The sequence below is a fragment of the Sapajus apella genome, unplaced genomic scaffold, assembly GCF_009761245.1.
Source record: "Sapajus apella isolate SASKATOON/1434 unplaced genomic scaffold, GSC_monkey_1.0 scaffold33, whole genome shotgun sequence".
In the NCBI taxonomy this organism is placed as follows: domain Eukaryota; kingdom Metazoa; phylum Chordata; class Mammalia; order Primates; family Cebidae; genus Sapajus; species Sapajus apella.
The window spans coordinates 14,130,621-14,202,709 of record NW_022436973.1 but is presented as its reverse complement, the minus strand read 5'-3'; positions in this window follow the sequence as shown (position 1 = coordinate 14,202,709).

Sequence of the window (72,089 nt, the reverse complement as noted above, 5' to 3'; positions counted from 1 at the left end):
CTGAGTTTGTTTAAGACATGCAGGATGAAATGTCCATCAAATGGGTGCAAATATGATATTAGAATTCAGGAGCACCTTCAAGGTATGCAAGGAAATCCGTATTTGAAACCCACTTATAAGAAGAGTGGGTTTCAAGAGTGGATTTCTTCTTCGTAAGAAGAGACAGTGGTGAATCTCATGACACTGAACTGAAAAGAGGTAGTCCAGAGAGAGCTCAGGTTTAAGAGCCCAATCACTAAGGTAAGGGGAGAGTGACCAAGAGCCAAAGGAGGCATGTGCAGGATAGAAGAAAAGAAAGTGGTAAGTCTAGTACACTGGGCAGCAAAGAAGAAGCTTCGAGGTTGTCATGTCAACATTGTCAAGTATTGTAGAGAGGTTCAATAAGGATGGAAAATCTGAACAGCCAGTTGAGTTTGACTTCCAGGAGGAGACTTTCTAGGTTGAGTAGAGTCTTAGGAAAGAAATTGAATAGGAGCAACGGGTAACCTGTGGCGCAGAGGTCTAAACAAGAATGAATGATCTTCAAAAGGGGTTGGAAAGCATCTCACATCATACTCACCTTTACTCTTGTCCTAGTCTGGATTTCTTCCCTCCTCTCCCAAAGCAGAGCCTAGGAAAGGGCTGGAGTACAGGTAGTTTATGTAGAAAGTGATCCCAAGAAATGAGAGTGGGGGTGTGGGGAGAAGTGAAACAAGGAAGAAGGGAAAGCAATATAAAGATATATTACAAAGCCAGTGAAGCTGAAGCTGTTTGCACCTCAGGACCAGAAGGTGAAGTGAATGTTAGCCTGGTTCCCCCCTTGAGCTCCTTATTTCTTCCAAAACCCGACATTTTCAAAGCTCTCTCTTCAAGGTTGTTGGAGAAACATCTGGCTAGAAGACTCTACTCATCTTTGATAACCTCTCCCTCCCCACCCCCTTACCAATCTAATGAAGACTTTAGCATCAGGCTCTTCTACACGGATTCATCTTTCTCTCCCTGTCCAGAGCTTAGGAAGTATGTTTCATTTACTTCATCTGGAAAGGGAGACTTCCTACTTCTCCAGGTCACTCTCCATTCATTTCTTCTAATCCTCTTTCCCTAGTGGATTGAAGTTTTGGAGACAAAAGTCACATCAGTGTAGTTTTCATATAAGACAGCCACCTCACTAAAACACACACACACATACATATGAACAAACCCAATGAAACTGGCAGATAAATACTCTTCTCTCCCGTCCCAGTGTAAATCATTTTGGTATTATGCCCTTAGACTGGCCTTCCCTCCTTCTCTGTCTCACTCTGAGTACTTGAATGAGAGAAGGAAAGGGGAGAAATAATGTGGAGAAACCATAAGTGAGTGTCTCCAAGTATATTTAGTGATTCCCATCTTCAAATAAATACTTGAATGAGAGAAGGAAAGCAGAAATACAAGTTTCTATTTTCAAATATCATGCAGAAACAAAAGTTTATTTTTCTTCACCTTAGCTTGATTGCAACAGGTTGTAAGTTCATTGAGATTAGGCATTATATACTAAACATATTTTATCCCCATCGATTGCCTGATTACAATCCTGGGTATATGGTCACTACTGCAAGATTTGTACAGTGGTAATATCATTGATTCTTGGAAACATTTTTGGACCTGAGAGATGTACAGGTCTTTTTTTTTCTTTACATATTGACTAAAACAGGTGAGCACCTTCATTCTGGTAGGAGAGAGATGCTGCCTATGTAAAGGTTCAGTAGTTACCTGCCACCCAGAGGAAAAAGAAGCAGCAGCAAATTGCCTTCATGAGAGAAAATGGCCAGCCTGCCACTGGGCTTACCCACCGTTCTTTTTAAGACCTCAGAGGGTGAGAGCAGTGCCACACATTATCCAGCAACATAAGTGACCACAAATTCTCATCGCAGCCAATTCTCCCTACTTCTCCACCAGGATACTCCTTCTTGATCTTGTTCTCTTTCATAGCCTATCCTTGGTAGATGCTTTTAGTATCATCAGTTCTAGCTGTTTATGCTGTAAATTGTTCCCTGTTGTTCACAACGGAAAACTCTTGGGTAATATAGTGGTTAAGAAATGTCAGGAGATTATCTATCTGTCTATTAATTATCTATCTTCTCTCAATCTTCTATCTATATGTATCTATGTATCTATCTATCATCTATCTGTCTGAGTGCCTTTTTAAAATTCCCCCTCAAGTTAAGATTACTTGTAAATTGCCTCAGAAAGTCTTCCTACTTTAAACTGTGTTGTTGTTCATCATTTCACAGGTCTGTGTGAAATGGACAATTTTCTGCTTCAGCGTGACTGGATCAGACTAAACACCCTTGGTTATTTTCACTTTGTCTTTATTTCCAGAGATTAATGTCACTGTAATGGACACTGAGCAATGACTCACTCCATTCCTTTATTTCTATGTGGACAGTGCATAAAGTATCCACACTGAACACTATTCATTTTCAGTAGTTAGGAAATGTTTCAGTGATTTTGTTGACATGTATTGCTTTTGTAAACTTTCCCAACGAACCTAAAATCTGGACAGACATTGAAATTGGATTCCATATGAAGGAGATATTTCATCCTACCAAATCGGGAGAGCCACTGTAGGAAAGAGTTTGGCAGTTTCTTATGAAGCTAAACATGACTTTACCATATGACACAGCAATCCCGCTCTTACATATTTACCCAAATGGGAGGAAAACCTATGGATGCACATGCTTATTGTGGCTTTATTCATAATTGCCTCAAACTGGAAACAAACCAAATGCTTCTCAAGAGGGGAATAAATAGACAAATCTTGGTACATCCATATGTCCAATGAAATACTTACTACTCACCCATAGAAAGGAAGAAACTACCGTTTCACACAATAACATGGATGAATCCCAAATGCATTATACTTAGTAGAAGAAATGAGACTTGACATATCACATATTGTGTGATTCTATCTATAAGACATTTTGAAAAGGGCAAATTGTAGAAGCAGAAAACAGATCAGTGGCTGCCAGGCCCAGGAAGAGGTTGATGAGGAGGAATGTGGAGGAATTTTGTGGGGGGTGAAGAAACTATTTCATATCCTGATGGTGGCGGATATTGAATTTCATATACTTGGCAACTCATATAAATCACAACACAAAAGCACATTCACAGACACATAAGTGCACACACACACATACACACACACTCACGTACTCTGTAAGGACAGATGTGCATCCACTAGCAATCTCTCTCTTTCTTAGGATTTTCAGGGGCTTCATTCTCTCCCATGCAATGCAGGAATAGCAAGTGCCTTACACACAGGTAAAGGCTCGCATTAACTCAGCTTAACAACTTCAGAGAAAAGAGGATAATTCTTATCTCCAATGAAGTAGGTATAAAATCCTACGAAGAAACTTAGCCCATTTTGAATCGAGTAAAATTTCTTGGCCAATCACTTCAACAAAACTGATGAAGTGCTATTTTTGGAAATTACACATTTATTCTTATGACCTGGGAGATGCGATATAGTGATATATCACATGGAGTAGAGGGTTGGCCTGGCCCCAAAACTCAAAGGTGGTCCTTCTAGAAAGGATTGGGAGATTAAAAAAAAAAAAAGCAGAGACCACTCTACTACTAGTCTTACATTCACAGCATATAGGGAGGCCATTACTTGGGAACTTGGTGCAATAAGTTGCCACAGGCTGTTCCAGTTACACATCTAAATCTGTCCTCCCAAATCACATCACAGCCACTGGGACCTTGAGACAAATAGAGGTTCCTGATTGTCTAACTGGTTACGTCTTTGCCCATGTTGTTGTGAGTGTTTCTATCGTTTTTCTGGGTGTTTTTGTTCTGTGAATTATAAACTCTGTTGGGAATCTAATGAGAGCTTTAGATCAACTGTCTTGAAAACTATAGCAGATCCAAGGTCTCATACCCAACTCTCCATCTTCTCATCCTTCCTACCCCCTACCTCCATCAGTTCATAAATCTCAGGAAAAGATTATTCATCTAGGCCAGTGGTGCTCAAATGCTAGCCCATGTTATGATCCCCAAGAGGGCTTGTTAAACACAGATTTCTGTGTCCTACCCCAGAGCTTCTGATTTAGTGGGACTGGGATGGGGCCTGAAAGTCAGTCCACATTAGCAAATTCCTAGATGACTTGGGTATTGTTGGTCTGGGGACTATACTTTGGAAGCCACTGCTCTAAACCACAGACTAATAATGTCTACACTTACTGTCCTCAATCACTCTTCTCTACTGCAGAATTTTCCTGAATGTGACTTAGTCATCAGGGAGTCTGAATTTATTGTAATATAGGCAATCTTTTTTTTTTTTTTTTTTTTTTTCATTTAGAGAGGGAGTCTTGCTCTGTTGCAAGGCTAGAGGGCAGTGGCACGACCTCAGCTCACTGCAACCTCTGATTCCCTGGTTCAAGCAATTCTCCTGCCTCAGCCTCCTGAGTAGCTAAGATTATAGGCACTTGCCACCACACCCATAAGTGACCTGAATCCTCCCTTGTCATATAATGTAACATAGGCATAGGTTTTGGGGAAAAGGGTGTGGTTATCCTTGGGAGGTCATTATTCTGCCCACCACACCAGGACTCCAGGATCCTCTGCCTGGACAGACCATCTAGTTCATCTCCAAATGCAGAAGCAGTGTCACTGAGAACACCCTAGGGTGAAGGGTTCCCAAGGTTGCTGGGAAGTGGTGAGAAAACTGGCTTGGACATGCAGGCTGGGGATCCACTCACAGGCACGGAAGTCCCTTCATGGTGCTGACAGAGATATGGCAAGATGTGAAAGGCGCAGGGCAGGCTGCCAGCCACAGTGGGGAGCTTCTATTTGTACCTAGGCCCTGGGACTCATAGCATGGGCTGGCGGTGGGGGGTGGGTATGCCACTAAATGGGAGAAAAAAAAGAGAAGTTGTGTTTCAATTTTCTGGTTCAAAGAAGGTTAATTGATATTTAAATCCAAATCCTGTAAGTTCTTTGATATTTTTGAGGAATTAAATCACAGATGTTTCTGTTCTCTTGCTGCACTTTATGTTGCTTTATAGTTTGGCTTTAATTATTTCTGGAACAAAATGAGGGATAAATAAATACACTTTTCAACTCTACTGGAAATTTTCTTCTTTATGCACACAAGCTTAGAAATGTAACATGGTGTTTTCATTTCATTTAATTACATAATGGATAATTTATATTCTAGGGGAAAGAGAGGCTAGAATGTGGTTACCTTGTTGATCTGAAAATTTGTTATTACAAAAGAAATAGCAATTAGGCTTACTTTGATATAGCTAGAACATTTCCAGAGTAATAAGAACTTATCCACACTAAGCCAGCCTATATATATATGATACAAAAACAACCTTCTAAACTACAAAGCCTGGTATTCAAACTCAGCAATTCTGCATCTTGACAACTTGAACTCTTTGTAAAATGAGTCCAAGTTCGCACAGTGACTCTTTCTAAAATGACAAGTGTCCAGGGAGCCAAAATATTAAATAAACTGCTTTTGGTGTTAAATGACAAGAAGAAGGAACTCCAAGCAGTCTCTGGAGTTTAAGCATCTGCAATCTTATGTTACCAAGAATTTGACACCTGTCTTATTCTGAAAATTAGCTGAAAGTTTATTTGTCAGTTCTTTCCTTTTTAATCTTTGAAGCTATGTTGCCGTGTCCTTGGAACAATGCAGTTCTTCCCTGAGGTACGGCAGTGAAGCTTGAATATTTGCCTTCCTAAATCTTCATTTAATTTTGTTAGCTTTTTTTCCTCCCATAGATCTTTGTGATTGGGCTCAACCGTTCTCAGCATGAAATTTTAACCTTTTTGACCCTTAATCCCAATTTCCAACCTGCTGAGGAAGCACTTGTTCCTTTGTACTTCAATTTCTTGAGAAGCTTAAAATAAAACACTCCAGGCAGCTAACTGTGTATGAGGAATCATGCTATAGTCTCAGAGTATTTTCCTCAGAGTGGAGTTGAAGCATGTCTCATGCAACACATGGAAAGCTAGTAGTGGGTAGATTAATTGAAAAGAAATTATTTAAAGTAAGGGCTCATGAAAGTGATTCATATGTGCCTCAAACATTTTTATTTTAACTTAAAACACAAATTGACATTCATTTGCCAATCTTTGATGTATAGCTAAGGTCTCTTCCGTGACTCTGGGTCCCTTAATTGGCGTTATGCGTTGTCTCTCTTAATAAATCATACCCTTAATGTATCCCCTAAGACTCCCAACTTCAGTTTCTTTACACTGGAGCAAAAATTAAAGTGACTTGCAAAGCAGTCCAATTGAATAATCTTTCTCGATTGTTGCAGTTTCTCCCCAATACCCCCCAGTTTTCTCAGCCATACCTAATTCAACAAACCATGTTTATTAGCTCACTTTCATCAAACCACTCTGAAGCATTTTCCGAGTAAAGGAAAAAAAGTCTGTTTTTTAAAGAATTAAAGTTAGCTGTATTCAGCCGTCTTACTGAGGATTATAGGCCGAGGCTGCCAGCTTGGGAGCAGTCCTGGCCCAGTGTTTGAGCCCACAGCGTATATACAGGTGGTGGGGGCTCAGTACGGGCAAAAATCACAATAAAGTTACTCAGACATTATGTTGAAACAGAATCACGTCAAGGTTTGTGTGTAAGAGTACATCTGGTGTTACATTACGAAAGTTCATTTGCTGATAGATATAGAAGCACAGTCACTAACCCTGTCACATGTAATCTTTTGTGTATGAAAAAGAAAGGAGTAGGGTCATTTATCTTTTGAGGAATACAGTGACCCAGGCCAGAGACAGGCGGGGTCCATGTGCTCTATCCTGTTTTGTCTTGAAAGCATCTTTCCGGAGAGCTGCACATTGTCACCGTGTCAGGGGCTTTGTGAAGTTATACTGGCAAGCAGAAGTAAGCAAATATGGCTTTTGTTTGCTACTTTGTCTCACATATTCAACTAATTTTCACTGAAACACCTCTTTCTCTGAGCACTCAAATTTCACTCATTTGCATAAATCCAATTTAAATAAATTAATTTGCTTTCCTAATTACAATAACAATTATAATTCTAATACATTTGATAATAAACCCGGTTGACTCTTGGTAAGCAACCATATTATCAAGGCAGAATAGTAGTGCCTGGGTTTACTAGAGAGAAGCTTAGACGGAAGACTGGGGATGTTTGGGTCACCGTAGTGGAAGCTGGCCATAGCCCACATTGGCTCCTGGGCCCACTCTGGATGTCACCTGCAGCTTTGCTGTCTTCCTCCCTCAAGTGTCCATGCCTCTCTACCTCAGGGAAGTCTAGAACTGCTGTGGAGCCAGCACTCTCAGGCCTGAGATTCATGAGGGATGAGTATTGATGGGTAAATACTCCAGCATCCTTCTGCTTCCTTGGGATTGTTCTGAAACAGATTCTACTCAGTCCCCAAGCTGCCCACAGTAGTCACCTACTCACTGATAGACCCTTTCTTGGTTGCCTTTCCTTCTACCTCCCCTCCCTCATTCTCATGAGTATTCCTGGCATCACTTCCCAAATCAACAACTTATACCCAAATCCTTGTCTCTAGGTCTTCTTCTGAAGGGACCCAAACTAAGACAATCATCAATCAACATGCTGTAAAGATACAACTAAGAAAATTGATCTGGTGAGCATAGTAAATAGAAGCTACATAGGAAATGTTCCACTGTTTTTGGAAATCTCATTTGGCGTCTCGGTCTTCTGACCACCAAGCAGTTTTCATCCTTATATTTACACACAGGGTCCTTTCCTGCAACCAGCATTTTGCCTTCTTCTTTGTGAACCCAAGGAAGATGTGTTTTGGAGAACGTGTTACAAGCTTCTGACTGAGACTAGAGTTTGACTGGTATCTTGCTTTTGTCTTCCTGTCCCAGTTCACCTTTTTTACTCTTCATCTCCCCTGAATTTTATGAACTGGTCATCCTGAGTCTTTGGTACCTTCTGTGGCTCTACTTTGGTCTCCTATCCTGACTCCTAGCTCTGCTTCACCCAGACTTTCAATTTACCTGTGGTTCTGGGCCCCTGCTATAGGAATCTGTGCTAAGCTGAGACTCTGTCTTGAACTTCTGCCCTGAAGCTTTCATTCCCACATCCCACTCAGTCTCTCTTTTCCCCCTTACCCTTCCGCTTCCCTGGACTGTGCTCATGGCCCTCTGACCCATCTCTTGCCTGTGTACTTCAGGTGGTATTTCCAATTCATGGCAGGTGGTATTTCTAATGCATGGCTTTCAAAGTATTTTCCTGTAAAACTTACCTTCCTACCACTTAGAGCCATCTAAATGTTTTTCTTCAAAGATACACAATATTGAATTAATACCCTTTCAGAAACAGAACGAAACTATTGTGCTGTCTCTCCTCCATTCTTAAGAATGAGTGTTTGGATTGTAAAGTGATTGAACCACACTCCATTCTCTCTTATTAATGGAAAATTGGCCATAAATTGCCGAGGCGTGACTAGCTCATTTCCCAACACAGCTGCAAATGCTTTATGTGGGGATCACTTTCGATTTCTGAAAATGAAAGAAGAAAACTCTACAGAACTGACACCTTTCTAAATAGTACCTCATGTCACTCCCTATAGAGAACAACCGTTCTGAAGAGACAACGGATTGAAGAAAGTGCCACCTTCAGCCGAGGCTGTTTCCTTAGAGTGCACATTTTAAATGTTTTTATGGTGTGGTAGATTTGGCTGCAAGCTTTGAAAAGGCAGCCATTAAACATTTTCTTCCCCCCCACCCGCCATTTGAAAAACTAATCTAAAATGCATATGTGCCTGAAAAGTGCTTTGTATTTAGTGCACAATTCATATATAACATCTTATTATATACTTTTGAAAGACATACGTTTTACAAAGCATCTTCACCCATAAATTATCTATTTTAATCTTCAGACATCCTGATAAAATATGTATTAGTATTCCCATTTTATAGATAAATAAGGTGTTTGGATATAAATTATCTATTTTAATCTTCAGACATCCTGGTAAAATATATATATTAGAATCCTCATTTTATAGATAAATAAGATGTGTGGATAGATTCATTGATACATACTTAAGGACACAATACATGAAAAGACACGAGCTCATATCTTCTGATATGATGTCTAGTATCCCAGTAGATGTCCATCTCCCGTCTCCCCCCAATCTTCTTTTCTCCTGGGATCAGCCCTCTCTTGGGGAAATTATTTTTTCCCAACTTCAGATGAAAGTCATGGAGTAGCTGCTAAATGCCACTCTGACACCATTTCCCAGGGTCTAATCCATGCAATAAAAAGAGTCACAGTCAGAATTTTTTTTTAGTGAGTACCATGGGAAGAAGCTTCTTCCCTCTCAGTTAATGAACTTCAAAGCTCTTCTCTGTCATATTTCCAGTCTTAAAAGGAGTAAAGTCCATGAGAATGAAGCTGACATAGGAAGAGGAATAAGAAATGATGAAAGGGAATCCTTATGGTTTGCAAGTAGCTGGTGCCAATCCATGAGGCCAACTGATCCCATGCCTTATGTAGCTTTTTTACCATGTCAATACAATCACTTCTTCCTCTAAGCCCTGGGAGTTGGGGTCTGCCAAGTGCATTAAAAAGACACAGGTATCAGCCGGATGTGGTGGCTCATGCCTATAATCTCAGCACTTTGGGAGGTCAAGGCAGGTAGATCATCTGAGGTCAGGAGTTGGAGATCAGTCTGATGAACATGGTGAAACTCTGTTTCTACTAAAAATACAAAAATTAGCTGGGTATGGTGGCGTGTGGCTGTAATCATAGCTACTCAGAAGGCTAAGACAGGAGAATTGCTTGAACCCGGGAGGCAGAGGTTGCAGTGAACCGAGATCGTGCTACTGCACTCCAGCCTGGGCAATAAGAGTGAAACTATGTCTCAAAAAAACCAAACCAAAACAAAACAAAAAAAACCAAGACACAGGTATTCCAGTGCATTAGCTCATTTGAACCTTACAAGAACACCATGAGTTAGGTGGCACAGTTGTTACAATATTGATTTTTAAGTTGAATTAACTGAGACTCTGTTCATTTGAGTCTAATCCACTGAGATAAAACTAGTAGGTGACCAAGATGAGATTTCAGCTGCCTTCTTTTTATACCAAGTCCAAAACCTTTCTTCCTCACCACATAGTGTATCTACTGCTGGTGGATAAAGAAGGTAAAACAAGACAGAATTCTGCCAGTTGCTAGGTGTACTTTTCCACTACTGTGGAAGTCAAACTTTCCATGTGCTATTGACTCACTTGATCTCATTTTACAATTAATAACCATTTTTTCCCCAGCTCACTGTATACCAAGGAAATTTCTATTTCATTTAATCATTTATTGAGCATCTATTTCACCTAAGAATCAATATTATTCCTGGAAAATTTAACAAATATATAACATATAATCCCAGAATTCTAAGCATTCTATAGCATTTTTAAATTTCTCTAATGCATCTCTTATTTTTCATACCAGGGGTGGTATCCTGTACAAATCCCCTTAACCAGGATGGGGCCCTGTGTCCTCCCAGCTGCTGTGTGTTGGCTGTTGACTCACACCTTCCTCTTCCTCCTAAGTCAATTGCCTTAGGTTTCCAGGAGCTGCTGCATCATCTCAAAATATCATTAGGTTGTGCCCTTTTCTTGAGGCAGGTTTCAAACAATGACAGACTGATCCTGGTGCCATTAACACTTTAAAACTTCCTGTGGGACGAGGGTGAGACTAGATTTGACCTAAAGCTACATATTTGCTTGCCTTCTTTCTACATCTTATTCTGCTTTTCTTGCTCTTCAGCAGGTCCCTCCTGAGATCACTCCATCACTTGCCAAACAACCCCATCTCAGGTGCTGCTTTTAGGAATCCAGACCCAAGACACCCTCTCCTTAGTGTCTCATCTACATCTTCATATCCACACCATGTTTGTCTTTTCTGTTGGCTCTTGCACCCACCCAACCACACATTTGCTATGTTGGTCAATGGGAACAGAAGGAGCAGCTTGCCGGTTTCAGGATTTGGTACCGAATCCATATGTCCCATGCAGCATGGGGCTACTTGGCTGGTTAAGTTGGTGGATGTAAAGAGTGAGGGATAGCCTGCATTTCTTGAAATAGCAGAGTAGCAACTGTACTAATTTTAGATAAGGACACAAAATGCCTGGGGCAATAAAGAGGTGTGTGTGTTTTAATCCAAGATGAAATTATACGAAGAAACCTGCCAGAAGAAGAGGAAAAAAGAACTATGTCATGATTCTCACTTGAAGTGAAGTAAATGCAGGAACTGGGAAATAGATCCCAGGCACCCCTCTCGAACGTGGGTATACCTTGCTAACTGAGTGACTGCAGAGTGGCAGTTTTGAGTGACCACCATGTGTTGAGTAAGCCGTGAATGCCAGAATATGCTCTAAGGAAAAGTGTAGATAATAAACTTAAAAAAAAGACAACTTGTCAAAATTGGTAGTATCTCAAGGAGTTGGGGGTCACCAGGTGAGTAGTGAGGACAGGGCCAGCCATAGGATAAGAGACGTGGCAGAGGAAAGGAGAAGGAGCTCAATGGGTGTCAGACGGAGTGCTTGTGGATATATGTATTCCAGAAAGTTTGGCTGGAAAATCTGGCCAAAAGGAATTGATCTTTATTGGGCACATATATTATTATAACACAGGAAATAGTGCTTACCTTTTAACAATTACATGAAGGATGGACAATGTCTCATCTTACATTTGAGATAACCAGATTTGAAGCTGGATAACTTGTCTGAGGTTACACAGCTAGCAAGGGATGGGAGCTGAGGCTCAAACCCATCTGTTCCATGCTAAAGCATTACACGCTGTGTTACCTCCTGTGCCGACTATTTTTCTGCTCTGCAACCTCACTGCATCCCTTTGAAATTTATTTTCTTCGTGTCACAGAGTTGGAAATCTGCAACTCACTATTGATCAGACTCTGTTACTGATGTTGTACAGCTAATTATATTTGTAACTGTAATGGTAGTTAAGGTAATGTTAAATAATATGTTCTGAGCGTTTGTTTTATAAAGAGTTATTTCCTCTGCATAATATAAGGTTGAGATCCTTTTTGCTTGTTCTCAGTTTTCCCCTTTTTTCAGCTTTAAAAGATACTAGAGGCTGGGAAAGAAAGGGCAAGGGGTTGTGGGTGGGAGGGAGAGATAGGGAGAGATTTGTTAAATGATACAAAATTACAGCTAGACAGGAGGGCCAAGTTTCAGTGTTCATACCATTGTAGGACGATTATAGTTAACATTAATATATTATATATTTTCAAAAGAGCTAAAAAGAGAATATTGAATGTTCCCATCACAAAGATATGATAAATATTTGAGATGATGGATACATGAATCACCCTGATCTGATCACTGAATGTTACATATATGTAAACATCACTGTGTACCTCATAAATTTGTACAATTACTATATATCAATTAAAAACATATCTAGTTAAATTTTTTAAAATGATAGTTAAAACACAACCAAAAAATATACCTTCTAGCTATAGAATAATCAGAATTAGTATGTTCAACTTGAGGGAATCAGTAACATCGTGATGTGTTCTTTTTTATTTTGGTTTCTCCCAGATTCTACTTGTAGAAAAATGTGGAAAACAGGCATTTTTAGTGTGTTCTCTCCTGGGTCCTCTTTCTCTTCCTTCATTAATTGAGTTGTCTGCCTTTCAACCATAGCCAGATCTAAGGTAGAACCACCATAATTGCACCACAACCCTTCTAATTCGTGACTTCTGATAATTGCCTTTGTCCTTAACCAGCTCTGCATTTCTTCTCATAGCAGTAACCAATCAAAAACAACTTCCTAGAAAAGTCTTCGCCAACAGCTCCAAAGGGTGTAATACCACTATTTCTCTAGAGCCTTGGGGCATATGTGAATATGTATGAATACATCATTCATACACATGCATACATGTAGTATATTATTTTAGATTAGGAAAAGTTCCCTGAGATCACCACAACCCCCATTTGCCTATTTTATAAATGAGAAACTGAAGCCCAGAGTTGTGACTTTGTCTAGGGTCACACAATCACATTGTGGAAAATCTGGGACCACAGCCCATCCTAATCTGTGTTTCTTCCCATGATTCTGCCATCACTCAAAAATGCCAGGAAAAGGCACATTATATGCCCTGGCAGGTTTTCTTTTCTTTTCTTTTTTTTTTAAATGGAGTCTCACTCTTTTGCCCAGGCTGGAATGCAGTGTTGCCATCTTGGCTTACTGCAAACTGCACCTCCCAGATTCAAGAATTCTTCTGTCTCAGCCTCTCAAGAAGCTGGGACTACAGGTGCATACCACCACACCTGGCTAATTTTTGTATCTTGGTGTGTGTGTGTATGTGTGTGTGTGTGTGTGTGTGTGTGTGTGTGTGTATATTTTTTTTTTAAATGGAGTTTTGCTCTTGTTGCCCAGGTTGGAGTGCAATGGTGTGATCTCAGCTCACCGCAATCTCCACGTCCCAGATTCAAGCAATTCTCCTGCCTCAGCATCCTGAGTAGCTGGGATTATAGGCATGTGCCACCACACCCTGCTAATTTTGTATTTTTGGTAGAGATGGGGTTTCTCCATGTTGACCAGGCTGGTCTCAAACTCCCGACCTCAGGTGATTAGTCTGCCTCGGCCTCCCAATGTGCTGGGATTACAGGCATGAACCACCGTGCCTGGCCCTGTATTTTGTTTTGTTTTTTGAAATTGAGTCTTGCTCTGTTGCCACGCTGGAGTGCAGTGGCGCTGTCTTGGTTCACTGCAACTTCCACCTTCCAGGTTCAAGTGATTCCCCTGCCTCAGCCTCTAAAGTAGCTGGGATTACAGGTGCGCACCACCACACCTGGGAATTTTTGTATCTTTAGTAGAGACAGGGTTTCACCATATTTGTCAAGGTGGTCTCAAACTCCTGACCTCAGGTGATCCACCTGCCTGGGCCTCCAAAAGTGCTGGGATTACAGGTGTGAGCCACCACGCCCAGCCCCTGAGTTTTTCTGACTCATGTTGGTGTGGAGGACATCCTGGGGCTGCTTCCAGAAGCAGATCCTGCAATGAGGATCAGAGTGAAGGTGGTTTATTTTATTTTATTTTATTTTTTTTGAGATGGAGTTTCGCTCTTGTTACCCAGGCTGGAGTGCAATGGCGCGATCTCGGCTCACTGCAACCTCCGCCTCCTGGGTTCAGGCAATTCTCCTGCCTCAGCCTCCTGAGTAGCTGGGATTACAGGCACGTGCCACCATGCCCAGCTAATTTTTTGTATTTTTAGTAGAGACGGGGTTTCACCATGTTGACCAGGATGGTCTCGATCTCTTGACCTCGTGATCCACCCGCCTCGGCCTCCCAAAGTACTGGGATTACAGGCGTGAGCCACCGCACCCGGCCAAGGTGGTTTATTTAAACTATGGTAGAAACCAGTGAGGTTACAGAAGCAGCAGCTCGAAAAAGACAAAGGACCAAACAAGAATATGATTTCATGCAAAGTTTCAGCCTCAGCTTGATCCCATGAGGACCTCAGGAGTGCAACTGGCACTGCAGAGCTCTTTCCTTCTGGGTTCAAGGAGCTGGGGTTTTACATATTATTATCAGTCAGTTACTGACTTTGACTCCCCTTAAGAGACATAAACATATGCCCCAAGTGGCTCTAGGAACCCCAAAAAAAGACCTCTGAAGGAAGATGCAGGTACATGTGTACAGGCGCACGGCTACATTCTTCATCCTTCATGACTTAAGACCTCTTCAAATAGGCCTTCCATGGCCCACCTGTCTAATGCAGGTCTGTCCTCACCGATCACTGTCTACTCTATTGCCCTATTTTATTTTCTGTAGTGCACTTAATTGCTCTCTGGATGTATTTGTTTTTAAGTTTAAACGCTCTAAGTCAATGAGGCCTGAGATTTCATATTTCACCAGTCCACCTTCAATCCTGAAAGAATGCTTGGCACACAGTAGTTGTTTCTTGTATATTTGTTGAATAGAAATGAGTGGATGCATTAAAAAAAAACAATCATGAAGCTTCTTTAGAGAAATGTGGATCTATTAGAAAGTTCTGGCAGTATGGACTATGGCACACCAAATTTGTCATTCTCTCCGTATCGTTACGCAAAGGAACACATGTGAAGGATTGTATTAAAGTTCAATCTGCAAAAGATGTGTAATCTTTCACATCATTGTAGATAATATTAGTCCTAATGAGTATATTTTACAGTGGTGTAATGCTTCCAGAATATTTTTTGAAGAAAATTATGGCATCGAAGGGAGCCTTTTAGTTCTTTGATAGATTATATTCAATAGAATATAATAGTTTCTTTTCCCCCCAGAAGATGTTTGCATTTCATTATATGTCATTATCTGATATATGTGTTTGGCATAAAAGGCACTTTTCCTTTTTTGCATGGGACACATGTAGTAGAAAATCTCCGTGAGTTGATGGCCTATTCTGCTCTGCCATGTATTACATTTGGGATAGCTGCAGCCCCTTTTCTTTTCTGCCAAGGTGTGGAGAATATATTGATTCATTACATCATTTGTATTCTATTCTTCAGATCAGAAATTGGCCTAGGCATTCATACTGACACAAATCTTTCCCCTTGCACCAATAACTTTTTTTTCCTTTAGCCAAATACTGTTTCCCTGAGCAGCAATTTAGTCATTACCCCACGATATAAAAGAAACGTGAAATCTGTCACAGGGAAGATGATGTTGTGACACAAAAAGGGATCCTCTGGGATGTTTAAGCAGGTTTTCAACGAGATTGAAATGAATGTGACATTATGTTCATATTCATAATTAAATGTATTCTTTTTGATGTGTGTGTGAATGTGTGTGTTCTTTACGACGAAGAGAATGAAAATGAGAAAACGTGACTGACTGCAGACTAAGAACAGAAACCAATCTTCACCTTAAATATAGCATCTTAAATATGTGGGTCATGCTTTAATTTAAGTTCCAAGGCACTCAATCTAAAACATCAAATGTGTAACTGGGACTTCAGGAATGGGCTAATAATAGATAGCTAATGGCATCCCCAGGAGAGCTGCAGTCATCTTTAGATGTCTCTCTCCTGTGCTAGGCATGACAAAAGCAGCTATGGCTGGCTTCTTCACTGCTGTGTCTCCAGCATGTGGACAGTGTCAGCATAAATAGGCACCTAACAAACAGTTGTTTATTAAATTGATATTTATATCTTACATCCTATATCATGTATTGGAAATAGAAATATGTGTGATTAAGATGAGGCAGGGAGATGTGAGAGAAGAAAGAAGGGAGGAGAGGGTGAAAGGAAAGGAGAAGGAGAAAAAGAGAACTTCTGAAACAAATATGCCAGAAGCTCCGTCCCATGAAGGGAATCCTACACACACTGCGTTGTAAAGAAATGGCCAAAATAAGTGAAGCAACTTGAAGATGTAAAAGTCCTGAGATGTTAAGTAATTAGGAAGAAAGCAAATTGACTCTTAATGTAAGATGTGGAAGATTGCAATAGAATTATCCCCATTCTTCATTCCTCCCTGTGTCCACTCCTTTGCCAGATGACTTTGCAGTGTTCTCTAGACCACACGGCAAGTGACTTGTTCCACTCCTTGATATGGGCTCACCCATGTGCTTTCCTTTGGTTAATAACATGATAGTTCAGAGACACAATGAATGAGTGTGTGACTCTGGCAATTCTTTTGTAGGTGGGGCTCTATATTGACAATGAGATTTTTAAAATGTGTTACAAAATTCATGAGCCCATGTGAGAATACAGTGATATACTGATGAAGATTTAGAATAATGGGTGGAGAAGATCTGTGTATGCATTTCCTTACTGTTCCATCAGTGCTTGAGAGGGGTCTGCATAATCTAAGTACCGTCTATTTCTGTCAGGTCCAGGAACCTTTTCTTCATGTTTTGTTGCTGTTGTTTGTTTTTAAATTGTCAAATGTGTTATTCTGGACTAATGTCATATTTTCTTACTGCAAAAAAAGGTGGCAACTCGGCCGGGGCAGTGGCTTACACTTGTAATCCCAGCATCTTGGGGGGCCAAGGTGGGTGGATCACTTTGATGTAAAGAGTTCTGATCAGCTTGGCCAACATGGTGAAACACCATCTCCACTAAAAATATATAAATTACCCAGATGTCATGGCACACATCTGTAATCCCAGCCACTCAGGAGGCTGAGGTGGGAGGATTGCTTGAACACAGGTAGGGGAGGTTGCAGTGAGTTGAGATTGCACCACTGCACTCCAGCTTGGGTGATAAAGTGAGGCTCCATCTCAGAAAAATCAAAAAAACAAAACAGGTAGCAACTCTGTTATTAATGAGATTATTACAGGTAATTCACAACCCGTTTGTATAACAATAGCTTGAAATGATATAGACATTTTTTGACTCTGCAATTCCTTAATACCACTTATTTAGTGCTGATGACTTTATTACTCACGATGCTGTGTCCCCCCATGCCACCGTAAGTACTGTCTTCTAGTGGCTCTCTTAAAGCTCGTTGAAGAGCATCACAATTGTAAATGTTGCCCAAACTATGCAGGAAAATATGTATACTGTAATTGTTTTCTGGTCATATTAGTATCATTTGGATTATTATAGAGTAAAAATAAAGCAACACACCTGACAACTACTTTTTCTCTTGAATTCTTTCGGCTGTAATCATTATCCTAGAAGGTGATTTCTTAATATTTATCTCATTCCTACTTTTTTCTCATCAACACCAGCAAGAAGAGTAGGTGAGGGGCTCCTAGATGGAGCAAGTAGAGAGGTGCCACAAGAGCAAGGAATGTCTGTCTCTTGAGAGGCATGGTTAAGACTGATTCAGAAAAGCGTTACTTCATTATATCAATTAGAAGGGTCTATTGGCATTGGAGACCAATGATCACCAAACAAACCCTTGGAGAAGATAGGAACAGCCAACTCTGGATAATTTCTTGACATAGGCATGGGATCTGAAAAAGAGACAGTGCGACAACTCTGGGAAGCAGTGCAGAAGCTCACAGAGTAAAGGATGCTTCTGTCACACTCATTGCCTTCAGGTACTGTAGACTCATGGAGGCACCATAATTAGAATGCAAATGGATAAGCACCAATCAAGCCCAAGGATAGGCTGTCCATCATCAGTAGCCCAGAACGCTTATTTTATCCAATGTCTGATGTGAGGTGAGTTACCACAAAGTAGCAAGTCAGCACTGTTTTGCTGGCCCAATTTCATGTAACCTCATAAAAGAAATAAATGTTCTGCTGGCCAGTCAGGCAATCTGCTCACCCTGCCACCCTCCTCAGACCCCAGAACAGCCACATAGGCAGAAGTCCTGGAGATCTTTAAGGCATCTGGTGAACTCCATGCATGTAGTAAAGGGTCAGAAAGTGCGCTGAAGGGAGAAACAGTGACTAAGTCCTACACAGATCCTGCTCTGGGCCTTGCATGCTCTGCTTAGATGGCACAACCAACTCCAGCTGGTCCCAGCCACCAGAGAGGGATTTTTAAAAAAGCCACAAAAAGTGCTTTGGAAGATCAGGATCCACATGAAAACAGGTTCAGGCCTGAGCACTTGTCCTTTCCAGATGACACTGCTGACTCCAGCTGGTCCCAGGCACTGGAAGGGGTTTGGAAAATTTGAGAAACACACTCCAGAGCATGGACCCACTGGTATCCTGCACCCAACTTGACCAAGTCTAGGGGAGTTACAATGGGATTCTTTGCCAGTTCCCAGCCCAGGCCTCAAGAGGTCTTGAGTATTTCTGTTTGCTCTCTATCACCTCTGCCATCTCTGTAAGAACATGCCTTGCTGGCACATTGGAAGATGAGACACATGAAGCTGAGCTCTGCTGCCCTGGTAGTTCCTGCTGATAATTAGCCAGTCCCAAGACACATGAGCAATCAGAACCAAGATCAGCAAAACCATGCAGGCAACGCCCATATGAACTCAGTTATGAGTGCAATGAACATATGTCTGTATACCACTAAAGTTTTATGCTTGTTTGCATGGCAATGTTTTTATAGCAACAGGTAACTAATCCAATTGGCTAGCTGAGGGTTTAGAAACTAAGTGGAAAATCACTATTCCACAGCAAGCATCAGAGGTCCCAGCAAGGCTTTGCCATTGTCAGTAGCAGCTGGAATGAATATCTGTGTGTGCACAGATATGTTTGATTCTTCAGATATAGAAATGACAAAAAAAATAGAATTCTGCAGATGAAGAAAGATCAGTATGAAGGCTTTCTTCTGGCTGAAGGCAATAATAATTGCTTTTCTCAGCAGACTTTTAGGTACAGTCTCCGAGTGTACAGATTTTAGCTTGAAAGGCTTCATAGAACAATACTAGAGCAACACAGTATGGTAGAGGCCAGATAAGTGCGGTTACAGTATGGGATAGAAAATAAAATATTCTCAGGCAAAATTGGAATCCTCAAGTATCCTCAGGGACAGAAGAGAATCTGGGTTGTGCATAAAGAACTAGTAGGACTTGAGGACTTGTGTAGATGAGAAAGAAAGCATTTTAGGTGGTAAAATCTTGTGTGGCAAAATAGAAAGAGTTCCTCATGGAAAGAATGCAATGACAATTTGTACTGTAGTTTCTGAGTTCAAGGAAAGGTCTTGGTTTAAAATAGGAATGGGGGCATAGATTGGCATAACTGATAATATTGGAAATAGAAGGAAGATCTCTCTTCCTTTGAATCTAAAACAATAGTTCTCTGATTTATGATCAAGAGAGCTGATGTGCTTTGCACCAACATGGATGTGACTGGAGGCCATAATCCTAAGTGAAGTAATGCAGGAACAGAAAGCTAAATATCCATGTTCTCACTTATAAGTGGGAGCTAAACATTGAGCATACATGGACATAAACATGGGAACAATAGACACTTGGAACTACTGGAAGGGAGAGGAAGGGAGGGGAGAATCATTGGAAAAACTACCTGTTAGGTACTATGCTCCTACCTGGGGGATGGGATCTAAACCCCAGACCCCAGCATCACGCAATATACCCACATTACAAACCTGCACATATGCCTCCTGTATCTCAAATAAAAATTGAAATTAAAAAAATATATAAAACAAAGAAGCCAAAAAATAGATGATAGCAAACTGTATATGATTCTGGAGCTGGTTCTAGTCCTGCTTGTTTTCCACTATCATTCACTCATTCATTTTACAAACAGACATTTGTTATTGTTTATGGGTTGCATGCTGGATGGGGTAGAGATGGAGCAATAAGTAAACATGGCTCCTGGCCTCAAGGGCTCACAGATAAGAAAGGAGGAAAGAGGTGCCAACAAAATTGTTTTACAGTGTGGCAAGCATTATAAAAGACATTGTAATGGGTAGCAGGCGCTGTCTGCTGTAAAGGAGGTCCAATCAGCTCAGCCTTGGTGGGATGGGGGAGGAACTTAGGTTGAGATTCGCAGAAAAAAAGGGTATTGACCCAAGTCTTCAAGGATGAGTTGGAGATCATCCAGCAGACAGACTAGTGATTTTTTTTCAACCAGTGGACCTAACACAAGATTTTGAAGGCATAAACTAATCCTTATGAGTTGACTGTATGTTCTCTCTGACTCCAGCATTTGATTTATATTTTTTTTCTTTTTTTTAGAGTGAGACAATGTCTCACTCTCTTGCCCAGGTTGGAGGGCAGTCATTCCTCACTGCTGCCTCAAACTCCCAAGCTCAAGCAATCTTCCTACCTCACAAGTAGTTGGAATTACAGACACACACCACCACACTGGGCTAATTTTTGCTATGTTGTCCAGGTTGGTCTGGAACTCCTGGCCTTAAGCAATCCTCGTGGCTTGGCCTCTCAAAGTGCAAGGATTGTAGGTGTGGGTCACGGTGCCCAGGCCAGCATTTTTTAATTTGATAAGTTCAGCTAGTCTCAAGGAGGCACTTTCTGCTGCTGTTATTATTGCTAGTATAATATGTGACTGGCTGAATTTGATACTCTTCTTTTGGTCCATAAGTGTTTATTGAATTCTTCAGGTAGGTGGGATTCATGGAGGTAAGATGTTCTGGTGCTTGCGTTGTACCATGTGGGATATCTTAAGTTTAAGCTAAAGGAGGTGAAGCCAAGGGGATCCTGAACTGTAATTAAAAAGAGAAAAAGAAAATAGCAAAGCTGGAGACGTGATGCTGAGTGTAAATCCTAAAGGCTGAGATAAGCTTTATCTTAGCTCAGAGTTCCCAGAAGCAGAGCCTGGAATGCAGATTTTTGTGCAAGTGAATGAGTGAGGAAGGGTACTCAGAAGAAAGGGAGTAAGAGAAGCAAGATGGGACAAAGGAAGGAGTCAGTCAAAACTGTAGCCGCAGCTGAACTCTAAGCCTGATTAGAGGCTTAGAGGCTGATTCCATGGAAAGATCTGGTGTATATATGCCCTGTAGCATTGGTCAACTTAAGTAACAGGCCTTTGTGCTCCCCTTTCAGTCTCTCATTAGCTACAAGCTTCTCCCCTCCCATCTGAAGTGGGAAGAAGCAGCATAACTCCTAGACATTTTTGCCCAAGGTGACCCCCACTGGCCAGGCACAGTTCTCTGGAAAAGACAATTGTGAGCAGTTAGTAGTCAAGTTCCATGGCAGCTGGAGAATAGTACACTGGCCTAGGAAAGAGAATTTGGGTGAAACATCAAAATCAAAGAGATACATGGGAGAAACATGCCGTGAAACAAAGACATTCATTACAAAGGAGTACTGGGTTTTTCTTTTCTGGGTACTGCTTCCATCACTTTTAGTTCAGTGAGTTTCTCTGTGTCTTCATTTCCTTGTCTATACAATGTTAATAATGGTGGTGTCTATTTATTTATTTTGGTGAAGATTAAATGAGATATTTCACGTAGAGCTCTTAGAATCTTAGAAAAGTGCCTACCACATATTAGATATTTAAGAGTGTTTGCTGCTTGTCTGGAGCTTCTGACTCTAATCTCATGTCATGCCTCTTGGTGTTCGCAGTTGTCTTTACCTCATGCTAAGCATATTTGTTTCACTGAAATCCATAAGCTCTCCATTTAAGTGCACAAGAAAGTTTATGGATCCTTGAAAAACTGCAGGGTCAGAAATGTGAAGACTTCAGAGCAACAAACATAAGTCAAAAACATGTACATGTTGTTCTGCCAGAAAGATGGAGCCATACCACAGCCCTTCTGCAGAAGGCAAACATGATAGATAATAGAGGTGACAGCTATTGGTGTGCAAAAAACACCTTGTAAAAATAAGATTACAAGTGTTATTATTTTTTCCTTCCTCCCCTTTCTGTTACTATGACTTCTAATATTATTGGTACTTTTACTGCCATTTTTTGAACGTCCAATAAATGTCAAGCACTACACAAGATGTGTGTCATAGAAAGTAAATGAATGAACAATGCTTTATGGTTCCAGTGAGAGAACAAAATGTCTCTATATATCAGAGTCTCAAAATCAAAACAAAACAAAAAACCAAAAAAACTCTGTTATTTTGTAAAGGGCCCCTGGGTTATCTGGAAAAAACTATTTTTTTAATTGTACATCCAAAAAAGCATAATGTATATATGACTTTAAAAATGTCTATTTATTTTAATATATTGACTATAAAATAGGAAGTGTTTATGTCTAAATGGATGATAATCATATTTGGATAATTATTTTATATGGAACTATTAAAATTGGCCAATTAATGAGTAGGTGAAGGGAATCCTTCACATTCAGTAAAAAGGTCCATGGTTCTGGATTCAGAAAATTAAGTGTTTTTGTTAACTAGCTGGGCATGTTACTTCAGGTATTACAATTACAAAATCAGAATGCTGAAATAAGTGGACTCAGCCTGTGATTGTTTGCCTAAGGTTAACAAAATGTTGTTGGTATTGTTTTATGGGAAATCCAGCAATGTCACTTCATACTTAAATTGGGTACCACAATGATGTCCTATTTAAAAAACATTCTATAACAATGGGTCAGAATGATTGAGGAAAATCCAATGGGTCTTACCTTGGGAGAATTATTTCTTTTTATTATATTTCCATATCTTGTCATAAAGTAATGTTTTAAAGACCTTGGAGTAATTCCAACTCTTGTTAATTCATGCTGAGGGGAAAAAAATACAAAATACAAAGAGAAAGATGGCCAAAACTCATGTGAAAATATGCTTATGCTTATTAGTAATTATGGAGAAAAAATTACACTATAGTAAGGTATAGTTTCATAATATCTTATTGGCAAAGATATTTAAGTCTGATAATATCAAGTGTTAGGGAGACGTGGAAAACCACTTTTGGTGAAAGTGTAAATTGGTTCAACTTCTTTGGGAAATATTTAGCAATATCAAGTGTATCAGTTATCTTTTACATACAATAATACTGTGCAACAAACCACCTTAAAACTTAATGTCTTAAAATAAGAATTATTTATTGCTACTGATAGGCTCACTCATGTATCAATGGTCAGTCAGCTGGACATGTCTAACAAGTTTAGGTAAGCCATGTGATTGAGTTTTAGCTGGATGAAAGCTGGTCTAGGATGGCCACTGATACACCTGGACTCTCCTCCACCTGTTTCTTACCTGTGTCTATTTTACCCTTTCTGGCTAGATATATTTTTGGCAGCTTTAGATTAAAAAAAAATGAGGAAGGTTAATTATGCAAAGGAGCAAGTAGAAATGCACAATCAGTTCTCATGCCTGTACCTGGATCACATTTGCTACCAACCAACTGGCCAAAGTAAGTCACATGGCCAAACTCAGAATCAGAGTATAAGAAGGTTACATCGTTATAGGGAAAATGGCATGGAGGAAGGAGGCCATTAACTGGGGCCCATCTGATTCATTAGTAGCATGGAAGATTTATATAGTCTATGATCCAGTTATCTCATTCATAAAACCTCTGAGTCATATGTACAAGAAGAGAGTTATTGGATTGTTGATTGTGGTATTGTTTGTGATTGAGAAAAAATGTTTGAAAAGGTACTAAATGTTTACCAAAAGAAGAGTTAAAAATTTAATAAAGTCACATAAAAAAATGCTATTACAGGGAGAAAATGAATGAACTGGAACTACAGCTAACACAAGATATAAATCTTCAAACTGAACTCTTAAGCACAAGAAAACAAGTTTAGAAAATGATATTATTTATAACAGTTAAAATAAAGAAAACATATATATGCAAGAGAGTTTGTTTATAGAAACATACACAGTAAAAGAAACACCTACCAACTTACATAGTTACCTCTGGGAAGGTAGGAAAAAAGGAAGAGAAGAAGAGAGAGAAGGAGGAGAACGGAAGAGGACTTGATTCAGTTGTGTGTAAATGATGTCTTTAAGAAGTTTTTAGTAAAATATAGGTGCTGGAATACCTTCTCAATTTTGAAATAATTAATAATATTAGCAGTTTCTTCAATTTCAGCCCATGTGTGTCCTTAAATCGAAAGTAAGTCTCTTTAAACAGCATAAAATTGGATCTTGTTTTTTAGTCATTCAGCTACTCTATGTATTTTGATTGAGGAGCCTAATTCATTTATATATTATATAATTAATACAATGGAAAAACATATTATATGCAAATGGTAACCAAAAGAGAACAGGGATGTCTATTATGTATCAGACAAAATGGACTTTAAATAAAAGAAAATGTTACAAGAGACAAAGAAGGATATATAATAATAAACAGATCAATTTAACAAAAAAAAGCAATTATAAATATATATGCATCCAACCTCAGAGCACCTAAACATATAGCAAACATTTGCTATTAGGAAAAAAAAGACAGCAATATAATAATAGTAGGAGAATTCAGTACCTTACTTTTAATAATGGATAGAACATTCAGATGGAAAATCAATAAGGAAACAGCAGACCTGAAAAACACTGTAGACCAAATGAATCCAGCAGACATATACAGAACATTCCACTCAGTAGCAGCATAATACATTCTTCCAAACACACACACAACATTTCTCTGGATAGGTTGCCCAAAAAAGTCCTAACAAATTTAAGAAGATCAAAACCATGCCAAGAATCTCTTCTGACCACAATGGAATGAAACTAGAAATCAATGTCAGAAGAAAAAATGGAAAATTCACAAATATGCAGACATTTGACACCATATTCTTACATGATCAATGGGTCAAAGAAAATATCAAGAGAGAACTAGAAAATATTTTGAGACAAACAAGAACAAAAACTCAACATATAAAAACTTATGGGATGCAGCAAAATCTTTACTAAGATAATTTTTATAGTGCTATATGCCTACATTAAAATATGGGAGAGATCTCAAACAAGCAAACTTCATACTCCAAGGCAATAGAACAAGAAGAACAAACTATGTCCAAACTTATCAGAATGAAACAAATAATAAAGATAAAAGCAGATAAATGAAATAGAACACGGAAAAACAATAAAAAAGAATAGAGTTTTTGAAAAGATAAAATTGATACAAATTTATCTAGCTTAAAAAACAGAGACAAATGTAAATAAATAAAGCCAGAAACAAAAGAGATAATACAAATTATGCCACAGAAATGAAAAGGATCAGAAGAGACTACTATGAACAATTACACACCAATAAATTTCATAACCCAGAAAAATTGATAAGTTCCTAGAAACATGCAATCTACCAAGACTGACTCATGAAAATGTAGAAAATTTAAACAGACCAATTACTAGTAAGATGATTGTGATGGTTAATACTGAATGTCAACTTGACTGGATTTAAGGATGCAATACTGATCTTGGTGTATCTTATGAGGGAGTTGCCAAAGGAGATTAACATTTGAGTCAGTGGGCTGGGGAAGGGAGACCCAGTCTTAATTGGGTGGGGACCATCTATTAGCCATCAGGGAACATGAAGCAGGCAGAAAAACGTGAAGCCGTGAGATGAGCCTATCCTCCCAGCCTACATCTCTCTCCCATGCTGGATGCTTCCTGCCTTTGAACATTGGACTCCAAGTTCTTCACTTTTGGGACTCAGATGGGCTCTCCTTTTCCCTCAGCTTGCAGACAGCCTATTGTGAGAACTTGTGATCACATAAGTGAATACTTAATAACCCCCATCCCCCGAAATTAGTTCTGTCCCTCTAAGAGAATCCTTCCTAATACAATTATTGACAAGTAAGCAAAAACCTCTCAGTAGAGACACTAGAACTAGATGATTTCACTGGTAAATTCTACCAGACATTTAAAGAATTAACACCAATCCTCCTTAATGTTTACTAAAAAAAAAAAGAGGAGGGAACACTTATAAAATCGCATTATGGGGCCAGCATTACCCCAATACCAAAGCCACACAAAGATCCTAAAAGAAATCTATAAATCAATATCCTTAATAAACATATATAAAAAGCTCTCAATGAAATATTCATGGCCAGGCATGGTGGCTCATGCTTGTAATCCTAACACTTTGGGAGGCTAAGGTAGGTGTATTGCAGGAGCCCAGAAGTTTGAGACCAGCCTTGGCAACATAGTGAGACCCCAACTCTATTTTAAAAAAAACAATAAAATTAAAAATCAAAAACAGAAAAAACCCAAAATATTAGCAAACCAAGCCTAATAGCACATTAAAATATCAGATAGTAAGATAAAATGAAATTTATCTCTGGGTCCAAGGATAATGCATTATATAAAAATCAAGTAATGTGATACATCAAATTAATTGGAGGATAACAACCACATGATCATCTTCATAGAGGCCAAAAGCCATTTGACAAAATTCAACACCTTTTCACAATAAAAACTTTCAACAAACTAGAAGCAAAAGAAAAGTTCCTCAACATAATAAATACCATTTATGAAAAGCCCTAACACACTAAACTGTGAAAAACTAAAAGTGTTTTCTCTAAGATCAAGAACAAGGCAAGTATGCTACTCTCATCACTTGTATTGAACATAGTCCTAGACATAGGAAGTCCTAGGCAGAGCAATTAGGCAAGAAAAAGAAATTTAAAAGCATCCACATTGGAAAGTATTAAATCAAATTATCTTTGCTTGCAGATGACTTGATCTAATACATAGAAAACCCAAAAGGCACCACAGCATCCTCCTCCAAATTGTAAGAACTAATAAAAAATTCAATGTAGTTGCAGAACACAAAATCAACATACAAAAGTCAGTTGCATTTGTTACACCACCTAGGAACTATTCAAATAGGAAATTAAGAAATAATCTCACAATAGCAACAAAATGATAAAATAATTAGGAATAAAAACTAAGGAGACAGAAGACTTATTACACACTGAAAACTATAAATGTTGTTGACAGAAATTAAAGAAGATACCAATATATGGAAAGATATCCTGTGTTTATATAGAAAGATTTAATGTTATTAAAACATCTATACCATCCAATCCAATATACAAGTAAGATCCCTATCAAAACTTCAGTGTTGTTTTCTAAACATAAATAGAAATAATAATTCTAAAATTCATTTGAAACAACAAAAGATCCCAAATAGCCAAAACAGTCAAGAAAGAAGAACAAAGCCAGCAACATCGTACTTCCTCAACTCAAAATACATTACAAAGCTATGGTAATTAAAATAATATGGTACTGGCATAAAGAGATATTTAATACAGTAGAACAGAAAAGAGAGCTCAGAAATGAAACCACATATGTGTAGTTAACTGGTCTTCAATAAGGATGCCAAAGATATGCAATGGGGAAAGGACAGTCTCTTCAACAAATGGTGATAGGAAAACTATATATCCACATGCAACAGAATAAAACTGGACCTTTATCTTGCACTAGACACAACTATCAATTCAAGATGGATTAAAGACAAGCATAAGAAGAAAACTTAGGGCAAAAGCTTTATGACATTAGTCTTGGCAGTTATTTCTTGAATTAACACCAGAAACATTTGAAACAAACGTAAAATAAACTACTGGAACTACAATAAAAACCTTCTGCAGAGCAAAGAAAACATTTAAAAGAGTGAAAAAGCAACCTAATGAATGGGAGAAAATATTTGCAAACCATATATTTGATAAGGGGGTAAATATTCAAAATATATAAGGAATTCTTTCAACTAAATAGCAAAAAAAAAAAAAAAAAAAGGCAAAAAAATTTAATAGACATTTCTACAATGCCTAGCAGATATGCTCAGCCTCATTAATCATCAGATAAATGTAAATCAAAATTGCAGTGAGATATTACCTCATACTTGTTAGGATGGCTATGATTAAAAAAAAACACACAAAAGTTAAATGTTGGTGCGTAAAGAAATTAGAGACCTTATACAGTGTGGGTGGACATGTGAAATGATGCAATCCTTATAGAAAACAGTATGGAGTTTCCTCAAAATTAAAAAATAAAAATACTATATGATCCAGCAATTTCACTGGATCTCAAAAGGCATCTACACTCTTATGTTTATTAAAGCATTATTTGCAATAGCCAAGATGTGGAAACAACCTAAATATCCATTGAAAACGAATGCATAGAGAAATGTGATATATACATACAACAGAATATTATTCAGCCTTTAAAAATGAAGGAAATTCTGCTGTTTGCAGCAACATACATGAACCTTGATAACATTTTGCTGAGTGTAATAAGCCAATACAGAAACAAAAGTACTGCATAATTTCCTTATATTAAGTATGTATCTAAAATAGTCAAAAACCTCGAGGCAGAGAGTTGAATGGTGGTTGCCCAGTGGTATTAGTTTGTTTTCATGCTACTATGACAAAATACCTGAGACTGGGTAATTTATAAAGAAAAAAGGTTTAATTGACTCATGGTTTCACATGGCTGGGCAGGCCTCAGGGAACTTCATGGCAAAAGGCGACTCTTCACAGCATGGAGTGAGTGCAAGCAGGGGAAATGTCGGATGCTTATAGAACCATCAGATCTCAGGAAACTCAACTCATTATTATTGGAACAGAATGGGGGAGACTGCCCCCATAATCCAATTAACTACACCTGGTCCCTCCCTTGACAAATGAGAATTACTGTATTACAATTCAGGGTGAAATTTAGGTGGGGACACAGAACCAAACCATATCACTAGTGCTGTGGTAAGGCAGGAATAGGAACTTGCTACTCAACACTATAGTTTCAGTTATGAAAGATTATTAAGCTCTAGGGATCTGCTGTACAACAGAATACCTATAGTTAACAACACTGTATTGAACACAAAAATTTGTTTGGAGTAGATCTCATATTAAGTGTTCTTACTGCAATTAAAAAATAATCTTAACATTTTTAAGGGGACTATTCTGCAAACATAAAGCATCTAGAGAATTTTACCTTGGAAAAAAATGAAGAAAGAACTCTTTCAACCATTTAAGAAAGAAGTGTGCATGTGTGAATTACTAAATCTACCAATGCAAATAAACTGACATTTTCTTGGAATAAGAGAAGGGCTAGTAATGTATGTATCCTAATAAACTGGACCAAAATAGTTGCTATTCAGTTTTTAAGCAAATTCTCTAAGCAGACCAATTTCTATTAAAACAAAATCAAAAAAGCCCACTTAGGGATAAATTCAGTTTTAAAAAATCTCTGTGTACATATTATCATCCAGCATAACAATGGTAATAAATTCTTTTTATATGCAATTAGGTGCAGATCCTTAACTCAGTCTTACTTTGGTGGCTCCACTTCATGGAGTGGTTCAGAAATGGACTAGGGATAGAGGAATACAATAGCGCCCTTAGGGCCCAACTGACCAGCGTTACTACAAGGCTGATCCATGAAGCAGGAGCACTGGCATCACCTTGGAGCTTAGAAGAAATGCAATACTCAGGACCTGCCTCAGGCACTCTGAGTCAAGATACCTGAAGGTGGAGCCCAGCAATCTGTAGCTTAACTAGCTCCCCAGGTAGTTCCCTTACACACCCAACTTTGAAAAGCACTTCCATCATCTCTTTTCAGATAAGGAACAGTTAATTGCATTTAAGCAATGAACACACCCACAGAATAGCAGCGAATGTGATTATTCCACTTTCACTGAGAAGTGCTCACAGGAGGTTTCTATGGGACTATGATGAGAAATGGGGCATCAAGACAGGGAATTTCAGTCCTTATTGCCCTAAATATATTTATTGCACTAGTCATCTGAGGCTAATACCAAACAAAGTTGGCGACTGAAGAACTAAGAACGAAACTGAAAAATATACATATTTGCACTTATTTCCCATACTTTTAATATTTTCATACCTTGAATATTGCCTTTTAATGTAAAAAATATAGCGTTTTGTCATGTAATATGTACATCACTGTCTATTTCACAGAGATTTCTCACAGAAAGATAAGAGACTGCTCAGTTTCAAATCACAGTTTTATTTGCCTTAATGAAATAAAATGCCTGTGGAATTTAATGGAATACGGTACATAAAACTAATTTACCTTTTATTCTAGTGGCCACATCTATAAAAGTACAATTTTCAATGAAGGTAGAAATTCTGTAAAATTTAATCACCAACTATCCTCAAAATAGCTGACTATGAAATATGTAATAATTTTCATTTATGTGTCCATTTGTATCTTATTTTACTTGCCTCTGTGAATTCTAAGGAACATTAATGTCTTCAGAAGAGTGTATTCTTTGTTAAAACACCTTTATGTTATATTACTACTGACATTCATATGGAAGGAAACCAAAATATTTCACCCGACAATGTATTTCTTTGACAGATTTTGAGATGGCTATTTAGAAAGCTTGCAGACAGGAATAGCTGCAAAGCTGTTTTTTGTAGAAGAGATTTATACCTATAGCAAAACTAAAGTGAAATAAAAAGCAGATACAAACAGCCTTTCTCTGAGGCTCTCCCTTGTTCAGATCTAGAAAAGAGTAATGAGAGTTTGACACCTTTGAAAATCTGACTAAGAAACTTTAATTACAGACTACCATGTATTTTTTTCTGAGGCCTGTTACATATGAGGTTTCATCTGCATAACAAGAATGCTTTTGCTAGCTCAAACTTTTCTCCTTTTCTCTTTCTGTCCATCAGCACTCCTAGACCCTATTCCTTCTGTAATGTCAAGATGGTTAAAAGCATTAACCACATGGACATTTCTTGGTGTCTTTATGTTTTGTTTGTTTCCTGTGCACATAATGTGCGTGCCTTTTTTTTTTTTCCTTTTAACCTGTCTATTATCTGTTTTATAGACTCAAATTATCAAAACTTCAGGGAAAAGAGTTAAACTTCCCTACAATGTATTAGTTTAACAAGTATATCTTGAGCATAAAGTATGTGCCAGCCACCATTCTTAGTGGTCAAGACAAATTAGCAACCAAATCAAACATGGCTGCTGACGGCATGGGCTTATAAGCTGGACCAGGTTTGGGGAGACAGACAAAATACAAATGCACAATTTTATAATATGCCACAGGGTGATAAATGTTGTCAATAAAATTGAAGCAAGGTGAGTGTATAAAGAATCATGGCAGTGCTATCAGCTGAGTGGCCAAAGATGTTCCCTGATTAAATGATTCTCTGGGGGAAGAAAGAAAATGAAAGGGGTTGAGGGTGGTGATATGGAACAAAGGGATCTCAGTGAGAACCAATAAAGAGTGCAAAGACCGTGAGGCAGGAACATGCTAGCGGTTTAAGAAAGTAATGGGGCCAATTCAGCTGAAGCTGAGAAAGAGAGGGAAGTGCCAGAGGTCAGTTGCACAAGCCTGTCTGATTTGGTAACTTGTGGGCAATCGGCTCTTTTCATGCCAAAAGAGATGTTGGAGGTTTATCTCAAATCAATTGACTTCATTTTTTATGCCATATGCAAATTATTCAGCTAACAGCATAATACCATTCAGAGGATAATTTGCTCTCCTGTCAGTATTAGTGAATGCTTTATCTGTTGTCTGTGATACAACATTGGCTGCATGGTTGGGCAGACCAAAAAGAAAATGCATGTACTGCTGAATGGTGTCCTCTTCCTCTCTTTTAGGAGAGCTCTCTTGCCCGTCTCCTATCATTATATTGAAATTTAGAAAGATGTTTTTTTCCTGGGCCAAAAATCAGAGCAGGATGGAAATGGAGGGTTGTATAAATGACTTAGAAACACCTCTATCTTTTAACCTGGGATGATACTTGAAATTTTGGTGAAATCTTTTTAACTTTGCCAATAACATTCCTAGTGATGAATTTTCAAGCAAGGTAAAGTGTCTTAAAATACAGAGTAGTGACTCACAGAGGGCAAGTCTGACACAATGTGTCTGTGATGTATCCGTAGCTACTGAAAATTTGGGGGGCCATGGTTTTCTTTACCTTGGCCTTCTTCCAGCTCCGAGAACCTGTCAAGTCTCCTCCTGGCACAGAACATTGCATGTGCTGTTTTTCCCTGCTTGAGTGTGCATCGTGATGATCTGGAAATGCCCAGACCACACCACAGACACATTAAATCCGGGTATGTGGGGTGAGAAACTGCCATTAGTACTTTTAAAAGTTCCTGTGGAATTTCAATTTGCAACCACTGGCACTTGGTTTCTCGCTCACCTCCCATTTCACTCCACCCTGCTCCTCTTTGGTCTCTTTGCTTAATAATACTTCCTGATGGAATTTCTATTTCTAGGTCCTTAAGGAATCGCCACACTGTCTTCCACAATGGTTGAACTAATTTACACTCCCACCAACAGTGTAAAAGTGTTCCTATCTCTCCACATCCTCTCTAGCATCTGTTGTCTCCAGATTTCCCATTACTGGGTATATATCCAAAGGATTATAAATCGTTCTACTATAAGGACACATGCACACGAATGTTCATTGCAGCACTGTTTACAATAGCAAAGACCTGGAACCAACCCAAATGCCCATCAATGATAGACTGGACAGGGAAAATGTGGTACATATACACCATGGAATATTATGCAGCCATAAAAAATGATGAGTTCGTGTCCTTTGTAGGGACATGGATGAACCTGGAAACCATCATTCTCAGCAAACTGACATAAGAGCAGAAAATCAAACACCACATGTAGTCACTCATAGGCGGGTGTTGAACAACAAGAACACATGGACACAGGGAAGGGAGCACTACACACTGGGGTCTGTTGGGGGGAAATGGGGGAGGGATGGGGGGGTGGGGAGGTGGGGAGAGATAGCATGGGGAGAAATGCCAGATATAGGTGAAGGGGAGGAAGGCAGCAAATCATACTGCCATGTGTGTACCGATGCAACAATCTTGCATATTCTTCACATGTACCCCAAAACCTAAAATGCAATAAAGAAAAATACTTCCTGAAACACCTTTGCTGACACTCCCCTGGACCAACCCCAAGTCAAATCCTCCTATTCTATGTGTACCTTCCCTTTGGAAGGTTTTATCATAGTAGTAATTTTACATTTCTTTGTGATAGTATCTGTTTAATGTTTGTCTTCTCCAAACTCTTTAACAGACTTGTTTACTGTGACACCTCACACTTGCAATCCTGATATCTTAATACCAAGAATAATGGTTAAATCTGCGTTCAATTATTTCCCTACCTTTTTTTCCCTGAATTATCAAGTGACCTCTGTAAGCATAGCAAAGTAATGCTGATTCAGGTCATTCAAGGCAATTTATCTTTCCCAAACAGAGCTTTGTAGTTCAAACTAAAGTAATGAGAGGACACCCCATCACAGGAGAGTCTAAGTAGAATGCTGGTCCTTATTTTCTGCCAAACATTTTTGTGAACATGGACTTTGCCTTATATGTAGGAAATCATATGGTGTTTAAAAAATGTGTTTTCTCCTCTTTGACTGCAAGCTCCATGAAGGAAGTGACTATGTCTGATTTTCTAACCATTAAATAAATTCCCAGGGTGTAGGACTTGGCACCCAGTAAATATTAAATAAGTATTTGTTGAATGAATGAATGGGGCTTGCGGGGGACTCCTCTAGTGTGTTATTTTTCAGATGATTCCAATTCACTTAAGGAAGAAAAGCAGTGATTCTCATTCCTGGCTGAATATTAGCATCACTTGGGATAGGGGGTGTTGAAAAATACAAATGCCTAGACCCCAACCCAGACCAGCCCCTCAAACCAGAATGTTGGAGGTTGGGGCTTTTCTATTTGAGGCCTCAAGTTTTCTATTACTGATAAATAAATTATCTGCTTAATCGTCAGCTTAATTTAGCAGCTTGAAACAACATAGAGTTATTACCCCATAGGCTGTGTAGGTTGGGAGTGAAGGCACATAGTAGCTGCATTCTTTGCTCAGGTCCTCATCCAGCTGAATTTAATTTGTTGGCCAGGACTGCAGTTCTTTCTGTGGCTCCTGATTCTCTTCCAAGCTCACTAGTTGTTGGCAGAATTCATTTCCTTGTGGTTTTTGGACTGAGGTCCCCGCTTTCTTCCTAGCTGTTGAACGGGGAACACTCTCAGTTTCAGGAGGCCATGCTAGGTCCTTGTCACTTGGCCCCTTCTATCTGAGCAACAGAGAACCTCCCTGCTGTAGAATCTGCTTCCTGCTTCCAATCTCTCTGACTTTTCTTCTGTAACCAGCAAAACAAATCTCTCTTTGTTTTTATAAGGCTTGGATGATTAATCTGGCCTATCCAGATAATCTCTCTTGCTTAAAGTCATCTGTGCCATAAGACATAACCTGATGACAAAAGTGAAATCCATCAAATTCACATTCCTGGTGAGGCAAGAGGATAGGCCCTGGAGGCAGGGAACCTAAGGACTTCCTAGAACTAAATCAAACAAAAACATGTCAGCTATAACAGAAAATAGCCTCTTCATTTACACAGGGCATATACCAAGCAACCAATGGGAAACCTCAAGAGTGTATTGAAATCCCAGACCATTCTGTGACCAAGGTCCTTCCTTGAGCTACTTGTTCGGGACGGCTCCCACCCTGTTGAGTGTGCTTTCATTTTCAATAAATCTCTGCTTTTGTTGCTTCATTTTGCTTTGTTTGTGCACTTTGTTCAATTCTTTGTTCAAAATACGAAGAACCTGGACACCTTCCACCGCTACACCTGGGGATTATGCAGGGAGTGTAAATGGGATGGATATATGGGCATTTTGGAAACTATCTTATCATTCTGCTGACACTTTTCAGCTGATATTGAGAACCACTGGACAAAACATATCAAGTATTTCAAATGGCAAACTATTAAGTGATCTTTCAACAAAATTAATTTTTAAAGAAATGTTTCTTCTAGTCATCAAAAACCAAATCACCAATTAGGGGACATCAATAGAAATTCTAACAGAGATTTACTTAGGGCATGATGTGAAACACAGGAGAAATACCATCTGAGAAGCCCTACCTGTGGAATTGAAATTAAACCATTTCTGAAATCTGGTGTATCTGACAGGTTCCAACCAGAAACAGCACTCGCCCAAACATTCCACCTGAAGATAATTGGTGAAAAGACTGATTACTGATAATGAAGTTGAGGCTCAGGGAAAAATCAAGGGATAAAAAAAACACCTTCAGGAGGGGAAGATAGCCGTCACCTGGGGGAAGATTTGGCATCTCTGGAGTCTCTGAAGAGTCAGAAGTGTGGAGGAGCGACAGAGCTGCTGTCAGAGCCCAGGTAGGGAAGCGGGGACAGGCAGGGAGAAATTGACTTTCTCATCTCCCATCTATTGATCTCCTGCCAGTTCTTCCTAGAGGCCTGGCTTAGGTAGAAATTGGGAGAGGCTTTCCAGAGAGAAAAGCCTCCTGGGGTACAAACCTCCTGGGGTACAAAATGGGAGAAGGGAGATTGGTATGCAAATGAAGAATAACCATCACATCTTAAAGTTGATTTATTTTCAGACTGAGGAAATATGGGTTGAAAATTGAAAAACGGTATAACATGGGAGTTCTTTATGCCCTAAAATAACTTATCAGACTGGTTTCCTGTGTTGGTAGGTGTTGCCACCTAAATCACTTACTATCAGTCCTGGGGCCTGGGTTCTCCTCTAGTTTTATTTTTAACTTTTCAAGTTCCATGTAGATTGGCTGAAGGGAAATGAGATTGGGAATGGGGTAGGAGGCAGGGAATGGGAAGTTGAAGATGTATATGTATCTTATTTTCATCACTAATAATATATATATGCCTTTAAAATAGTATAAGCAAAAAGTTATCTTGTTAATAGAAACAATAACAATGTCAATAAATTAGGACATTCCTAGGTAATATACTTCACACTAAATATGAGTAATCTACTGGATATGTATGAGTTAAATGAAGATAAATGATATTTTTAGCAGATATGGAGCTTCGAATTATTTGTTAATTTCTAATTTATGCTAAGATTTATAACATAGGCAAATTTTAAATCCTCTTCCAGCATACTTCTGATTATTCTTTATTACAATCAGAAAACTACCTAAGCAATTGCCTAGGGAGAGGGACAGTTTCTCTGCTGTTTTTGTTTTCCTTCTCCTTACCTATGCATGTATTTACATGTTTGTTTCTCTCAAGTGTTGTTGAAATAACATTGAACATACTATACAATCTCTTTAAAAGTCCCCAGTTGCATGTTATTAGTATAACATTAATAAGTAATAAGCAATATTCAAATTGTAAAATTTTTTAAATTTAAATTTAAGAATGTTGCTTCATTATATATTAGCCTTATCTGTTTTTTTTTTAAAAAATAATAAAATGTTAAAGCAAAACAAAAAGTAGAAGATTGAAATGATAGGATGATATTGTAATAGGAGACAGGATTATCAGCAGAACAAAGATCCTAACAGATTTCTGGAAGACAGAAAGAAGTTAGTTGTAATCATGCCAACAGGTGATCTGAATGAGCTCAGAAGCTGGCAGGTGAGTTTTGAGTTCCTCATTCCACGGCCTGTGAAATTGGCTGATATGGAGAACATAACTGAATCTGAATAGGAAGTAGGAGACTGACTGAACTGTTTGCTAAATGGCTTATAGAATGTCTTCTCCAGCCTTCCTTCATCGTGAATGCAGCAGCAGAACTCATTTCCAGGATAAAGCCAGAGAGGGACCCTCTAGAAAGTTCTCCTGAGGAGAGCCTGGGCATCCAGAAGAGGGGTTAGCTCTCCAGATTGGAACCCATCTTATTATGCCATTTGGAGAAGTGGCTCAGCTTTCTGGGTGCTCTGAGAGTAGACTGCAGAAGAGAAACCTATCAACTGAACATCCTCATATACAGAATTTTACAGCGAGTCCTCTCCTTTAATATAGAAGTTGGTAAGGGCTGATCATTCCCCGGCCAGATGCTGCTGTTATCAACATAGTCCTATGACAATAAATGACTAGAAAACAAAGAATTTTCCATATATTTGTAGAAAACTAGTATTGCAAAGGAAAAAGAACAAGATAGCCAAAAAAGATCAATAGACTTAAGGGGATAGATAAATAACTCAGAAGAGATGCAAACTTATGGTTGAAATTCTTAGAGATATTTGAGCGGCACCAATAAGGAGAGAAATGTCGTTAAATTGAATCCATGATTAAATAAATCTGTTAGTAAAATAGTTTTTACAAGAACCTTTAGGCAAACATACTGTCACCAGAAAATTCCTCTCTATATATGAAAGAAATAATACATATTTTATATAAACTCAGTAAAAAAGGAAACACTTTGAAACTCATTTATTATGTTAGTATAACTTTGATAATAACATTTATCAGTCATATTCCAATGAAAGAGAAATAACAGGTCAGTATCTTATATGAAAATATATAAAATGATCCTTTAAAAGTTAGCAGATAATATATACACCAAACATCAGATCACATAAGTATATAAAGCAAACATTGACAGACAGAACTGTGGAACTGTGAGTCAATTAAATTGCTTTCCTTTATATTTATTTTATAGATACATCTATTGAATATATCTATTTTAATCTATTTACAAATATATATAAAAGTTCTATCAAAATCATAGGAAGTTATTTTATGGAAATTTGCAAGTTGATTCTAAAATTTATTTGGAAATGTAAGATGTCAAAAATAATAAAGCATTTCATTTATTTGGAAATATAAGATGTCAATAAATGTAAAATGTTAAAAATAATAATTATTTTTCAAATAATTTAATATTTGAAAAATATTGTGTTGGTGCACCTACAGTACCAAATCTACCTATACTATCAGTATAAATCTATAGTAAATTAGGTGGCATGATGCCAGAATCAACTGATAGAACAAAGGAACACAGTAAAGTCCCAAAAGACCCATGCATCAATTTACTTGATTTATGTCAAAGGTGGCAATGCAAGAAAAAGGCAAAGGACTTTTTCCCCTTAGTAAAAATATTGAATCAATTGGCCATTAATATGGAAAATATGAATATTGACCCCTACTTCTCACCTACACAAAAATCAACTCCAGGTGATTGTAGATCAAAACGTGAATGATAAAGCAACAAAACTTCTAGAAGACAACCAAAAATATTGACTTCATGACGGAAGTGTAGGGAATGCTTTCTTAAAGGGGACACAAAAGCACTAACTATAAAGGAAAAGACTGGTAAAAGAGCTCTTCCTGTTCACTAAAATGTATCATTAAAAGGGTATAAAAAACAAATCAAAAAATGGGAAAAAAAAATTTCCCAAAATATAACCATCTAAGGGCTCCTAACCAGCGTATACTTTCCAGTAGGAATGCCTACAATTACATAAACTGATAATATCAAATATTGGTGAAGATTTGGGGAAAATAGAACTCCCGTGCACTGCTGATAGGAGATACTGGTACAACTGCTTTGGAAAATAGCTTGCAAATGTCTTCTAATATTTATTATAAACACACTCTGTTACCCTAGGTGGAGTAAAATAGAGCACATTAAAAATGTGAGTATATGTGCACGAAACAAAAATGTTCTTAACAACTTTATTTATAATAGGCAAAGACTGAAATAAATCCAAATGAGTATCAACACTGGAAAAGATAATTTCCTGTATATTGATATAAGAAATAATATTCAGAAATCGATATGACTAGATTGTAAGCAACAGTGTGGATAATATCAACATAATATTTAATGAGAGCAGTGAGTCACAAAAGAATACACGTTATCTTGTTTCTATATTGTATAAATTTTAAAAAATGATAATCTATTCTATGATATTCAGTCAAGTCAATGATGCTTTCTGGGAAGGAGGGGTCAGTAATTGAGAAGAGGGCACAAGGGGAAACTTCTGAGGCACAGATACGGTTTTATTTCTTGACTAATGCTGTGATTATACTGATATGATTGTTTTGAATATCTCATCTAGCTATGATTTGTCCACTTTTTGTATGCATATTATAATTAAATAATTTAAAAAAACACAACTGCATTGCATATTAGAGATAAATAATTAGATTGACATTAACATTCTCACTTTAGCAACCTTATATCTTAAAAAATGCTTCAAAATTCTGATGGGGAAGAAACCCCTAGAATTTCCTAGAATTCTATTTGAGAAATAAAAGATATGTTTATTTTTGTGATGAATTCATTATATTCATCTTTTATATATTTCTAAAAGAATCCAGGAGAAATACAAAGGCCTTAGGAAACAATAGAATTAACCCAGGAGAACAAGAAAAAGAAATAAGAAGACATCTGTACTTATGGCCTCAAAGCATTTTATATCATCCAGCAAATGGTATGATTAAAAAAAAAAGTGGATGCTTTTTTGGAATGTGATAAAATACAATTTTTTTCTGACAAGCAAAAAATAAGCAAATACAATGGAATTCTCTGGGAAATTTAGAAAGTTGTATAAAAAATCGTATTACACATTTGAAGAAGAACAAAATGTACCTTATCTTGAACAGGTGATGGAATGTAATGGAATACATTTGACACTGACATTAGAAATATTCTCTCCTTGTTCAACACCCACCTATGAGTGAGAACATGTGGTGTTTGATCTTCTGCTCTTCTGTCAGTTTGCTGAGAATGATGGTTTCCAGGTTCATCCATGTCCCTACAAAGGACACAAACTCATCGTTTTTGATGGCTGCATAATATTCCATAGTGTATATGTGCCACATTTTCCCTGTCCACTCTATCATCGATGGGCGTTTGGGTTGGTTCCAGGTCTTTGCTATTGTAAATAGTGCTGCAATGAACATTCGTGTGCCCGTGTCTTTATAGTAGAATGATTTATAATCCTTTGGATATATACCCAGTAATGGGATTGCTGGGTCAAATGGAATTTCTATTTCTAGGTCCTTGAGGAATCGCCACACTGTCTTCCACAATGGTTGAACTAATTTACACTCCCACCAACAGTGTAAAAGTGTTCCTATTTCTCCACATCCTCTCTAGCATCTGTTGTCTCCAGATTTTTTAATGATTGCCGTTCTAACTGGCGTGAGATGGTATCTCAATGTTGTTTTGATTTGCATTTCTCTGATGACCAGTGATGATGAGCATTTTTTCACATGTTTGTTGGCCTCATGTATGTCTTCTTTTGTAAAGTATTTGTTCACAGTGAGGAGAGCACTACACACTGGGGTCAGTTGGGGGGAAATAGGGGAGGGACGGTGGGGGGTGGGGAGTTGGGGAGAGATAGCAAGGGGAGAGATGCCAGATGTAGGTGATGGGGAGGAAGGCAGCAAATCACACTGCCACATGTGTACCTATGCAACAATCTTGCATGTTCTTCACATGTACCCCCAAACCTAAAATGCAATAAAATAAATAAATGGGAAAAAAAAAAGAAATATTCTCTCCTGAAAGTAATTTAGCCTAAGGGACATATTACCTCTTTGTGAGTTCAAACACAGCATTGATCATATATAATCTGCATAATCATTATAGTTTTAATATTGTTTATCAGCTCATAATTTTCAGAACCAAACTTTGGAGTCAAAACTTTATTAAAATAGAGGTCAGACTATAAATTCTATACAATGTAACATTTTAAAAGCCGTACAATGCTTGGAAAATTCTGACAAAGTGGTAGAGGTAGAGACTGTGAAAGCCAAGTTAAGGATTTCACAGTATTAAATGCCTCATCTCATGTGACAAGGCATCAAGAGCGGCAGCTTAAAGCTGATGGTTTAGAATAGAGATCTTAGTACATGATGTAAATTCATTACAAATCTAATTTAAAAAATAAGAGGAACAAGGTAGGAGAGGTATGGAGAAAATATGCTAAATAGTTCTTGTGTATTGAGCCTTACCAGATACTGCTCAGCATTGATAAATCCAGACAAAAAGGTAGAATTTTACTTAGCGTTACCTCTAAAAGACTAAACACAGAACCAGTCAAAAATTCTTGTCTATTAGGTAAGGGTATGGAGGGGTGAGAGAATGAGAAAGATATGGGAAAAAGTCCTTTTTTTTTTCTGTTTCTTTTTTTAGACCAGGTCTCTGTTGCCCAGAATGGAATGTAGCGGCGTGATGATGGTTTACTGCTGCCTTGACCTCCTGGGATCCTCACACCTCTCCTAGGTAGATGGGATTAAAGGTATGTATCACTACATTTGACTACTTTTTACACATTTTTTACAGAGACAGAGTCTTATTATGTTGTCCAGACTAGTCTCAAACTTCTGTGCTCAAGAGATCCTCAGACCTATGCCTTCCAAAGAGTTAGGATTATGGGCGTGAGCCACCACACCTAGATCTATGAAAAGTCTTCTCATTTGGTACCTCTTTGTTTTCTAATGTTTTATTTCTATGTGATTACATTACATCTGTTAAAATAATAACTAATACAAGTGCTCAATTAAGATAAAATAATTTTTAAGTTATCTAGAAGCAGAAATATTTAACCCATATACCATGCTTATGTTTAGAAATTCTATGCTAAAGACCTAATTTTACGACCACTGTAAAATGTCCTTCATTTTGCTTTATGTGGTAAGTTGCCAAATTAGCCACATTTTTCAACTCAAACCATATAGAGAAGGAATTTTTCCCTATCCCCTAAAATCTGCCTGGCCTTGTGACTTGCTTTGGAAAACAGAATGGTAACAAATTTGATGCAAGAGGCTTGGAAATTACTTACACCTTGGTCTTTCCCTCTCTTGCTGCTCTTGAACTTGAGGCTTCTATGTGAAGAAATCTGGGCAGGGCGTCTGAAGGATGAGAACCACATGGCCCCCTAAAGCTGGCCAAACTCCAGGAAATGAGTGAGGCCATGCAAGATTATCCAGCTGTCAGCTGACCTGGGAGTTCACCACAGACTCCTGAGTGATCCTGTCCAAGATAAACTGACCAGCTGTCCCACAAAATTGTAGGCTAAGCAGACAGGCAGTCATACTTTTACGTTTTACAGTGGTTCTTTGGAGTAGAACTAATTGATATATTTCTTTTAAAATAGGGGCATTTTGACTATTAATATCTGATGGCAAGATTGTAGATAGTAACAAGATTATACTAAAAGAGATTCTTGAGAGATGACTAGGAAAAAAAAGGTTATATATCTACTGAACCTTCATGAGATTGGCTAGGCAAAATTCGACATAATACCAAGCACAAGTGTCAAAAGAGAGATACATTAGACTTTATCAAAATTAAATATTTTTGTGTTTCAAAGGACACTGTCACAAATAAATCTATCTTAGAATAGAAAGTGAGTTTGTCCGGACTCAACATTTATGTGACTTTCTTCACTGTTGCACGTTTTGTGGTATGAATGTTCATGCTAAAAATACTTGTGCCTATTTAGATTCTTCTAAATCTGCCCAGGTTATGCTTTGCAATCCTTTGTACATCAAACCAGCTTTGAGATTCTGCCAGGACTGAAAAGGACTCCCACGTAATTGAACTAGGATTAAATATTAGGTTTTGTCAACTGTAAAATCTACAAGGGAACATTAGGTAGAACATTCAGTTATTTAGCTAACAGAGACAAAGATTTGCTGAGCAATATTCAAATTAGACAATCGTTACTTCCAAGAACATTTACCTCTTCAGAGTAAGTAAAAAGTAGGTACCATTGGGAATTAATCTAAAAGACCCTTTAAAGTTTAGGATTGAGGCATTACAGGTTTTTTTTTTTTTTTTAAAAAATTATCAGGCTACAGAAATCTCTAGAGGAAAATCTTAACAATCTAGATTTACTGCAGTCAAACGTCTAGATTAGGTGCTTTAAAATTCTGACAGTTCAAGGGTCAAAAATTATAGCAAGGTGCCAAAACAACTAAGTGAGGGAGAGAATAGTCTTAAATAGTGCTTGAACAAGTGGATTTCTGCAATGCAAAAAATGAGTTTGGACTTCTCTCTCACACCCATAAACAAAAGTTTAATTCAAAATGAATTATAGATGTGAATGTAACAGCTAAAACTGTAAAATTTGAGAAAAAAATATGGGAGTGAATCTTCATGACACTGGCTAGGCAAAGTTTGACATAATACCAAACACAAGTGCCAAAAGAAAAGAGAGATATATTAGACTTCATCAAAATTAAATGCTTTTGTGTTTCAAAGGATACTATCATAAAAGTAAGACAATGTTCAGAATAGGAGAAAATATGTGCAAACCATATATCTGATAAGATTGTGGTATTCAGAATATACAAACAATTCTCACAACACAACAAAAAGACAACTCAGTTGAAAAATGAGCAAAGACTGTTAATAGACATTTCTTCAATTAAGATGCAAATGGTTAATAAGCACATGAAAAGATGCTCTACATCATTAGCCAGGAATGAAATGCAAATCAATATCATAATAATATAACACTTCATACCACTAAGATGGCTAAATTCAAAAAGACAGATAATGACAAGTGTTTGTGAGAATGTGGAGAAATGAGAATCCTTATGCATTGTTGCCAGGAATGCAAAATAGTGTAGCAGCTTTGAAAAACAATCTGGCAGTTCCACAAATGGTTAGACAAAAGTTACCGGTGACCCAGCAATTCTACTCCTGTGTATATACCCCCACAAAATGAAAGTATATGTCTATACAAAAGCTTGTATATCATGTTCACAGTGGCATTGTCCATAACAGTTTAAAAAGTAGAAACAACCCAAATGTCCATCAACTAATGAAGAGACAGAGTGTGGCATATCCATACAATGTAATATTATTTGATTATAAAAAATGAAGTACTAAAACCTGATATAGACAAACCAAGAAAACATGCTAATAAGCCACTCACAAAAGGCCATATACTTTGTAATTTTAATTGTATGAAATGACAAGAATAGGCAAATCCATAGTGATAAAAAACAGTAGTTGCCAGGTGCTATGAGAGAGGGAATGAGGGGCATGGGATTTCTTTTGGGGCTGATGAAAATGTTCTAAAATGAGATTGTGGTGATGGTTGCAGAAATCTATGAATCTACTTAAATCAACTAAGTTGTAAACTAAAATTGAGTGAATTATATAGTATGCGAATTATATCCCAATAAAACTGTTATGTTTTAAAAATTATATCAGATGACTTACTTGACCTCATGTGAATAAATTACCAAAACCTTAATGTCCTTGACCAAATAAAATTGAATTTGAGGGATTTAGATATTAAGAGGCTGCCAATAAATCTTTCATTTTCAGTCAAGGATAAAAAGCTAGATATATTAAACTCAAATCTGCTAACTCAGCATGAACTTCCCATTCCTGAATACTAAGAGAAGAAAGTATTTGGTGTTCTATCCTTGGTCAAGGAATAGTTACACTGTTCTAAGTTTGGTTTATTATATATTTCATATCTGGGTTGTCCAAGCTATTATTTAGAAAAAGCATCAAGAGAAGTTATGAGGATTTTAAAAATATGAAGTATAAGTAAAAACAAAATAAGAGTGAGCTTTTTAAAGTTCTTTCCCCAACATATTCATGTTAAAAACACGTGCTAATATTTCATCTTTGTTTCTTCCTTCAGCTTGCCAATGAAACAGGCAAGGTGTGATATTTTAATGATCTGTATTGCTTTAATATTCTTGTGACTATTTTTTGCTCTAAATTTTGCACAATTTCTCAAGACACTTTAAGAAGAAATGAGAGAAACATCTTGTTTTACATGAGAAATTCATCAGATGAATTGATAAATAATAAAAAGTAGTTTATGGTAAGGGGTGGTGAGTAGGTTGTAAGGGGAGAGAATTAAAATCAAAGTACTCATTATTTTTAGTGTTAAGATTAATTCAAAAAGTAAAATCAGTGACTCAATTGAGTTCAAATTACTGTTATGTATTTAGGTTAACTTCCAATTTTTGCTTGTTCATTTTTCTTTTCCTACATTGTAAACTTCTCAAATCCAAGTAAGAAATAACTAGCTTCTTACCCAAAGTATCAGTAAAAGTGTTTACTAATAATGACAACAACCTCTTGAAATCTGCACTAGTTGAAGCATGTCTATTTAGTCTTCAAAGCATTGTTGGGGTATGATTATTTCACATCACAGATGAAGCAATGGAGCCTCATACAGATCAAATTATTAAATTATTTCTGAAACATTGAATATACATAGAGGACTTGAATCTAAGTTATTTGCTGAGTCATTTATTTAAGAATTTCACTATTGATTAACCTGCCTAATGACGATCCTATGCAAAGATTGATAGATTTGGCCATGGACCTGCTTTCCAGTTCACTCAAAACCCTGGGTATTTGTGTACAAACAGGTACGTCTAAGTTTCCTGGGGGCAACAGAGTGCCTTGAGTACATTCTAAACTCATGTGTACAAGTGCCATTTGCTACTGTATTCATGATCGTAGAGACTTTGCCTTTTGATGGAACTGAATGTTTTCTTCTAACTTTCATTCTCATGGGTGTGTTTCATCCATATTCTCTACCTATGGTCACTCTGTTCCATTTTTTAATTTCCATGTATTTGTACAGTTTCCAAAGCTCTTCTTGTTATTGATTTCTAGTTTTATTTCATTGTGGTCAGAAAAGATACTTGATATGATTTTGACTTTTTTGAATTTGTTGTAATTTGTTTTATGCCCTAACATATTAGTATATCCTGGAGAATGTTCCATGTACTGATAAAAATACTTTGTTTTCAGGATAAAATATTCTGTAAATGTCTGTTAGGGCAATCTGGTCTAGAATATGGTTTAACTATTGTTTCTGTTTTTTCTGCTTGGATAATCTGTCCATTGCCAAAATTGAGGTGTTGAAGTCCCATACTATTATTGTGTTGCAATCTACTTTCTGCTTTAGATTTATTAATATTTGCTTTATATGTTCGGGTGCTCCACATAAATTTACTATTGTTATATCTCTTGCTAAATTGACCCCTTTCTTCTTATAATATATAATGACTTTCTTTGTCTCTTTTTACAGTTTTTGACTTAAATCTATTTTATCTGATATAAGTATAGTCCTCTTCTTTCTTTGGTTTCTGTTTGCATGAAATATCTCTGAATACCTTCACTTTTAATCTATTTGTGTCGTATAGGCAAAGTGAGTTTCTTGTAAACAGCATTTAGTTCTTTTTTTTTTTTTTTAATCCATTCAGTCAACCATTATGTCTTTTAATTGGAGATGTTAGTCCATTTATATTTATTGTTATTATTAAGGACGACATTATTACTGCCTTTTTATTACTTGTTTTCAAGGTGTTTTGTAACTCCTCTCTCTCTCTCTCTCTCTCTGTTTTTTTTTAACCTTTTTTATTTCTTTGTGGTTAAGTGATTTTTTCTCTAAGAGTATGTTTTATTTCATTGCTTTATATAGAGTCTCCATCATCTTGATCATTATTATGAACACTTTTGGCTAGGATAAATCAAGGAAGCCTCCAACTAATACTGACATTATTAACATGGTCAATATTATGTGAATAGAAAAGTGGGCGTTTTATTGGGGGATAAAGTTAAATAAGTGTTTTAGAGGTAGTCTTTGAGTCTTGATTGCCTTGCTAAGATTTTAGACTTCATTTTATCTAAAAAGACGCCATTAAAGTGGTTTTTGTTGTTGTTTTTATTTTGAGGAGGAGACTAATATGATGCAAGCTGTGTTTCTGTGCTTACTGTGGTTAAACTAAAAACCTCTAGGGGCAGAAGAACGCTATATTAAAGAACAAAGGGCTTGAATAGGAAGAGAAGCTTTTCAGGCAATAAAGCAGAAATGCAGAGAAAAGATTGACCTGGTCTCCAGCATGTTAAAGGAAGAAATAATAAAAATGCTGGTAAAAGTTACAAAATTTCACAACTGATGGGTCATGGGAATAAGCAAATAAAATGTGTGGTTATGAGCCAGAAGCTTTTTCCTTTTTTAAAACTCCTATTACATTATTCTACTCACAGGTACTATCTAAAACTTCCAAGTAAGTTTAAAAAGCTTACTTGAATTTAAGGAAACTATAGAATCCATTCTCATGACTTTTCTTCACTGAATTACTTTTCAGGACACCATTGTGAAAATAAATTTATATTCTGCATTATATTATGCTTTAACGGCTAGTTATATTTATGAGTAAACTTTAATTTTATTGAATTACACTTTTATTGAATTATATTTAATTTTATTTTGCTCCAATGTTATGATTTTTTTTTTCTAGAAACTATTTCTATTTAAAAAACACCCGAAAGAGGGGCCGTCCAACAATTATCATTTTTTTATGTGCATGAATTTTCTGGGTTAGGATTTTAGACAAGAATGGCTTTTCTATGTTTCATGATGTTGGAGGCCTCAACTGAGAAGACTATGGCTGTGATAACTTGAATTTCTTGGGGCTGGCATTTTCTAGGCATTTCTGAAGCTTAACCAGGGATTACTTGAGGCCTAGCCTGACATAACTTGCAGGCTGAGCTCAGCCAGGACTGTCAACTTGAGCACTTACATGTGACCTCTCTAAATGTCTTTCAGTTCCTCACAACATGGCATCTGGAGTCTGGGTTTTTAGCATGTTTTAACATGAAGGGTTTTTAATATGAAGCAATAATGAATATTATCACCGGACTTTTCTGCATCTATGGATTTGTGTATGTTGAACCAACCTTGCATGCCAGGAATAAAACCTACTTGATTGTGTTGGATTAGATTTTTGAGGTGCTGCTAGATTGGGTTTGCTGGTATGGTATTTTCTTGAGTATTTTTGCATCTATTTTCCTCATGGACATTTGCCTGAAGTTTTCTCTTTTTGTTTTCTCTGTAAGGTTTCAATATTAGAATGATGTTGGCTTCACAGAATAAGTTAGGAAGCAGTCCCTTCACTTCAATTCCTTAGAATAGTTTCAGTAGGAATGGTGTCCGGTCTTCTTTATATATCTGATAGAATTCAATCTGTCTTGTCCTTGGATTTCTCTGATTGGTAGTGTTTTCATTATTGAATCAGTTTTGAAACTCATTATTGGTGTGTTCACTGCGGGAGGTGGCAGTAGTGACCTTTATGACCATTTAAAACTAGAGTATGTATACTGAAAATTGAGTTTATGATTTTTAAAAATTATTTTCATGTAAAACTTTTAATTTCAGGGCAGTTAAAAATTGTTAATATTTCCTTTACATTAGCCAGTGTTTTTCCTGATTTCCCTTCTGACCCAATTATTCTACCTTGTCTATTACCCATTTATTCCTGCAGTAAATACTCTAGTAAGCTTGAAGGCTGCTTTTCCTTACATAGGGAAAAGGGAAAAAACAACCCTGTGGGTTCCCACAGTCATTCTCTGTCAGATAATACCTACTTGGTCTCATGTGGATCTATAGATTCCCAACATTTCCCCTAGAAACTCCCTTATAAAACATTGCTGTCACCTTCCTTCTTTTTTTTTTTTTTTTTTTTTAAATCAACTGTTATATTAAGTTCTGGGTACATGTGCAGGATATGCAGGCTTGTTACACAGGTACATGTGTGTCTTGGTGGTTTGCTGCACATATTAACCCATCACCTAGGTATTAAGTCCAGCATCCATTAGCTATTCTTTCTGATGCTCTCCCTCTCCCTGCCCCCAAACAGACCCCAGTGTGTGTTGTTCCTACCAATATGTCCATGTGTTCTCATTGTTCAGCTCCCACTTAGCGAGAACATGCAGTATTTGCTTTTCTGTTTCTGCATTAGTTTGCTTAGGATAATGGCTTCCAGCTTTATCCATGTCCCTGCAAAGGACACAATCTTGTTCCTTTTTGTGACTGCATAGTGTTCCATGGTATATATGTACCACATTTTCTTTATCTAGTCTATAATTGATGAGCATTTGGGTTGATTCCAAGTCTTTGCTATTGTAAATACTGCTGCAATAAACATATGTGGGCATGTATCTTTATAATAGTATGATTTGTAATTCTTTGAGTACATACCCAGTAATAGAATTGATGGGTGAAATGGTATTTCTGCTTCTAGATCTTTGAGGAATCACCACACTGTCTTCTACAATGGCTGAACTAATTTACATTCCCACTAACAGTGTAAAAGCATTCCTTTTTCTCCACAATCTTACCAGCATCTGTGGTTTCTTTTCAGTAATTGCTATTCTGACTGGTGTGAGATAGTATGTCATTGTGGTTTTAATTTGCATTACTCTCGTGATCAGTAATGTTGAGCTTTTGTCTTATGTTTGTTGGCTGCATGAATGTCTTCTTTTGAGGAGTGTTCATTTTCTTTGCCCCCTTTTTAATGTTTTTTTTTTCTTGTGAATTTATTTAAATTCCTTGTGGATTCTGAATATTAGATCTTTGTCAGATGGATAGATTGCAAAACTTTTCTCCCATTCTGTAGATTGTCTGTTCACTCTGCTGATAGTTTTGTTGTTGTTGTTGTGCAGAAGCTCTTCAGTTTATTAAATCTCATTTGTTAATGTTTTCTTTTGTTGCAATGGCTTTTGGTGTTTTGGCATGAAATCTTTGCTTGTGCCTATGTCCTGAATGTTATTGCCTAGATTTTCTTCTAGAGTTTTTATGGTTTTGAGTTTTACATTTAAGTCTTTAATCCATCTTGATTTAATTTTTGTATAAGGTACAAGGAAGGGGCCCAGTTTTAATTTTCTATATATGGCTAGCCACTTGTCCCAGTATCATTTATTAAATAGGGAATCCTTTTTCCATTGCTTGTTTTTGTCAGGTTTGATGAAGATCAGATAGTTGTAGGTGTGCAGACCGATTTCCAAGTTCTCTATTCTGTTCTGTTTGTCTATGTGTCTGTTTTTGTACCAGTACCATGCTGTTTTCGTTACTGTAGCTTTGTAGTATAGTTTGAAGTCAAGTGTGTGATGCCTCCAGCTTTGTTCTTTTTGCTTAGGACTATGTTAGCTATCTTTTTTTTTGCTTCTGTGTGAATTTTAATATAGTTTTTCCTGATTCTGTGAAGAATGTCATTGGTAGTTTAATGGGAATAGCAGTGAATCTATAAATTGCTTTGGGCAGTATGTCCATTTTGATGATATTGATCTTCCTATCCATGAGCATGGAATGTTTTTTTCCATTTGTTTGTGTCCTCTCTCATTTCCTTGAGTAGTGCTTTGCAGTTCTTGAAGAGATCCTTCACTTCCTTTGTTAGCTCTATTCCTAGGTATTTAGTGATAAGGGGAATATCACCACTGACCCCACAGAAATACAAATGACCATTGGATAACACCTCTATGCACATAAACCAAAAAGTCTAGAAGAAATAAATTCCTAGGTGTATATACTCTCTCTTCGAAGATTGAAATAGGAAGAAATTGAATCCCTAAATAGACCAATAATAAGTTCTGAAATTAGGATTACTTAAACACAAATACTATGTTATCTGCTAAGTGACTAATGAGCAAGTAGTCTATACAGCATGGGTCCTCTAGACAAGGGGATCATTCAAGTCCTAGGCGGAGTGGAGCAGGAGGGTGAGCGATTTCATACACTACTCAGCACAGTGTGCAATTTAAAACTTATGCATTGTTTATTTCTGGGATTGTCCACTTATTATTTTCAAATTTCAGTAGACCACAGGTCACTGAAACCCTAGTAAGTGAAACTGTGGATAACTGGGGACTATTATGTATTGTACATCTGATGAAGTATTCTGAAAAACCATTAGGATAGATACATAGATAACTACGTCTGGTAAACATGGCAATTATTACTTCTAGGAAAAAGAAATAAGTTCTGAAAGAAGGGACATGCAATCATAATTAATTAACTGGCTCAGCGGTGGGGAAACATTTACTTAGGTAAAATATAAAGAGATGTTATTGATTAATTGTAAATATTATGTAAGTATATTGTGAGTATGAGAGAAATGTTTTAAAAATGCTTTATTAATTATGTATTTCCACATAACAAATCATCCCAAAATTTGTAGCCTAAAGCAATAAGCATTTATCTCCATATCTTTTTTTGTCCAAAAGTTTAGAAGCAATTTAGCTGTATGAGTCTCTCATGAAGCCACAGACCTGAGGCTGGCCGAGACTGTGGTCATCTGAGGACTTAACTGGGGCCAGGTCAACCATTTCTAAGCTCATTCACCTGGCTACTGGCAGGAAGCCTTGGCTATTCAGTGGCCACTGGACAGATGCCCAGTTTTTCACTATGTGGGCATCTTCTCAAAACATGGCTGCTAATCTCTCCTGGTGCAAATAATACAAGAGAAGAGCAAGAGAGAGACCCCGATGGAAGGAACAGTGCCTTTTTATGACGTGTTCCCCAAGTCAAACACTGTCACCTCTGCCTTCTTCCATTTGTTGGAAGCAAGTTACAGATTTCAGCCCACATTTAAGAGGAGGAGGATCCAGCCTGCCTCACAATGAATATCAGAGAATCTGTGGATATATTTTAAATCCACATGAAATTTTTATCAATTATAAAGAGCATCAAAACAAAAACTTTAAATTTGATTAATCAAAAAGTATATGAGCATTTTATTTTAAAGTGCAAAAATGATTGCTATTAAAAACGGCTGAAAGAAGAAATATTTGTTGTCTTTGGAGGGGAAAATTGAGAAGGTAGGGAGAAAAGAGGTAGGAAGCTGCTTTTTTACATTATTTTGCAGCCCCTTTGTAATTATTTTTAAAATTAAAGGCAAAGAAAGAAGATGAAAATGGAAAAAAAAATTCTCACCATGTGTTTCAGCATTATTTAATGCCATATCTATTTACCATTGAAAGTTTCCTTGTATAACATTTGTGTTACTTCTTTCATGCTGTGAGAATTACAGACCTAAAGAAAGAAAGTAAAATGTTAATGCAATTCTCCCCACCTATTTTTCCTAAAAGAAAGAGAAGGGAATGGAAGGAAAAGAAAAGTAAGAGAAGAGGATGAAAGAAAATGATAAGAAGCAAAGGAAAGCAGAAGAAAGGGGAAAAGGAAAGGAGGTAGTTATGTTCTTCAAAGTCACCATCTTTGGCAGTACCTTTAGTATTTTGTGAATGAAGAAAGCATTAATTAAATTTAAAGAGAATTACTATACATCAATTATCCAGGAGCTAGATTCATATCTGTTGAGCGAATTGATGAGTTTCCAACAACCTTAACCCACAAATGCTGTCAAGTTCTCAAATGTTATTGATTTTCCCCCAAGGATAGTAGATGAAAACAATTTCTATATTCCTGGGAAAAATCTTATATGCAGGCTTTCTTGTTTTTAATTTCCATTTGTATACATTTTCATCTTTGTCCCCATGGTACCAAATATTGCTTCAGAAACATAATATTTGAAAAGCAATGTATCCAGTACTGGGCTGTGCCGTAGGGCATGAAGCCATCATTCTCACTCTAGGACGGATCTGGGGGGGATTGTTTCTCTGGTCCCTGTGTCCTTGTGTCCTTGCTCTATTCAATGTTCTTCCTTCTCTCAGGCATCTGTAGTGACCCAGGAGACCTACCTCGAAGCATGTTTTCTTGTTTCTTTCTCCTGTATGGCTGCGCCATTGTGAATATGTTAGTTGAGTTTCCTATACCATGATGTGCCAAGGTGTTTGTATCAGTGAGGATGTAAATTCAGCACCACTGAATGGCAGAAACAACCTAACATGGGTCAAACTAGTAAGGAGTTATATTTTTCTCCTATAAAAAGTAGTAGGGAAATAGCCTTCAATTGTCTCCCTTTTTTTTTCTGTTCAGCCATCTTAGGATGTGGCTTTCAGGCTCAGTTCTGTTGCCTCAAAGTTTGAAGACACTGGCCTCTCCTCTGGCATTGCTTCTGCATTCCTGCCATAAAAAAGTGGAAACTTCAAGGCCAAATATGTGAGCCAGTCAAGCCTTTCCTCTTCTAAGTAGTTTCTCAGAAGCCCCAAGCTATGAACATAGGTTTGTTGCCTGACCACCCTTCAATGTAAGGATGGCTGTAAAATGTAAGATTCTTTTTTCATTTTCAGTTTTTTATGTTTGCTTATTTCTTTTCTTTTCACCCAGACACCTTTCTGCTTGTCCTAAACTGTACATATTGGTTATGGTATGGTCAAGTCAGTGTAGCCACTGGAGGAAACAAAAATGAAACTTGCAAGGAAGAAGTTGTTTAGACTCACAGGTCCTGGAGAGGGGGGTCACCCTATGTCACACAAGGCCACAAGGGATAGCACCAGTGTGGTTAGGAGACGAAGACAGGAGCCAGGGAAAACCTAGGCCAGATCCCTTTTTGGGGGGTTTCCACGAGAGAGGCATGGCAGGGCAGGATAAACAGTTTAGGTTTGACTAGTTTAATGCCAGTGAGCTTCAGGACATTGCAGTGGTCTTTAGTCAGCTGGTACCTAATCCTGCTATGATTTAAGGCAGGGAAAATATTGTCTTGATGTGTGAAAATTAGTTACATAAATAAGTGGTTGGGGCTAAAGTTTCAGAAGTGGTTGGTTTATGTATAAAAGATGTGCTCATCGCTGAGTTCCCTGCTATCTTTGAGAACTGGCTAGCCTTGGGAGAGGCAATCTCTCTGGCTTTTAAGATGTCAAAACATCATAAAGTACAGAAAATAAAAACATTATTAATATACTGCTATGGCAAATTGCTTGCCAAACAACAGCAATAATTTCGCTCCTTTTTCCCAGTACCCTTGGAATGTGACTTTGAACCTTCTCTCACTGACAGGTGGGGTGGAGTCCACTTCCCAACTTAAGTCTGGGCTTACCTTGTAACTTGCTTTGGCCAATCAAATGAAGTGGAAGTGAGGTAGTGTCACTTCCCAGCCTCGGCCTCCAGAGGTAGGTGTTTGAATGCTTTGCGTCACTCTCAGAACTGCATTGCTCCCTATCGAGGCTATCCCACTGGATGGTGAGAGATATGGGGCCCTTCACCTCTGTCACACAGCCAATAGCTAGCAATCCCCAGAACCAGAGTTACCTACTTGGAAAACAGATGATTACAGACATATAAATGAGGCTAGCTGAGACAAAAAGAGCCACCCAACTGAACCAAGCTGGGATAGCTGACATACAGAATTATGAAAGGCTATTGTTTTAAGCTACTAAATCTTGTGACAAATTATAATGCATCAAAGGCTAACTGATACAATTGCCCTATAAAAGTAGGGTTACATAAGTAAGGGAGAAGGTAAGAAGGGATATTGGTTAGGTACCTGGTTGTGTCTGCCATGGGGTGAACCAATATTTCCCAACTCTGTCGTATCCGTGGGACTGAATGGAACTGATATCTTTTTGAATTTATTTTTAAAAAGTTCAGTGATATGGCTGGGTGTGCTGGCTCACTCCTGTAATCCCAGCACGTTGGGAGGCTGAGGCAGGCGGATCACCTGAGGTCAGGAGTTGAAGACCAACCTGGCCAACATGGTGAAACCCTCTCTTTACTAAAAATACATGTGCATGGTGGCAGGTGCCTGTAATCCCAGCTACATGGGAGGTTGAGGCAAGAAAATTGCCTGAACCTGGGAGGTGCAGGTTGCAGTGAGCTGAGATCGTGCCACTGCACTCCAGCCTGGGCAACAAGACTAAAACTCTGTCTCAAAAAAAAAAAAAAAAAGTCAATAATATGATAATTGTTTAAAGATTATTTCTTTTTTTGTTTTAACTTTTAAAATTTTCATTTTACTGGCATAAGAGCACTTAACATGAGATCCGTCCTTCTAACAAATTTTAATTATGCAATTCATTATTGTTGACTCTAGATATATTGCAGAGCATATTCTTAGAGCTAATTCATCTCACTTAACTGAAACTTCATGCCTGCTGATAATAACTCCTCATTTCTCCTCCCCTCACCCCAAGTAACACTCATTCCAGTCTTTGATTTTATGAATTTGACTATTTTAGATGCCCCAGACAGGTGGAATTATACAGTACTTGTGTTTCCGTGACTGTCTTATTTCACTTAGCATAATATCCTAAAGGTCCAAGCACTTTACCCTGATTTTAAAAGAAAGCTGAGGTAGTCAGATACTCAGGATACATATTAACTGGGCACAAGGAGGGCATCTGTGCGTGCTATAGCCCTGTGTCTTTCTTAGTTTCTCACTCAGTGGAACACCTGCAGCCAACATGGTGGTTTGGGCCATCATCAGGTTTAGATGGTTTCATTTTTACTTATATATTATTTAATTCATGCCAGGTAGAACTGATGGCTAGATAGGAGAATGAAGAAATGCTAATTTGGAAAATTAACATGTTGCATAAAAATCTTGTTAAATTGTCTTTACCAGCCTGTGGGCTACAGTCATGTTGTCTGTTTCTTGGACAGCAGAGAGACTTCCTATGGCACTCGGGAGCCAATAGTAAAAACGAAAAATACAGCAATGATTATTAGATCCAATATGGCATATCGTTTATTGAAATAAGCACTAACCATACTTATAAAAAGTAATTTGAAAAGAAATACATCTAAGTACGTCAGAAACCTTCTTTTGCATTTCCTCATTTTGAAACATGAAAAAATTGTACATATAAACCATTTTATGTTTTATGCAAATGTTACAATTCCAAGTATCAGATCATAAAATTTAGTATTTGTGGTACATACATTGAATGCTATGATATGAAATTTTATCAAGTATATTTATATATATTTATCACCAAAACTAATTATCTTTGATAACTTAAACAGTATGTCTCATATGAAATTAGAAAATTTAAAAATATGAATTAATAGATTATGTATAATTATTAAACACTTTAATATGTACATATATTGTATATATGTACACAGTATATATATATATAAGTATGCATGTATATGTATTGATGTGTGTTGTGATTTTTTTCTCCCTAATTTTAGTCTTGAGGTCCCTTTCTGGCAGGTAACTGTAAACTCCTGTCCTTATAAGACCTTCAGGTAATTTGGTTGTGGATGTTTACAGTACACCTTTCAGGAGGTGCCTTTTTATACTGGAGGATGGCCTAGTGCCTAAGTGTCCAAACCATGAGCGGGTGTCCCTTTCAAAGGAAACTTGTTGATACTGGCAGATGCTCTTGTCCTCTCCTCTGACCTGTGTCCACTTCATTTCTAGCAAGATAGGCACTGTCTAGAAGAGCCCTGACCTGGAGAAAGTGAGTTTCAGGTGTGGGGCTCAGGTGGTGAGACACAGAGGAGGCATCACAGGAGACACAGGAACTCACAGAAGCAGTTCATTACAGTGTATCCCTAGAGGCCACCAGAGAAGAGGAGAGCCATGGAGGGCAGGGGAACTGTCTTGGAAGCACTGTGCTCAGCCAGCAGGCGAGGAACCCATGGGAGAGATACCTGTGGGCCTGAGCCTTATTGGTTCCAGGGCATTGCCCAAGTAGCTTTTGCTCAGGCAATTCTAATGGGTGGGTTTAGAGAAAGCCAACACGAGTCCCAAAAGGCCACACTGTGACTTAGGAAGTGTTGCCATAGCATATCTGCACAGTCCATGCGGGATGGAAGTGCCAGTGGAGAGAGTCTGTTGGGTGGTATGTATCTATATGTCCCATTGGGAGGCAGTGTACCAGGAGGCAGGTGTACCAGGAGGCAGGTTTGTTGGGCAAACTTCTGGAGCCACCACAGGGAGGAGGAGACAGAGAGCTAGAAACTGTGTCAAAGGTGACTGAGCCCTTTGCATGGGATGGTTAGCCCTATACTCAAAATAAATGCCCAAGCAGCCCAAAATTACAAGTATTCACTACAGCATGTGTATGTATAAGCTGGGTTGATGTATGGATCTGCTTCTCCAGGGCTGCTGGGCATCTTTCCAGATTTGGGGTCGTTTGTCTCACCCATAAGCATCAGACTCTGGGCATTGACAAAGGACGCGTTATCTGCAGTTTTAACCACTATATCAGCAGAACCCAAACTGGCTGCCCCACTCTGGGTGTCTCAGTTGCCTCAGTCTGGGCATCCCAGCTGTTCCCATGTGTCCCAGCAATGTGTTTCTTTTTTGTTTCTGAAATGGCATTTTCTTAGCAAGCCCTTTCATGTTGTGGACTCTTTGGGAGTTGCAGGTAAAATTAATTTGCCAGGCATGATTCTTATTAGAATTTATTTCCAAGAAGCCAACATCTGATAATTTTGCATCAATTCAATAGGGAAGTGCAGAAATGTTCAGAGGCTAAACAGGACGAAAAATAATGAAGGCCATCTTCTTGCTTTTTACCCGAGGGATGATAGAAGTCTGGTGTTTCAATCTACTTTGAAGTTCCCAGCCACAGGGATAATTTAAATTAATTAATATAAAACAATAATGTTTTGTGCAGATGCAGTTGAGCTGTGTATAAGAAACTCGATATGCTTCAAAACTAAGTGCTTGTATTAATCTTCTATCTTAATTCACAATGAGCCTGCTCTCTGAATGTCTCCATCTGTAGGAGACCTGGTTTCTTTTCTTAGCAGTAGGTCCTAGGGCAGAGAGGAGTTATCTGGTTTCCTCAGCTTCCCATAAATTTGTAAAGAATAATTAATGAAGGGCCAGCACTATAATCTATTTTTAACTCACTTGACATAACTATGTTTTCTGGGTGCACAGCTGAGATTTTCCAAATAACAATAAACATACCTTCTTCATGTCCTTACTCTGAGCTACTGAACTGCCAGGAGTGATTCCGGTAAGCCTCTTCTTAAGGAGACTAGTCTTTCACATGGAAAAACAACCTTATAGAGTTTTTACATTTTATTTCTGAATTGGATTTTATATCTGCCAAGGGACTAGACTATATATACTCGTCATTCTTATCCCAAATCTATATTGAGAGCACAGATATTTACATATATTTGAAGCACACACAAATTTATTATAGAGGACTAAGTTGGAATATTCATAATTAAAGGAAAGATCTCATGTTTCTGCATTAGAGTTATACAGTAAGAATTCTATAAGAACACAGATATTATTTGTTCAAACCTGGACAGGTATATGGTGGAGAATATTTTAGGCAATGAAAGAAGCAGCCACTTAGGGGCAGAGTGAAGATCAATATGTGAGAAAAAATGGGTTGGGGAGAGAAGGAACAGGAGAAGGGAGGACACATTTGATAACACAAGGTCTAAGTGAGGTGAGTCACTTTCATCCCAGTGGCATTGTTTGGAACATTCTATGATAAAATGCATGCAAAGCCCTTTCCACAGTATCTAATGCACAGCAAGCACTCAGGAAACATTTGCAGAGGGTTTTCTATGGGGCAGGCACTCCACTCAGTGCGTTTTATGAAACTCACATAATTTTTAGAACAATCCATGAGAGAGTTGCTATTACTATCACCAATATACAGGTGAGGCTTCTGAGAACAGAGAGTAAGTTACTTGCTCAAGGTCATGTAACCACTAGCCAGGAATCCATCATTTAGTTGCTAGACTATTCTGCTTCTTTGTTAGCCATTATCATTAGTGAATGCTAATTGGCTTTTGTTATTAGCTGTTATTGTTTGTTAATAATAATACTTCATACTACTAGTATTCCATATTACTGCTCTGCACTTTTAATGGCAGCTTTTATTACTAGTAGTAGAGTTTTATTATACTTTTTAAGAGCCTAGGATCTGGAATACAAGCTCCCAGGGTTCAGATCTCTTTTTTTTTTCTAACAGTGTAATACTAAACTTAATTAATCTTTCTCAACTTGTATGGTCATCTGAAAAGCGGGATCATATTAGTATTGTGACCATTAGGACATTCGACTGACATGTTTTTAATCCTTTCCTTCTGTGCACGTTAGGATGGTACTTCTCAATCTTCTCTGAAGGTAGCTGTGGCCATGTGACTCACGTTTGGCCAGTGAAATGGAATTGATTGGTGTAACTTCCAAGCACATATTTTAAGAGCACAGTGAAAAATGTTCCTTGTTTCTGCATTGGCAATCATGATAGGAGGTTGTCACCAGATTCCCCGAGTTAACTATACTGAGCAGAGTCCTCAGCAACCCGTGATCAGCATGTAGCATGACAACCAGTAAATCTTGGTTTAGCACTTGAGATTTTGAGGTGTTTGTTCTTGTAGTATAATCTAGCCCCTCCTGATCTAGATGCAGCCTAACCCAGTGAGTCAGTCAGTCAGGACTGGTTAAGTTGTGCTATAGTAACAAACAACCCTTTAATGACATTGTGTAGTTTATGCTTTATAGACATCAAGGGTTGACTGAGTGCTTTTTTTCCTGTCATCCTCACTCAGGGACCTAGGCTGGCAAAGGCGCTGCCATCTTGAAATTTCATGATTGCAATGGCAAAGAGCATGGCAAACCTTGTGTTAGCTGCTAAAGCTTATGCCTGCATTATTCGCAGGCACTTTTGCTCACATCTTGAGAGCCTCCACCTGACTACAAGAGTTCAGGGAATAGCAATCCCACGTCTATTTTATTTATTAAAAAAATTTTTTTTTCAATAGGTTTTAGGGGGGATACAAGTGGCTTTTGGTTACATGGATGTAACCAGTGGTGAACTACCTCTATTTTAGAGAGCCAGAAATACTTGGTGAAAAGCAGTGATAAATTACACATCTTATGTCTTTTCTCTGTATCTACATCGTTTAACATGCATACAATCTATATTACTCCTTTACTTTTCGTGTGTTTATATGTAAATATCCTGGGTACAGAAAATAATTTGTCAACAATTGACATCTTAGTTCTAGGATTAAAAAAATATTTAATGAAATCTATCCAGAGAGGATAGAATTTTCTTTGGGACCTGAACACCTTCTCTTAACTGCTACAGAAATTGTTCGTTTGGACAGAAGAAGAGATTATGGCCTCTATCTTGTGCAATACTTAGTTATCATAGCCCTTTTGGAAAATATTAAGGCTTAAGCACCCTTTACATTCAAGGGCATTTAAAGGGACATCAACGCAACTTCTCTCTCCAGTTTTCACTTTTCTTCATTCTAGTTTGAAAAATCTTCATTACGATTGTGTTATAATGTAAATCATAATTATTTTGTGTATTTCTTATCATGTATACCTTATTACCACTTTGCAAACACATGACTATACAAATTATTAAATTTTCAAGATTGAATAATTGAGCTTAAGCTTGGTTTCAAATGTAAACCTTATTTCTGTATGTTCAAACTTAGTTGATTATACATATCATATGGCTAATGCTCATTTGATTTTTAAGAATAGAATAAAAATAGAACACTGTCCCTGATACCATTGCCACAATTTTTCATTTCGATGATAAGTCATCCAGTGTCTGCATGAGTTCCCATATGTGACCATTCATCTGGAACTTCCAATAATGTCTCCGTGATGCCTATACACAGAACTTAAAACCAGCTGAAGGCCAACTAGCTTGCTTGCATAGAAAATTAAATTCTTCTCCCTAGAACACACCAGGGACAAGCAGAATGCGAGGATCAATGCAAATTGATGGTATATTCCTTGAGACAGATTAAAACAGACAGAAGAAATGGAGCCTCTTGGGTTTAATCAGGGCATTAGCAGCATCCAGACTTTTGTTCTCGGTTCCAACTCCAGTACTTTTTCTCTGAGATACACATGCTGTTCAAGCAGCCTCTGCTACTGAGCAGTGAGAGAGGCACATGTTTGATGGAGTTTTGCGGCAATGGGGTTAACAAAATGGAATAGGACCTGTCAAACGAATATGTTTGTCAAGGTCTCATAATATTTTTCAGATGTCAGTGACAGGAAAGCCTGTGTGTATTCCCTAAAAGTCATGTGACCAGAGTTCACAAATGATTTCATGTGTCTAGCCAATGAATATGTTTTGCTCTTGACTTTGCTGCTGAAAACTTCAGAGTCGAGTCTGGGCACAGTTTACACACTTTTTTGCAGAATGTAGAACATTTTGGGGTACTGTTCAGCTCTTGTTTTGCTTTACCTAACCTCATGAACTGTCTTTTGTTAATTATTTCAAGTTTTTTTAATGGAGCCAGACAGGGAATAGATGAATACATACATTAATTCATTGATATTCTGATGGCTAAATACCAGCCTTTAAAGTTATAGTGATGAGACAAAGACTTACCAAAGCCCAAAATATCTCATAAGCTGCAAGATACATAAGGCTACAGAGATTGATGAGATTGTTAACATGGAATCCACTTGGATTGAATGGTGACCAATCTCAGGGCTGTTGTAAACAGAAATACATGCATTTCTTAAGGAAATACTAGAAAATATGAGCAAACCCTAAAGAAAAAAGAAAAAAGTCAACTGCTCTAGGTAAAAAACAAAAAGACTGGAATATAGAACACATCTTGAACATCAGCTTTGAAAGGGGAAACTGATGCTTCATTGTGAGGGGAAATGGAGAGCTGTTATGAAGGTTAATGAACTCCTTACACTTCCCTGGTAGGCCTCAACTGCTTGGGTTCTGGTGCAGCGTAACTAACTTAGTGAATCAGCTGGGGTGGAAGACAGAAGTTGTGTTTCAGTGGTGGGGTCTGTGACAATCTGTAAGGTCCGCTATGGTAAGGCAGGAAATACAAGTTGTTTGCAGCTCCTAGGCACATTGAGTTAAGCTCCTGAGGCTGGTATTCTGTCTGCCTAGTAATTTACTGGTGATGGCTTGTGAACTCAGAGGAGAATCCAAAGGCACTTTGGACAGTTCTTATAAATCAAATTGTGCTAGAGGCTCTGATCGGCAGCCAGTATCTGTGTGGTGTATAGAAGAGACAAATATTTTGAATGGACCAAGTGGCTATGGCTGGATCAAAGAGTGTGTGTGTGTGTGTGTGTGTGTGTGTGTGTGTGTGCGCGTGCACGTGCATGCACATACGTGTATATGTTGGTGGAGCTCTATACCAAGATGGAGTTGTGATTATAGAAGGAGACAGGGGTGTGACAGAATCTCTTGTGATGATACCTATGCATGTTTAGGGCTTTGGAAATGGCAGAGCAGCTCTTGGTCCAAGGGCTTTTTAAAGAACTTTGCATATATCAACTTTTTTTTAAGCTTCATGCTGCAGATACTACTATTATGCCCATTTTAGAGAAGGGAAAATTGAGACATAAAACACATGAATGACTTTCCCATGGTCACTCAACTTCTAAGTGTCAGAACTCAAATTCAAACCCAGACAGTGGGGCTTCAGACTTCCCCACTGCTCCTCATCGACTTTCCTGCTCTGAATTTCTACCGGAATGGCCCTGGTGCACCGTGCAGGGGCTATCAAGATACATTCAGGTGTGGCAGATTTGGGAAGATCTTCCAGCAGCAGCAGTTCTGGGCTACTTCACTTCTCTACCATCACCTAATATATAGGCCCTATTTTTTTTTTTTTAGCTTGGATCTTAAACAGAATAAATTTCCTTTTCTAAAAAAAAAAAAATAGTTTCTGGAGACTTAATGCCTTCATTTCAAGCCAACTGGCCTGTGATGATCACATCCCTTCACTTGTACATCTCGGGAAACAGAAACTGGGTCTTGATCTTTTCTTTTAGAGTTGACCCACTTTCTCTGCTGTGAACATCTTGACAACAGGTGTGACACCTTTTGTCAAGCTTCTAAATAATAGTAGGTTCACTTTCATCCTTTTCTTAGGATAAAGCATCCCTTACTGGTCCTCAAAATACATAATGCAAGGAACAGCTCCAGTGATCCTCTGCAGGACAAAGTGAGTCTGCCTCTCTGAGTTAAAATTCAACAAAAGGTTACACCCACTTCATAGTTAAGCTCTCAGAAAATGGACTCATTAGAGCCCCTAAGTACTGACACCACCACCAATTATCTCATGACTCTTCGAATCTTGCTTTTGTCATAGGAGATCATGACCAGACAACTGCCTCCTTGGAGGGGGAACATCCCTCTGTAATAACTCCCTGTAAAGATCATTAATGGTGAAACTTCTGCCTCTGATCTGCAATACGCTCCAATTACAGTTGACAAGATATCAGAAGACAATCTATTGCCAGACAGGAATATTGAATGCTGTAGCTCTGCTGTTTGAAAAGGATAGATGATAGGGAATGTTAATATTACTCAATAAAATATCTTTATTTTAAAGGAAGCAATTGAGGGCATATGTGAGAAGAAAACAAAAAAAAAAAGGAGATAAGATGCCAGTACCCCTAATTGCTTCCTGGATTTTTTTCTCCTTTCCCTCAGTCTTTTTTTTTCCTTAAATCTTTCTAGATCTGTCTTTTTGTGTGTTTACTTTAAATTGTTTTTGTCTTCGAGATTCAGGATCACAATTAACATTTATAATGAAGATCTAAGGGATGTTAGTTACATAGGAATTTTAATGGCAATTAAAATGTTAGGAAAAATTTAAATTCCAACTGAAGAAAAACAGTATCATTAAAAAATCAGCAGTGACATTTTAATACTGGAAACAAGACTCTTTCCTAGATCTCACAGGTAATCCTTGGTGTGTGGTTAGTCCTTTTAAAATAAATGTCACGTAGAGTGGGGGCCCACCTGCTTAGTGCAGACCAGGCAGCTTTTCAGAGGCTCCAGGTCACAGCACTTGGCTCTCAGAAGAATGATTTACATATGGCTCATGTCTGGAGGACTGCATCAGTTAGGGTTTAGCTGGGAAGAGAGAGATACCATGAGTAATACCAAATGAGGGCTTTATTATGGGAATTAGATCTTACTCATATGCAGGAAGAACTGGAAGTACAGTTCTGAAGGGAGAAATTAGAGAACCAGAAGATTAGCTACGAACTTGTCTGATTTTGGCACTGGTGTGGTGACGTCAGAACTTGCAGGAACATACTGTAGCCAAGGGCATTGATGGCCACATCAATGTGGGAGGATAGAGAAAAGAAGGAGAGGCCTATGGGAAGCTGTTGCTGCTGCGAAGATCTCACTTTTGTGCGTCTACAGCCTAGCATCTGGTGGGCATCTGGTGCTGGACGTGGGTTACTGTTGGCCAGCAGTTTCTACAGCAAGGAAGAGGAGTGAGACAAAGAGCAGAGGAGATATGGACAAGCTGGGCCTGCCAGACACTTCTGCTGTGTTCTCTGCAGCTCTCAGCATCATGATCTTTAAGGAGTAATGGCTTCTGTTTCACTTCCTCCTTCCAAATCCCATGCATGTTCTTCATTTGGCCAACTCTAACTGAGACCAAATAAAGAATTCTGGGGAACATACTTCCTAGGATAAGCCTAGCTGATGTAACACAATCCAGCACTCTAGCTATACAACAGCTTATTTATGTCAAGGATTTTGGCTATTTATTTTTAAACACTTACTGAGCACTCACCACTATTCTAAACATTCTCATAAGAAGTGTGTTTTTGACCTTTAAGGAGCTCACAGTCTAGTTAGCAAAGAGAGAGATGTGAATAAAAAAAAAATCAATGAATTCAAGGTGATAAATGCAGTATTTCAGATATGAAAAAAATACATATATTTAGGAATGCCAAGGAAGAGACTCTAAGGCAGAGGGAGAAGACTCTTGTTGGCCATAAAATGGCAGTTAATACAATCCAGAAATTCAGCTCCTAGGCATCTAACCGAGAGAAATTAGAACACTTTCACACAAAGACATTATAGCAGCATTGTATTTATTATTATTTTTTATTTTTTAAAAATGTTTATTTTAAATTTGAGGGTACATGTAAAGGTTTGTTACATAGGTAAACTCATGTCATAGGGGTTTGTTGTACAGATTATTTCATCACCTAGGTCTTAAGCCTAGTGCCCAATAAGTTATCTTTTCTGCTTCCTTCCCACCTCTTACCCCCTATCCTCAAGTAGATTTTCAGGTCTGTTGTTCCCTTCTTTGTGTTCATGAGTTCTCATCATTTAGCGCTCACTTATAAGTGACAACACGTACTATTTGGTTTTCTGTTCCTGCATTAGTTTGCTAAAGATAATAGCCTCATGTTCCGGCAAAACACATGGTCTCATTTCTTTTTTTTTTTATGGCTGCATAGTATTTCATGGTGTAAATATACCACATTTTCTTTATCCAATCTGTCATTGATGGGTATGTAGGTTGATACCATGTCATTGCTATTGTGAATAGTGTTGCAATGAACATTTAGGTGCATGTGTTGCTATAGTAATTTATATTCCTCTGGGTATGTACCCACTAATGAAATTCTGGATTAAATGGTAGTTCTGCTTTTAGCTTTTTGAGAATCACCATACTGCTTTCCACAATGATCTAACTAATTTACACTTCCACCAACAGTTTATAGGTGTTTCTTTTTCTCTGCACCCTCGCCAGCATCTGTTATTTTTTTGACTTTTTAGTAATAGCCATTTTGACTTGTATGAGATGGTATCTCACTGTGATTTTGATTTGCATTTCTCTAACGATCAGTGATACTGAGCTTTTTTACATAGGCTTGTTGGCCATATGTATGTCTTTTTAAAAAAAACTTCATGTATTTTGCCCATTTTTTAATGAAGTTATTTTTCTCTTGTAAATTTGTTTAAGTTTCCTATGGATGCTGGATATTAGTGCTTTGTCAAATGCATAGTTGGCAATATTTTCACCCATTATGTAGGTGGTCTGTTTACCCTGTTGATAGTTTCTTTTCCTGTACAGAAGCTCTTAAGTTTAATTGTATTCCACTTGCAAATTATTGCTTTGGTTAGAATTGCTTTTGATGTCTTTGTCATGAAATCTTTTCCTGTTCCTATGTCCAGGATGGTATTGCTTTGGTTGTCTTCAAGGATTTTTATAGTGTTGGGTTTTACATTTAAGTCTTTAATCCATCTTGAGTTGATTTTTGTGTAGGGTATAAGGAGCCAGCTTCAATCTTCTGCATATGGCCAGCAAGTTATCCCAGCACCATTTATTAACTAGGGATTATATTCTCCATTGCTTGTTTTTGTTGTTTTCATCAGTTTTGTTGAAGATCAGATGGTTGTAGGATTGTGGCCTTATTTCTGGGCTTTCTATGCTGTTCCATTGGTCTATGTGTCTGTTTTTGTACCAGTACCATGCTGTTTTGGTTACCGTAATCCTGTAGTACAGGTTAAAGTCAAGTAATGTGATATCTTCAGCTTTGTTCTTTTTGCTTAGGATTGCCTTGGCTATTCTGACTCTTTTTTGGTTCCATAAAAATTTAAAAATAGTATTTTCTAGTTCTGTGAATAATGTCATTGGTAGTTTGATAGGAATAGCATTGAATATTGAATCTGTACATTGCTTTGGGCAGTATGGCCATTTTAATGATACTGGTTTTTCCTATCCATGAACATGGGATGTTTTTTTCATTTGTTTGTGTTGTCTCTGATTTTTTTGAGCAGTGTTTTGTAATTCTCATTGGAGAGATCTTTCACTTCTTTGATTAGCTGTATTCCTAGGTATTTTATTTTTTTGTGTGGCAGTTGTGAATGGGATAGCCTTTCTGATTTTGCTCTCAGCTTGGGTGTTGTTGGTATATAGGAATGCTAGTGATTTTTGCACATTGATTTTGTATCCTGAAACTTTGCTGATGTTGTTTATCAGCTGAAGGAGCTTTTGGGCTGAGACTGTGAGATTTTCTAGATAAATAATTATTTTGCCTACAAACAGAGATAGTTTGAAATCATCTCTTCCTATTTGGATGTCTTTTATTTCCTTCTCTTTCCTGATTGCTCTAGCCAGGACTTCCAATACTATGTTGAATAGGAAGAGGGGATATCCTTGTTTTGTGTCAGTTTTCAAGGGGAATGCTTCCAGCTTTTGCCCATTTATGTATGATATTGGCTGTGACTTTGTCATATGTGGCTCTTATTATTTTGTGGTATGTTTCTTCAGTACCTAGTTTATTGAGAGTTTTTAAAATGAAGGGGTGTTGAATTTTATCAAAAGCCTTTTCTGCATCTATTGAGATAATCATGTGGCTTTTGTCTTTAGTTCTGTTTATGTGATGAGTCGCATTTACTGATTTGCATATGATGAAGCAACTTTGCATCCCAGGGATGAAGCCTACTTGATTATGGTGGATTCACTTTTTGATATGCTTATAGCAACATTTTAATTAATAATCCCAAACTGGAAACAATCCAATGTCCATAAACTAGTGAATGGATAAACACAATTTAGCACATTCATAAAATGAAATATTATGTAGTAACGAAAAAGAATAAACTACAGATACATGTAACAATATAAATGAATCTCAAAACATTACGCTAAGTGATAAATGCCAGAAATACAAAAAGCATATTTGTACCTGCCTGGGCTGAGGTTAGGGGCATGGATTAATTGCAAACAGAAATGAGGAAGCTTGAATGCTGATCAAAGTGTTCTATACAACTGAATACCTTTACTAGAAATCATCAAACTGTATACTTTCAATGTGTGAATTGTAAGCTGTGTCAGTTAATCCCCAACAAAGCTGTTAAAAGCATTGCTCTTTTACCACCTGGGTATGACAGTGTTATCCTAAGGTGATAAATATATCTCAAGCACATTTATGCATGTGAATTCTACAAAGGTCTGGTTTTCCTCATCAGAGACCCTTTATGTTAGGCTAATGCTAGCAGGTATAATTGATACATTCAATATCTCCAAGAATTTAAATGTTAGAAAGGTATTTCTTGTTGCTATTAGTCTATAACAAACACTTCCTATTTGGCAGGCAGCTCTCCTTCACGTGCTTTTTCAGGGACCCAAGCTTTTCATATTTTGTGATTTTTATATTTCCATACTATATTCTAAGATTGTGCTGTTCATCAGCATCAAGCCAAGGAAGACAAAGAAAGCATGAAGGAACACATGTGGTAGTGGTGGTGGTGTGGTTTCAAGGCCAGGTCTGAAAGTGATAGGCTTCATTTCTACTCTCATTCCATGGACTAAGACTCTATCATATGGCCCTATCTAAAGGCAAAGAATGCTGGGAACATAGTCTAGCAGTGTGCCCGGGACAGAGAGGAGACAGGTTTAATGAGATGCCAGCTGGGTTCAACCATACCAGTTGTTCCTGTTTCCCTTCTCATCTCTTTTCACTTGCCCATTTGAGATTTGCAACTGATATACACAGACATACTGGGCAGACAGGGATGCTATTTCCAGTGATTAACTGATTCTAAAGAGAGAGTCTTTCCTGATATTACTGGCCATGAGCATCAGACGATGTTGTTTTTGTTGCATCATGATGTACCTCACTTATCTTTGTCTGGAATGTGCAGCAGAACTCACAGAGGAGGATTGTGCTAATATTTGAACTGTTCAGTAGTTATAAATCAGACTGTGGCAGCAATTACAAACATCATCCCTCCATGATACTTATTTTTCCTTGTGGACTTGGAAATTTGTGGATTAGGCCTGACTGGTGAAAATAAGTGTGCTTAGCCTTTGAAGGAGCCTATTTCCAGTGATGGGGCAGGCTTCATGATGGCAGCATTTGGCCCATTACCTGTAATGACTTTTGTGACTTAACAATCTGAGCAAAGTTTCCATCTGAGCAAAATGATGGCTGCTATTTAGAGAACAGATCAATGCCACCACATATGACATCAATATTCTAGCTAATTAGAGTTTTCCAGCCAGAGACCACTGGTAGAAGTCATAAAAACAATGATGCCCCTTTTGTTGACAGACCCTAACCTATTTTACGCTCAGCTCTACTAATTCCCTGCCTCATAAAGAAATTATTTAAGAGGGTTTATTAAAGCTTTCAGCATCCTCATAAAACAGTCCTAGGGTGTCAGGAAGAGGATATTGATGGATTGTCCGTTATTAGCAGTGCGTGGGATCTGGAGAAAGAGCTGATTCTTGTTGCCTCTCATGATGGAAGAGCAGAAGTGCTTAATTACACTGAAGCACTATTATCCCAGCAGCAATTCTGTTATCACTATAAACACTTGAAATCTTTAGGATGAAATGCTCTGACTCAATAGTGGTAATTGACTGGAAAGGAGCATTTAAAAAGTTCTGCTTGTACATTTGCACTTGTCTTGGGAACTCAAGTGTTCCTGCCTAAATCCTTCCAGTTCCATCTCCGCACATCTCAGCACAGAGTGTCCAGCCTCAGCTCTTGGGGTCCACCCCCACTCATCTCTCCAGAATCATCTCCATCTGCCCTGCACTTGTGGTATTCCTGCTATCCTGGCCTTTTTTGTTTCACAAACCAAAGGTACTTTGCCCTGGCAGATTTTCTATTTGCTGTTCTTTCAACTTGGAGTCTCTCTTCTTCAAGCTTTTCACAAGGCTATGTCTTTTTTTACCTCTAAGTTTTCAGCTGAAATACCGCCTCCTCTAGGAGGCCTACCTTTACTATTCCGTCTAACATTACCCATCCCTCTTTCCCATCATCTGATTCTATTTTCTTCCTAACATTTTGTCATCATAGTATTTCCTTAATTTCTCCCGTCGCTTATTGTCTGTGTCTCCTGATAGAATATTAGTCCCATCAGGGCAGAGGTCTTTTTTTTCTCCTGTCTTGTCATTAATTTTAGCACCCGGATCTGTGAGGCTTGAATAACTGTGTGAAAATAAGCGAAGAGCACTTAAATGAGAGCAAGCGAAAGCTACTTATTCAGAGCTTGTTCTAGCAAGAGAATCAACATCATTTGCATTTGCCATTGATTCAAAGGTAGGTAGAGGTGTGAAAAAGCTCTGGAGTTAGGAAAAAGGGAAGGCTTCAGTTGCACACTGATTGGAGGCTGTTGGCATGAGGAAGCTGGAGATGGGCTAAATAGATGTGGGGTACCCTACAGAATGGGTTACAGGGGGTGTAATTGGCTTTCTTGAGTTGTTTTCACATTGGAAGCAGAGGCCAAATGTACGGAATCTGTCAGTTATTAATCAAGTCCTGGCCATTTTGAGCCAATTGCTACAGAGGTTGTGGTCTGGCTTCCTGCACCAATTGCTTCAGGTTTAGGTAAGAGGTCTATTTTTACACTTAGCCTGGTCATTGTCTGTTTATATATTCAGTCTCTCAGAAGCAACTCAATGCACATTTGTTACTTTAAGGTCTTTTCTGCCTTGATTTTGCATTTGGCATTCACTTTTCTACTCATTCTTCATATTTTTCTTCTTTCCCTCTTTCACAGAAAACCTTCTTTCTTCAGGGCCTTTTCACTGGTCAGGTCATTTATCTTAAATGGCATTTTATTTATTGGGATCACACAAACATCATGTTTATACTATACCTTGTTCCAATGGGATGTATACGTCAGCACTAACTTGTCTCCAGGCTCAATATTCCTAGTTCTTCCTGTTTATTAGAAATCCAAGATTTCTTTTACGACATCTATCTCTTTTTTTTTAATTTATTTCAGTCATATCCACCACCTCTGCTAAATTCTTACTTTCCCAGTATGCATGGGGTCTCTTTCTTTCTTTGTCGGGACCATACGCAGCATGGAGTCATTTCCGTAATGTTCGGACCACATCACTGCATTTGGTCTCTTCCATAATACAATACTGTTACTGCATTTCTTCCTCCTATCTCAGCAGTTATCACTGAGATGCCCCAGATTTTGGGCTACTCCAAGGGCCAGCAGAGTTATTTCCCTGCACCTCTCTTACCACCCAAAATAAAACTGTCCTTTAAGGGACAGAAATGGAAGTTTGTCATACTTGTTCACTAAACTTCTTTTAATTCCTGTGATTCTATGATTCTCTGTTAGACAAAGACACAGTTAGAGACCTTCTTCTTATTCACCTGAGACTTCCTTACCCACAGGTCTTCCCTTTTATAGCTAAGTTGAAACAGAACTAAGTAAAAGAACCTCTATACTCTTAGAAAGCAAAAGCTTTAAAGAAAAAAAAAAAAAAAAAAAACTATGCAAGAAGGGCTTAGAGTGCCCCACAGTACTCTTTACCTCCCAGGTTTAAATGCTTATTGTCCTGGTTGGCCAATTACCTAAGTGTCATTTAGTCATAATTACCTTTATGAAAACTGTATATATGCTCTCATTTTTCCTCTTTTGAGTGTGAAAACTTGGAGGACAGAAACCAAGTATGACATGGTTTATTTATAGAGCCAAGTTGGGGCTGGCTCACTATGGGCACTTAAATGCTATTGATAAATAATGCATACAGTGGAGCTCTGGTTTGGAATTGGATTAAACCTCGAGTTCAATGTGTTCTCCCTCTGGTTATATCTGCTTCATATCCTAGCAAAATGCGTCAGTGAAGTTCAATATCAGTAACTAGAGGAGTGAGAAACCAGCCCCAGAGAACTAAAATTTGTGCATTCTAAGTTATTGAGAATCTTTGTCCTAGAAACATAAATTTTCAGCTTGCTACAATGTTTTCGTTGCAGGCACAGCAGTTGTCTTCTTCCAGCTGAATTAGAAATGCAAAATTGGCTTCATAGAATAGGCTGATAATTGCATTCTAAGCATCATGTGTGCCATTTTTTAGCTTGTAGTTCAGATAGAGCCTCATGTGAGACAGACGGCAAAAGAGATGTGATAAGCTTTGCCCTCAATGAACGTATAGGAAGTGATGAGAAGTAGATGCATAACCATAATGAAAAATACTGAGAAAAAGAAGTTATCAAATATATAACAACACGGTCCTACAGATAGAAGTAGGACATCAACATTCACTTGGGATAGATTGCAAAGGGCTTTATGAAGGACATAGCACTTGTAAAAAATATTAGAGAGCTGAATGAAAACTATTGGTAATATTAGAGATGACCTTTCAGATAGACCAGGGCAAATGAGGCACAAAGGAGGAAAAAATGTGATTTTGAGGAAGAGAAGAACAGCATGTGGCTGCTTGATCAGCAGCATCAGCGTCACCTGGAAATTGCTAGAAACAACTCATTCTTGGGTCTAGACTTGACTTTCTAAATCAGAATATCTGGATCTGGGGCCATAAGTCTGTGTTTTAGTAAGGACTCCAGGTAATTTGATGCATACTAAACCTTGAGACACACTGCTCTAAGAATAGGCAGAGAGCCAGAACTAAGCCTGCAGGAACAGATACGAGGTTGCATTAGGTTGCATGGTATTTTCCCCTCCTGCTTCCTCTTAGAACCTGCTACATCAGGCTTACCTTTGACCTGTTTCTCCTATTAATTCTTTCATCAGAGTTTATAAATTTGGCTAAGTCCCCTTCATTTTGAAAATGCTTTTCCTGAGCCCACATTTCCTTCTAGTTCTTTTATGCAAACTCTTTCCCCTTATCAGCTAACATAAGCCACTGAATCTGGGCTTCTTTTTCACTGCTCTTTGGAAAGCCCACTTGCTAATGTCATCGGACATCTCCTGATACTATGGTAGCTCTTACCTACCACCCCTTGCTTTTGCTACATATAACACT